Source organism: Brassica napus, chromosome C5 (genome assembly GCF_020379485.1).
Source record: "Brassica napus cultivar Da-Ae chromosome C5, Da-Ae, whole genome shotgun sequence".
NCBI classification, from domain to species: domain Eukaryota; kingdom Viridiplantae; phylum Streptophyta; class Magnoliopsida; order Brassicales; family Brassicaceae; genus Brassica; species Brassica napus.
Window position 1 is genome coordinate 22,680,291 of NC_063448.1, and position 72,089 is coordinate 22,752,379.

General features: G+C 35.6%; 5 protein-coding genes and 1 long non-coding RNA gene across 6 annotated transcripts; 4 read left to right on the forward strand and 2 right to left on the reverse strand.

Annotated features, from left to right (window-relative positions):
• The first annotated feature begins 10,910 nt into the window (after window positions 1-10,910).
• Window positions 10,911-12,560, forward strand: LOC106409525 (probable purine permease 4). The gene has a single exon (XM_013850147.3). The coding sequence runs from the start codon at window positions 11,082-11,084 to the stop codon at window positions 12,252-12,254; it is 1,173 nt and encodes a 390-aa protein (XP_013705601.2). The 5' UTR covers window positions 10,911-11,081; the 3' UTR covers window positions 12,255-12,560.
• A 1,800-nt stretch (window positions 12,561-14,360) lies between these two features.
• Window positions 14,361-18,601, reverse strand: LOC111206239. Its single transcript, XR_002658386.2, has 3 exons — window positions 17,771-18,601; window positions 17,416-17,684; window positions 14,361-17,309 (listed from the first exon to the last, which is right to left on the reverse strand). It is a non-coding gene; the product is annotated as an uncharacterized LOC111206239 (long non-coding RNA).
• A 5,231-nt stretch (window positions 18,602-23,832) lies between these two features.
• LOC125587151 lies at window positions 23,833-28,849 on the forward strand. The gene is made up of 10 exons (XM_048757318.1): window positions 23,833-24,066; window positions 24,143-24,282; window positions 25,112-25,177; window positions 25,276-26,577; window positions 26,620-26,899; window positions 26,991-27,616; window positions 27,694-27,981; window positions 28,059-28,164; window positions 28,241-28,303; window positions 28,352-28,849. Exons 1-10 carry the CDS (start codon window positions 23,833-23,835, stop codon window positions 28,847-28,849), a joined length of 3,603 nt encoding a protein of 1,200 aa, XP_048613275.1.
• An 8,546-nt stretch (window positions 28,850-37,395) lies between these two features.
• Window positions 37,396-39,541, reverse strand: LOC106408845 (replication protein A 70 kDa DNA-binding subunit B-like). Its single transcript, XM_013849537.1, has 9 exons — window positions 39,346-39,541; window positions 39,080-39,175; window positions 38,872-38,955; window positions 38,692-38,776; window positions 38,486-38,615; window positions 38,202-38,395; window positions 38,003-38,096; window positions 37,640-37,843; window positions 37,396-37,548 (listed from the first exon to the last, which is right to left on the reverse strand). The coding sequence occupies exons 1-9, from the start codon at window positions 39,539-39,541 to the stop codon at window positions 37,396-37,398; spliced, it is 1,236 nt and encodes a 411-aa protein (XP_013704991.1).
• Window positions 39,542-41,575: 2,034 nt separating this feature from the next.
• Window positions 41,576-42,663, forward strand: LOC106409140. Its single transcript, XM_013849818.3, has 4 exons — window positions 41,576-41,687; window positions 41,800-41,909; window positions 42,003-42,173; window positions 42,379-42,663. The coding sequence occupies exons 2-4, from the start codon at window positions 41,808-41,810 to the stop codon at window positions 42,460-42,462; spliced, it is 357 nt and encodes a 118-aa protein (XP_013705272.1). The 5' UTR covers window positions 41,576-41,687; window positions 41,800-41,807; the 3' UTR covers window positions 42,463-42,663.
• A 6,631-nt stretch (window positions 42,664-49,294) lies between these two features.
• LOC106408843 lies at window positions 49,295-51,927 on the forward strand. The gene is made up of 10 exons (XM_048757065.1): window positions 49,295-49,374; window positions 49,509-49,736; window positions 49,839-50,069; window positions 50,154-50,281; window positions 50,358-50,390; window positions 50,458-50,737; window positions 50,838-51,068; window positions 51,158-51,297; window positions 51,431-51,490; window positions 51,628-51,927. The coding sequence occupies exons 2-10, from the start codon at window positions 49,511-49,513 to the stop codon at window positions 51,733-51,735; spliced, it is 1,437 nt and encodes a 478-aa protein (XP_048613022.1). The 5' UTR covers window positions 49,295-49,374; window positions 49,509-49,510; the 3' UTR covers window positions 51,736-51,927.
• The last annotated feature ends 20,162 nt before the right edge of the window (window positions 51,928-72,089 follow it).

Consider the following 72,089-nt stretch of genomic DNA (forward strand, 5'->3'; position numbering starts at 1 on the left):
ACGACTTCTTTCGATAAAGAACGAACTTTCCGCGGTTTTTACCGTAAAGTTTGATCGATGACTTAGAATGGCGGGAAACATGAAATGGGTTCGCTCCAGTCTTCGGGAGATAGCATCGAAGGGTAGACGAGAATGCATGGACTAATGTTGTATCGACGTTTTGGAAGAGCTCGGTCGCTATGTAGCGACCGAGCGGAACGGACGCTCGGTCGCTACGTAGCGACCGAGCGGGACTGACGCTCGGTCGCTACGTAGCGACCGGACAGCGTGCATGTAAGGTAGTTGCGTAATGACCGAGCTTGGTTCGTCCGTGTTCTGATCGTCATACTCGGACCTATCCGTAGCTGGTCTGGGTATGTTTCCGATGGCTTATGTTTGATCTAAATAGAATTCGAACGAAGATTTATCTCGGGAACATACGTTGCGACGTTTTCTTGACCGAGCATGATTTGTTGCGGAAAGACATACTTGTATTATGCGGGGATTTGGACGTTAACTTCGTCGTAACCGTTTTCGACCCCAACACCTAGCGACCGAGCTTCGGTGAGAGTTCGGTCACTACGTAGCGACCAGCTTGTGCGCTGGTTGCTACGCGGCAACCTTGTTCGAGTCTTTCTCCGATTTTTCGTGAATGTGTTTTCTCCGCAAGATTCTTCGTAAAAATAAATGTTTTTTGAAGATTTATTTTTCGTAAAAACGTTCATGGCGATTTTTACGGACTTTCAGACATTGATTCCGTCATGACCGATTTTGACCCCAACAGTTAGCCCCCCAGCTCGTTAGAACCATGAGCTTATAGCGTGAGGTTCTAGCGAGTGGCTTGGCAAGTTAGGCAAGTTAGGTGAGTTAGGCGGAATTAATGGTCGAAGAAGACTGTGGTAAGTGATCTTCTCGCTCTTCTAAAAGTTGAACGCGATAAGATTGCGGCTGCGCCTTATGACGGCTGCCTACGTACCCTTGTTGAAGGGATCAAGCCTTTTGTAGTTCGTCTTGGAGTTAAGGTTCGTATGACTAGTTTTCCAGCGAGACCTTTACGGTCTAGTTTTTATGTCGAGGTTATCAGGCGTGTTGCTGCCGATGGCATTTTATATGGGTGTAGAGGGAAGACTATGAGTTGTCATCTCGTAATCTAACTCTGTGTGAACTGCTATATCCGTGATCTGTTTCGAGTTTTCCGCAGTGTGTAAACTTGCGGGATTTCGGAAGACGCTCGAATATTGGCAAAGAGACAAATTTTGGGATCTCGTATCAAGGTTTTTGATACTATACCTAGAGATGTTAGAGACCAGTGCGCTGGGTTTAGGGTAAGACCTAGGTTTACTCCTGGTTTTAGAGGGTGCGATGACTAATTCGACTTACGTATCCCGTTTCAGTTTCATCCTGATTCCATACCGATTTAAAGTCCGCGATAGGTTCTCGGCTTATACGACTTGTATGGTTGGAACCGAGCATCTCTCCAAAGACAATTTTTAAGCCTCCTGGAAGTGATGACCAAAAATTTTGGGTTTCTTTTATAGCGCTATTATCCTTGTGTCGGATAGAGATGGCTAAGTCTGTTCAGGACGTTAAGAGTTTGTTGTGATCAGCAACAAACTTAATGGTAAAAATTACCATTTTGTGTCTTCGCGAAGGATATGTTTTGAGAAGATGTTAGTGCGTATGACTGTCTGGTCTTCCAAGAAGGTGTCTTTATCGAGGAAGGAAATTTTGTCGAAAAATGGTTCTTCAGGCATCTGCGACGTCTCGCAATGCTGAAGATTGTTTTTTTTTTGTATGCCGCATTTCGTGCTTAAAATGTTCGCGGGCTTGAAGATGTTTCGTGATATTGCAAGGGTTTAGTCTTAGCCCTGCGTTTGAGAAACATTTTGGTTTGTCTACGGATGTTTGCAGCCAAAATTATTGTTCCTGTTTGGATTTGATTTGCGATCGAGGAGTTAGGAGCAAGGGGTCGCGTAAATTTGTCCCTGGAAAGAGGCATCCTCTTATACCGTGCTTTGTGAGGTGTTGGCCTTCTGAGAGTTCGTTTGTGTCTATTTGAGGATGTTTCGTATAGCTATAGGAGCTCTGTTATGAGTTTTCCTTACATGCCTCATTTTACGAGTAAAACACAGCGGGTTTAAAGTGAATCGTAGTATATGGAACTTGGTCGATTTTTGACAAGTGGAACATTTCCGTTAACTGTTTGGTTGTTAGGACTGAGTTTTGTTATGACGAATTTACCGTATGATTCCCGTTTTTTGGGTCATACGATAATTGTTTGTGTAATCGTTATTTGGCGTTTCAAGACAAATTGCGGATTACCGTTTAGCCGTCAAGTTATTGGAGCGGTGGTCGCTCAATTGTTTTGGCTTTGCATGAAGGTTGTGCTCAGCTTTATAGCCAAGGACGTTTTTGCCAAAGGATTAGACCATGACACTTTTGTGCTATCAATAAGGTCAAGTCGGTTAGAATCGTCCTTAAAGGGGATGCTGTAACCTAGTTCGGCTTCGAATGAAAGGCGTAATTGGGCGAGTGAAGAATGGCGTTTATTGAGATTGATAGGCTGAGTATGCCCATGGTGGTAGAAAATGTTTTTCCACTTTAGGGTTAATTTATACGATGAAAGTTTCGTATAATGTTTCCTTTATTCGTATGGAAGTTGTTTCCTTTGTTTCCGAGGGAGACAAAGCCTAAGAAGCTCGATACAGAGCCCGTGCGGAGTCAGTTGCAGGGTGATTTCCTGCTCGGACGTGACCAAGCGGAATGAGAGCGGATGCCAGTGAGTCGCAGGGCTAAAGAATGAGACCTTTCAGATCGTGGTGCGAGGAAGTAAAGTTTATATTGGTCGTCCAATGTCGGATCATACAGCTTGGTTTTTGCTATAAGGAAAGTACTTTTTCGTAAAACCTGTTACGTTTACTTTCGAAAGTTACTTCGTATGACATGATCTGATTATACGAAGGATTTTCTGCGTAAGTAACGGGCGACCGGTTTTTACGAATTTAGCAAATTGACGCGACATATGGAGATGTTAAAATAACGATGTTTTCGCAGAGTTTTGAGAAACGTTTCCGCTTTTGTTTTCATTCTTCGGTGAAAGTTTCTTTGAGTCGCTCATGGAGTTTTACCAAAGGTTATTTCACCGAGATCTAGTCGCGAAACGTTTTTGCAGGTTTCTTTAATGAATCAGTTAAACAGCGATAGACTTAGTCGACGAGCGGGGAGGACATGTTCTCTTTGTCATATTTTCTGTTACTTTTGTTCTTGATTTTGCTTTGTCGCAAATGTTTTTTGATGTTTTTCCGTGAGTCGGTTGGTTCAACGGAAAATGAGAGCGATGCTTCGATGCCTGAAGATTTCTTGTATAATGACTCTTATACGAAACTCGTTTTATCAAATCAGAAAAGATCTTTATGACTTCAGCAAATCATTGACTTTCATTCTGAAGTTTGGCGGAGGTCTTCTAAACGAATGATTGCGATGATAGATGATGTATAGTCTTTGAGAATTTTCCAAGATGGTTTGGATCAGTTCCTAGCGTTTAAACGAATCTCAAATTGTCGTTTGCTTTTAGGATCATCTTGACGAGACATCGCATTGTTTGAATATTTTTCCGTATATTTCTACGAGAGTTTGCTTTGTCGAAAGCGTTTTCTTGATCTTGACGAGACATCTCATTGTTTGAATATGTTTTTGAAGTATGGGAGTATACGAGTATAGTATACGCACCTACTCCGTCCCTCTTTCTCAAGGAATAGAATGATGCGACAGTCCGAGTCGGTTTGAAGACGACGCGAGCACTTGTGACTTGGTTGTTTCCACGTTGACGACTCGAAATATTTAGGTTCCGAGAAAATTGCCAGAAACGAATCGGTTTTAAGACGACGTTTAAGTCTCTAGTTTTTTCTCTCCTTAGGAAGCGATCGTTTCTCGATTTTCGGAGAGTTTAGATCGGTTTGCAAGATCTGGATGAACAGTTATGGGACAATATATCGAGAGAGGAAAAATCGCCTAAGACTTAGTTCGCTAGACTATCTACCTAGGTTTTACGTTCCCCAAAGTTCTATGGTAGTCTCAAAGGCGTTTTTATTTCTTAGTAATTTCCTACGAAAATTCCAAGTTTGATTTTAAAAATTTCAAGTCGCAAATACCTTAGTTCTCTCGAAGATGCCGTTTTGTCTCTTCTTAGTTTTGCTTGCTCATTTCCCCTTCCTCTTCTCGTGTATGTTTGCCTTTTTTGATATTGGTGTTTATCCTTTGAAACTTGACATTTATCTTCCGAACTTGACTGATACGACGTCAATAAAAAGGTTCAACATAATCGTATAGTTGAGGCGGATAAGGTGTTAAGTTAACCGTTGCCGTTTTATACGATTAATCTGAATCCACGCGAGAAAACAAGTCTCTGCGGTGTTTTTTTTTTTTTTTTTTTTACCGTAAAGTTTCAAAGGTAACTCCAATCGAGACGAAACAAGAGACGTTTCGATCGAGATTTGAAGAAGAACACAAAGATGGAGGTAAGGGCGAGTAGGAGCAAGCAAAGGAGTTTAGACGAGTCTTACTTGTTTTCGTCGTAAAATCTCAACGGAAACTCCGATTGAGACGAAACGAAAAGCGTTTCGATCGGGACTCAAAAGAGAACACAAAGGAGGAGCTTTTTGAGGCCTGACAGGTCGCTATGTAGTGAGCTGGAGGCCTGACAGGTCGCTATGTAGCGAGTAGAAGTGAGCCAAGAAGAGTCCTACTTGTTTTCGTAGTAAAATCTTTACGGAAACTCCGATTGAGACGAAACGAAAAGCGTTTCGATGAGGATTCAAAAGAGAACGCAAAGAAGGACTTTTCTGAGGCATGACAGGTCGCTATGTAGCGAGTGGAAGTCTGACAGGTCGCTACGTAGCGAGTGGAAGCAAGCCAAGAAGAGTCCTACTTGTTTTCGTTGTAAAATCTCAACGGAAACTCCGATTGAGACGAAACGAAAAACGTTTCGATGAGGATTCAAAAGAGAACGCAAAGGAGAACCCTTTTTAGGCCTGGCAGGTCGCTACGTAGCGAATGGAGAGTTGGCTTGAGCTCGGTCGCTACGTAGCGACCGAGCCGTGTACGTTCTCGGTCACTACGTAGCGACCGAGCTTGGCTGGAGCTCCGTCGCTACGTAGCGACCGAGCTGTGTGCGTGCTTGGTCGCTACGTAGCGACCGAGCCATGTGCGTGCTCGGTCGCTACGTAGCGACCGAGCCGTGTGCGTGCTCGGTCGCTACGTAGCGACCTAGCCGTGTGCGTGCTCGGTCGCTATGTAGCGACCGAGCTGTGTGCGTTTTCGGTCGCTACATAGCGACCGAGCTTGGCTGTAGCGACCGAGCTGTGTGCGTGCTCGGTCGCTATGTAGCGACCGAGCCGTGTGCGTGCTCGGTCGCGACGTAGAGACCGAGCCGTGTACGTGCGCGTTCGCTACGTAACGACCGAGCTTGGCTGGAGCTCGGTCGCTACGTAGCGACCAAGCTGTGTGTGTGCTCGGTCGCTACGTAGCGACCGAGCTGTGTAATCGATTTGTTGCGCTTCCCTTTTCCGCGATTAACCTAGGGGTTTTCTGTGGTTTTTGGGAGAACAAGTTTTACCCTTCCGAAATGTTTTCGGAAAAAATGTTTTGATAAAACCCTTACGCATTGAGATTTCTTTTGTTCGGTAATGAGCCAAACTTACGGGGTTTGATAAGATTTATCATTTCCCTTTATGTTTAAAAAGAGAAATCGCGAGCTCGTTTCATTGCACTTCCTGTGGCGAAAAGTCGCGGGCTAGGTTTTTTCGATTTTTTTTTTTTAAGCACTATGGTGTTTGCGTAAGCGTTGGCCATAGGTGCAATGGCGTCTGGGGTTGTCTTACCAGCGTTGTTGCGAACTGAGATTTTGTATTTCTTATTTCCAGACTCTGTTTCGATCAAGCGTTTTGTGGCTGAGAGTAAGATTGATCCGTACCCCCCCCCCTCCTTCTAGCGCCAAACTGTGGGAACCGAAATTCGCACTGTCGATTTCTGTTTAAATTAGGAAACTAGGAAAACCCTAATTTCCCAGGGGTCCCGGAGATCTGTTAATACCACACGCTAATCAATCAGAACACGAGATATCAACGACAAAGTACAAAAATCGTAACAAGAGAGCAAAATAGATCTTATTCCGAATCCGTGTTTGAGCGTTACAACAAGGTATAAGCCTGGGCTCGAGAGCTGTCGGCGAGATTTCTAGTTCTAGCAACCCTAAGATGGCTAAACCTAATTGAGTCGCAGCTCGAAATAACAGAAACAAAAATATGCCTAAATCGCTCTAAGTGCTAAGTTTTCTCCGAAAAAGTCTCTTCCCATGCCTCTCGCCTAGGACTCCTTATATACTGGCTCCTAGGTCAGTTTACGCTTTTCCTCTTCCTTTTCCTCTTTTCCGATCTTCGTAATTATCTTCAAAATTTCGTATTTATCCGCGTAAACTTGACATTTATCTTTCCTTGCGAACCAAGCATAAACCGTCATGCGGCTTACGGGCTGTTGGTTAAGAAATCATAAGTTGGGCCTCGAGTCATGTCTTAGGTCCCTTTGGGCCGTCTTCTGACTCGAAGCGTTTATTACGGCTCTTTTCGATAAAGAACAAACTTTCCGTGGTTTTTACAGTAAAGTTTGATCGATGACTTAGAATGGCGGGAAATATGAAATGGGTTCGCTACGGTCTTCGGGAGATAGCATCGAAGGGTAGACGAGAATGCATGGACTAATGTCGTATCGACGTCCGGAAGAGCTCGGTCGCTACGTAGCGACCGGACAGCGTGCATGTGCGGTAGTTGCGTAATGACCGAGCTTGGTTCGTCCGTGTTCTGATCGTCATACTCGAACCTATCCGTAGCTGGTCTGGGTATGTTTCCGATGGCTTATGTTTGATCTAAATAGAATTCGAACGAAGATTTATCTCGGGAACATACGTTGCGACGTTTTCTTGACCGAGCATGATTTGTTGCGGAAAGACATTCTTGTATTCTGCGGGGATTTGGACGTTAACTTCGTCGTAACCGTTTTTGACCCCAACAGTAACTGTTTTCGACCCCAACACCTAGCGACCGAGCTTCGGTGAGAGCTCGGTCGCTACGTAGCGACCGAGCCGTGCACGTGCTCGGTCGCTAGCTTGTGCGCTGGTTGCTACGCGGCAACCTTTTTCGAGTCTTTCTCCGATTTTTCGTGAATGTGTTTTCTCCGCAAGATTCTTCGTAAAAATAAATGTTTTTTGAAGATTTATTTTTCGTAAAAACATTCAGGCCGATTTTTACGGACTTTCAGACATTGATTTCGTCGTGACCGATTTTGACCCCAACATCTTCTGCTTCCAGAACATCTCTTCTGCTTTAAGAGCATCTGAGAGTTCTTTTATGGCTGCTGCAATTTCCTCAGTTGTGGCATTATCATCTGCATACAATCCTTCCACCTTTTCTTTAAGCTCCTCCACTAATTTTGCCGAATTGACATTATTTTGCTTTCGCCATTCACTCAAGGCTCTCCTGCAGATGGAAATATGTTCCATAATAGTCGCATTGGGAGGAAGATCAGGTGATTTCCATCCCTCATGGATAACTTGCCGTAGCTCTTCATTATCCAACCATCTTTTATCAAACTTAAACTTTTTGGATCTTCTCGTTGGCTTTATGAGTATGTCTGCAAGAATCGAACGATGGTCCGATCCCGATAGCCTCATGTACTTTACAGTCGAGTGGGGAAACTTCTCATGCCAGTCCGCATTTCCTACAGCTCTGTCTAAACGACATCGAACTGTTGATCCTCCTGCTCTCTTCCCCACCCAAGAAAGCATATCACCCGTGAAAGGAAATTCTAGCATACCACAGTCATTAAGCATCTGCTTGAAAGGAAGAAAAGAACTATCAGAGCGTTGTCTTCCTCCTGCTTTCTCATTATAACATGTTATTTCATTAAAATCTCCTATCATGAACCAAGGTCCATTTCTTGTTGTTCAGAAACGCGTAAGACGTTCCCAAACTTGATTTATTCTTTCTAATACAGGGTCCCCATAAACAAACGTCATATAGACTTTTATTCCATCAATGACTGCCTCAATGTCAATCATACGATTATTTGAAAATAAAACATTAACTTGAAATTCATCCATAAAAAATAAAGCTAAACCTCCGCTGAGTCCAAGTGGCTCAACAGTAAACAAATGATCAAATCTTAAGATAGCCTGAATATTTTGCAACAGCAGCCTTCTGTTCTTCATCTCAGAAAGAAACACAAGTCTTGGGCGATGCTTCTGACACATCTCCGTAAGGCGTCGAACTGTGAGGTCGTTTCCAATCCCTCTACAGTTCCAACTGAGCGTCCTCATTGATCAAGGTGTGATGGGTTTTTGGACCCCATCGAACCATCACTCTTTGATGAGCCGGTTTTCTGTCTCCTCGAGCTATGGTGATGGCGTAGCCTCCAGTTCCACCAGACACACGAGCTGCAAGAGAGGAAGATGACCTCTTCTGTGGAGATCCTCGAAGAAGAATCTCAAATTTCTTTTTCTGAATGCCCAAAGAAGCACTCGACTTGTAACCATGTTTGATATGTCTCGACGATCTACCAGCCAACTTATGTGATTTTTGATCAGCAACGTGATCGGCCCTATCATGACCGTTTTTATCTTCCATTTCCGCAAGCTCCAACCCCATCAAATCATCATTCTCCATCTCACAATCCATCAAACCATGCACCATCTAGCTGCTCCGTAATATCCATATCATTGAGCGCTTCAATCACCTGATCATCTTCCGTAGTCGGCTTTGGATCCTGCTCTGTCAAAGTTTCAAACGCTAGAGACCAAGGAGTCCCTTTTAAACGTTTTGTTACGTTCTCATCTAAGCTATCACCCCGGGATGGCGTAACAATAGCGCTAGCTATTCTCCTCGTAACAGTAGCCACACCCAAGCTTCTTTGATCTGGACTCGGACGCGGTTGAGACTGCTGTGGAGAAGCTTCACGATCAGCCTGCACCCGCTTTGCACTTTCCCTCGGTAGTGGAGAGACACTCCGCATTTGATGGTCATAAGAACCATCACCACGATCCATCGATGCACGCACCAGTCGATCATGTACCACGTTCTCATCATGGTGAGATTGAGGCTGAGACTTCTTCTCACGCCAGCTTGCTCCATTGTACCTATCATAAGGTTTTGCCTCCACTCGCGCACCCCCATACCTCTTCCTCCAAGACTGGTCATCCCGCCGCCGAATCATCCTGTCCACACGGCCCTTATAAGCCTCAAGAGGATGATCCAAGTCATAGTTCCGCCTTCCATTGTTATTCCTCTCAGTGGCGTAGCTAGACGGCTTATGGTATGGTGCAACCGGCGCATTCGAGTGCAACGCATTAGGCTCCTTTTTAACCAACACTTTCGAATACTGCTGTGGCCGGTTCTCCTGCAGCTGAACCCGCGCAAAGACGCCTTGATGCTGAAGCAAAGGACAATATTCCTTCTCATGGGTAAGCATGCCACAAGTAGAAAAATGTTTGAACAACATCTCGTACTTAATTTCAATCGTAACCTCATCTCTTTCAGGAGATTCAGCCTTCCTTGCAAACTTTAGTGGCCGTCGAGAGTCAATATCTAGGAGCATTCTTCCCTCAAATCAGCTCTATTGTGTCCTGATGAACATGCCCCAGACGTGAACCTATTTCCCTCAGGTTGTTCTCGGTCCATAGATGTAAGGGAACACCAATCAGTCGAGTCCAGAATGGTATTATCCAAGGATAGTCATCATGGACGATGGGTTCCCATCGAACCAGCACAAATATACAGAAGTTGAAGTGAAACGGACCCTGTCGAAGAACAGAGTTTAGCTCATCTTCAGTGGTAAAGTTGAGTAGACACTTTCCATTTCCCAAATCATTCCTCCATGCCCCATTGAACCAGCATTTTCTGGAGAAGTTTCTCCACACTTTGTTTTTTCGGGTTAAGGATCTTGCCGATCAGAGACAGCTTGAATTCATTAATGTTTTGAGAGACATCATGATCAGTTAACTTAATCGGTTCATCATCATCCTCATAGAGGATTCCCTTGCCCTTAATATCAGCCATATGAGTTGATTTTGAACGGTACGAGGACCCCATATGAGGGCTCGAGCTGTAGTATTCCTGCTTCAAAACGATCGGTAGAAACAGAGAGGTTCAGACCGTGACGTAAGATCGGACCAAAAAAAGTAGTAGCCTCAACCTGACTCAACAACCCGTGAAGATGCCACTCGTTAACCGGAGCCAAGAAGAGTAGCGGAACTGAGAGCGGAGACAACCGGATTCGAAATGATCGAATGGATAGGGGCAGGGATGTAGTCGATCGATCAGTAACCACACGTCAATGAACGTGGAGATCAAGTGAACTCGTGATCAGACCGAGAGAGGTCGACGATGAACAGATCGGCTTTGATGCCGTGGGAAATACTCCAGATAAGAGCGATCGAGATACAGCGTACGATGAGGACTCTGTATAGCCAGGTGATCCACACGCCATAGAACGTGTCGATCAGATAAAGATCAAAACTTCAAAGGAAGCTTGCGATCTGGAGAATCGCCATTAGAGTCGCCGCAGAAGCCCTAACCCTAGTCGGTAATTATTAAACTGTAGAATAATTTCATTTAAACATGTCAAATTATTATTGTTAACATGTAAAATAAATGATGTTGTTATATTATTAATGAAGTAGTTAAAAATAGTAAATAACAATTAAAAACATATAAGTTACGTTTTGTACTTTTATAATAAATGATGTTGAATTGTTTTAAAAAGAAAATAAATGAAGTGGTTAGAAATAATTTTAAAAGAAATAAAAATCAGTAAAATCACTTTAAAGTAGGCAATATTGTTATGTACTTTGTTTTAATAGAATAGATGCAGTGATATCCTTAATTCAAAATTAACATATTGGTATATATATCCGAGTGAGTGTGTATGTGGTTACATACCGAAACCATTCCTCTACCAAAACGTCTTCACCTTTTCAACTCTTCATCTTCTTTCTCTTCTCATTCGAAATAAACAAATAGAGATAATAAAATATATCAAAACACAAAGAGAGAAAAATGAGTGATGTTCGAGTAAACGCAGATCAACAAGAAGAAGGAGAACAACAACAAAACCTGGTCAAAGCACCGGTCAAGCGACCCCTCGGCCTCCTCATCACTACTTACGGCTGCCTCTTCGTCGGCTCCATCGCCTCGAGCCTCCTCGCGAAATACTACTTCGTCCACGGTGGCTCGAGCCGGTGGGTCTCCACGTGGGTCCAATCCGCCGGATTCCCACTCCTCCTCGGGCTTATCTACTTCCCTCGCTTCGTCTTCAGAACAACTAAGCGCCGTCCCTTCACGCGCTTCACACACCGCCATCTCCTCTTCTCCGTCGTAATCGGACTCATCCTCGGTTTCAACAACTTCCTCTTCTCATGGGGTACCTCGTACCTCCCAGTGTCCACATCATCACTTCTCCTCTCGACACAACTCATCTTCACTCTGATCTTGTCCGTGATCATAGTGAAACAGAAAGTCACTTTCTCAAATCTCAATTGTGTTGTTCTCTTAACGTTAAGCTCTGTTTTATTAGCTCTCGGTTCGAGCCAAGATAAACCGGCCGGTTTAACTAAAACCAAATATTTCATCGGGTTTTTATCCACGATCGGAGCCGGTTTACTCTTCGCGCTCTACCTGCCCGTGACGGAGAGGGTCTACAGGTCCGTTTATTGCTACGCGATGGTCATGGAGATGCAACTGGTTATGGAATTTTCTGCCACGGTTTTCGCCACAATCGGTATGGCTTTCGACGGTGGGTTTAAAGAAATGGTTAAGGAAGCGAACCAAGTTTTCACTAAAGGACCGACGGTTTACTGGACGGTGGCGATTTTAGCGAATGTGGTGACATGGCAGCTCTGTTTCGCGGCCACGTCAGGGATGGTTTATTTGACGTCTAGTATCACCGGAGGTATCTGCATGACGGCGTTACTAGCTATGAATGTGATTGGAGGTGTGGTGGTGTACGGCGATGCGTTCGGCGGCGTGAAGATTGTGTCGACGGTGCTATGTATTTGGGGATTCTCGTCTTATGTATATGGGATTTACGTGAAGATGAAGAAGGATGAGGAGAAGGAGGAGGAGGAGGAGGAGGGACACACCGGTATGAAGACGGTGGAAGACGGTGGAGAGTTAGAGTTGGAGATGGGTAAAATTAAAAATGACGTGGCGGCGGCGGATGAAAGGGTTTGATGATATGTGTGATTGAGATAGTCGTTATGATTTTTAGGAAGCCAAATAAAAAGTAGTATCTTTTATGTGTTCTTTCTTTTTCTTCTCAATTTTTATTTTTATTTTTACTTAATGCATCTGCTTTTTTTGTTTTTGTTTTTAGGTTTTTTTTCCCCTTTTGATTATATTTATGAATTATCTAACAATGAATACTGATTATGTAATCCTTTAAGTGAGTTTCAATGTCGGTCGATAGTCATATCTATATCTATTGTATGAAATTACGCATTATTATTTCCATTTAGTAAAATATTAAATTATATAAAAGGTTTATTTGACAGAACAAAAAACAAGTAGCAAAGCAAAAATCAAGATCTTAATTTGACTTTCACTACTCGGATTTTATTACAATAGACAAGATTTGAAACGAGTAAATAATTCATTAATAGCCACTAGATTTTTTCAACAGTCGCCATTATTTCAAATAATATCAAACTCCAAAAAAATTAGAACTTTAATTTTTTAAAAAATATATAGTATTATTTCAGATAATGTTTGCAATTTATGCGATTTAGGGTAAGTAATCCACGTAGCTAAATAATGATGATTTTTCCACAACACTCTACAGGAAGAAATCATTTAACAAAGAGAAAAAAATACATTCTCTAGTATGCTTCGCTTTCTTTTCTTCCTTTTAGGGCATTTTTCACTGATAAGAACCGCTTCAACAAAAAAGTATTACTCTTTTACTATAGATCTTTAATAAAATATTTTTTTAAAGAAAAAACTGTCATTCATACATGTATATTGAGTATCTCAAATATCTCTTTTTGTAACTGGCATCAAAAAACAACTTTTCTCTCTTATTTTTATTTATTTATTATTTTGAATTAAAACATACATTAAAATATTTTTGGATGGACATGCTTTTAGCTTCAGTTTATTTCTAGAGGAAACTTCTCGAGTTGTTGAGTTAGCAAGTTTGCCCTTTTCTCTCATTTTACGGCATGTTTGCAATTTGTTTGAGGGTTTTGCGACGAGTTCGTTGGCAAAGTGAAAGCATTTATGGTACTTCGTTTATTAGGACAAATACCTATCCTGCTTATTTACTTTAAATAAAAAAATTATATTGGAACTAATCTGAAAATATATTATGCGAAACTGTGATAAATAATTATGTCGGTCGACGGTCAATATCTATGTAACTACGTACTATCCCCTGTATATTATTTGAAAAACATTATAACTTTTTTTTGTAACCACATGTCATCAATAAGATGATTCTAAGAATTATTAGAGAAATATGTTGGTTCATCTAATTATATAATAAGTTTTTTTATTAAACTAACAATAATTCATCATTAATGTACTTTATTATTTCCTTAAATAAAATTTACGGAATTGTCTAATGTAGCTAAAGTATATATGGCAATTAATGATTTTGAATAATAAAGAATTGATAAAAAAATAGTGTATCTTCTATCATATTTGTTTAATTTTATACTATTAAATAAATTAAACAAATACAATAACCATATAATAAAAATTTAGATTTTTATGTATATGTTATATTTTAAATTTTTACAAACAGCTTTAAATTACTAAAACTGTTAAAAGTCTCACATTCAAATTTTATGATCCATGGTTTAAAATTTTTGTTATGACAAAATGCAAATGATTACAAAAATTATATAAATAAAAAATCTAATTTAATTAATTATTTAGATTAATATATATATCGTTTTAAATTAAACTATAAACCATATAAAATACAATATTTTAGTTTCAAAATTTACTTTGAACATTTTTTTTGATAAAAGTTTTGAGCGATCATTGACAACTTTTTTTTTTTTAGATTATAAATTACTAAAACTATTAATCCTACAATAAAAATTTTGTTATCAGTAATTTAAAATTTTTTCTATAAAAGATACAAATGATCAAAAAAACTATATGAGTAGAAATCATCATTTAATAGACATTAATATTAAAAATATACTAAAATATATTATCTATGTTAGTATCATTTAAATTTAATTACATATCCTCTCAAATATAAAAAAAATATTTTTTGGATTAGTAAAATTGATTTATATGTTCACACTAATTTAATTATATATTTAATAGTTACTGACTTTTAATTATTTAATATATATTTATTGTTTCATAATATGTAAAAATATTTAATACATAAAATAATTTTTATATGTAATGTTGATCCCGCGCAAATACAAAGCGCGGGTATTAACCTAGTTTACTCTAAATCACATAATCTCTGAACCGTTACTTTTCATCAACTGCCATTATTTCAATTAATCTCTTCTTTTTTTAACTTTTCAAAAACCTCAAAACTACCAAAAACTTAGCATTTAATTTTTTTTCTTAGAAAATAATATATTTCGGATCATACATAAGCGGCATTGAAAGACTAGTGAAAGTCTTTTCAAAAAAAAAAAAAAAAAGACTAGTGAAAGTGTGATCAAACTGAAATGGATTAAAAACATATCATTTCACTCTCCTGGACGTAATGGCTTTGCTTTCTTCTCCTCCTTTTAGCTTCGATTTATTTCTAGAGGAAACAGTTCTCAAGTTGTTGATTTAGCAAGATTTGCCTTTTTCTCTCTATTACCGCATGGTTTGCATTTTGTTTGAGGGTTTTTACGAAGAGTTCATTGACAAAAATGAAAGCATTTATGGTATTTAATGTATACATATACATGTCCATTTAAAGAAAAATATATTGGAACTAATGTTAAATTTACAATTGCGCGAAACTGTGATGAATATTATAAATGATGATATCAGACAAAACATAATTTCAATATACAAGTGACATCCAATAGGACCATTCCCATAGAAAATTATAAAACCTAAAAAAGGAAAAGTGTTGTCGTTTATGGGTCACAACATACCCAAAAATAAAAAGAAGTGATCACGATCATCATCATTAATTTACAGAGAGAGAGAGATTAAGAAAATAACATTTGAATGTGTGAAATAAAGAAGAGACATGCTTAATTGATGATGATGCAGCTTGGCATTAACTCGGTGTGGATTACTAACATTGTCTCCCTAATGCTCCTTTAGTTTTTGTATTTTTCTTGGAGCACTTTCATATGAAAAGGATTGTTTTATTCTTATTATCCTTTTGTGTTTTAAATAAGGTTATGACTCTTCACTAATATTGTAAGCCCTTGTGAATATTTTAGACCCACAAAATCCAAAATTTTGTTCCTTTTGATTCAATGACAAATTGAATCGAAGTTATGACCCCGATGTAGGGTTATGTATGTTTCCATTATATAAATACGACTTTACAATGCCCACATATCATTTAACATCTCCTAATCTCACATAAATGGATATACTATAACCGTTTAACAAATGCCCGTCGCTCTACATGCTCCAAGTATTAATCTTCGTTTTGCCTCAAACCCTATGATTACAAAACAAGTAAAAACAAACGACTTAGATATCATATGTATTATCAGCTGGTAGTTCAACTATTAACAAAACGAAATAAAACAAATAATAAGCAAATTCATATGCTATATAACCACATACTTTGTAGTTGTATCAATGGTAAGGATGGGCCAGTGTTTGTGTCGTCGAGTAGCTCGAGTGAATGAGCAAATACAGGATAAACACAAGACATTTCCTCTATAAAAGGAAGAGAGACGATAAAGTGAGTCACCGAAAAAATTGACTCTATAAGTGTGAGAATAAGCATAATTCCTAGAAATGGCAATTAAGATCTAGTTGTTGGTACTTCCTTGATTCACACATTTTATATGTGCTTCTAAATCTTTATTTGTTGCAACACTATTCAGTTAGATAGAGAAGTTTTGTAATCTCTTGCTTTCTGTAGATTGATCACAAATGAATCAAAGATTTCCCAAAACAAAAATCATCAGCAGAAAAGACAAAGTTTATTCAAGTTTTGTTATAGGTATATTAATCATTGAAGTTGACTTGTACTGTATAACGTAGATTGAGCCTATAGACGTTGGAAAAAGCGTGAAGCTCGTCGACCCATATTTGTTGATGTTTAAAATGTTTAGATAAGTAAACCATGTTTTTATATAATAATATAAGATTATCTCGTAACGCCTCTGGATAACGACTGAATAAATCCAAGTCTTCAGTTATGTTCAGTTCTAAGGTTGTAGAGTTCTCAAAAACTGACCTGAAAAGGTCACTGGCCATTAATCAAGAAGGTGGAATGGGCATGTACATCGGACTACCGGAAAAGATATGTGGCTCTAAGAAACAGGTGTTTAGCTTCGTCCAAGAGCGCCTCTCGGATCGTACAAACTCATGGTCGACGAAGCTCTTATCAAAAGGCGGCATAGAGGTTCAGATTAAAGCCGTAGCCCAGGCAGTACCCTCCTACACTATGTCTTGTTATCTACTTCCAAAAGGAATAACAAAAAATCTGACGAGCACTGTCGCACGATTTTGGTGGAGTACTAAATTCAATAATAGAGAACTTCATTGGGTTGCTTGGGATAAAATATGTGTACCAATGAAAAAGGGTGGACTGGGTTTCCGTGATTTTCACGAGTTTAACATTGCCTTACTAGCAAAACAGCTGTGGAAATTGCTAAAGTACCCACATTCACTCTTAGCTCGAGTACTCAAAGGAAGATACTACAGACACTCTACTTCAATGCAAGTTGAAAAAGCAAACAACCCGTCATATGGATGGCGAAGTATAGTAGCATCGAAAGAAGTTCTCCGGAAGGGTCTCAGGAAAAAGATTGGGAATTGATATGATACAAAGGTATGGGACGAACCCTGGCTTCCGACGAATCCAGCGTGACCTCCGCTAAATGCTGCAGATCATCGGGATGAGAACCTCCGTGTCCATCACCTAATCAACGAGCAGAACCACTCTTGGAACCTTGAATTGTTAAACGATCTTGTGGCAACATAAGACATACCCAGAGTAACCTCGCTCCGCCTTAGTCGTACAGGTCGCCAGGACAGCTACTGTTGGGACTTCACAAAATCGGGGCTATATACAGTTAAGTCATGCTACATAGTTGCTCATGACCTCTATTATGCGGCCTCCTCCTATGATACAACAGAACCAAGTACAACGAGACTTAAGAAAGCAATATGGAAAATCAAAGCTCCAAGGAAGCTTAAACATTTCTTATGGCAAGCTATGACAGGGTACCTAGCTACCGTGAAACAATTGAAGGACTGGCACTGTGCTAGAGAGAGTACATGTACTCGATGCGGTGGTGAAAGCGAGTCGATTAACCGCACTCTGTTCGAATGTCCACCGGCGCTGCAGTGCTGGACCCTATGCTCGATACCATCTCCTCCGGGGTCCTTCCCGTGTAACTCTTTATTCTCAAATATAGAATTTCTGCTATTCCGTGCAAAGGCAAGTGGAGTGAGTCCAGACGTGCTGGCTGCATTTCCATGGATTGCTTGGTATATCTGGAAGGCACGCAAAAAGAACGTTTTTAAGGACAAGGATATCTTGGCACGCAAAAAGAACGTTTTTAAGGACAAGGATACCTCACCAATGGATACACTCCAACTTGCTGTTAAGGAAGCTGAAAGCTGGCTGCTTGCGCGGATAATAGATGTGGAACCGCAAATAGACGCAGAAGAACAACATAAAGCTGTGAACATCGTGTTGCAGGCACCTCATTCAGCTCGTTGGAGATGCCAAACGGATGCGTCTTGGAAAACAGAGAATGACAGAGCTGGATTGGGATTTGTATTACTTGATGATGGAACTCGGTCCTCTTCGGAGCACAAGGAACAAGACAGGCGACATCCCCTCTCCACGCATAAGCTGAAGGTTTATTGTGGGCTATGCACGAGGTATTGAAGCTAGGAAACAGAGAGATCCGATTTGAATCAGATTGTGAGCAATTAATCAAGCTATTAGAGGAGGACAAAGATTGGCCAGCAATGGAGCCAGAACTTGATGAGATTAAAGCTCTTTCCGCTGATTTTACCGAATTCTCAATAGCATATATCCCAAGATCGATGAATCTCCGTGTTGACTCTCTTGCTAAAGGAGGAAGATCACGAGTGTTTGGATCCCATTTCGTCAACTGCTTTGCACCAAGCTGACTAGCTCCTTACGCTGGCCACGAAGCTGCTAACTAGTTTTTTAAGGTTTTATTTTCGATGTAAAAAAAAAAAAAAGAGGGAATGGACTTTTGGGGTGATTAAAGAAATGGTGCCATGATTATCGTAAGTGCGTTGGTAATGAATTACGCATTAAACAACTAAAAGAAAGTTAAAGAGGAATTAACTAAATCGATACTTCAAATTAAAAAAGGTTCATTGAAAATGCCCTTTGCGTTGTTTTAGGTTGTGGGATTACAGTTTACAAAGGGATAAGCTCCAAAGATTATAGATCAAAATTTTGAGCTGTAATTAGGAGGTTCACAGGTCTATTATCATACCAAATTAGATCAAAATTACTCGTAACTGACTTGGTACCTATATATGGTTGTGCTTAATCAAGAACCAAAATTAGGTACATCTATAAAAATTAAAGATTCCATAAACTCAATGCAATTCCAAAGATCAATCATACTAATCTTTTGGGAATCGCATTCTACATTACTTATTGTTAGATTTATGCTGGTTGAACATACATAAAACCGTATAATAGAAGCGTCTAATTTCTTTTAGTATATACTGTATGGTGGAGTGGTTAAATGATAAGCTACAAACACTAATTTTAAATTTACGGAATCGTAGGATTGATAAATCAAACCAAAAATAGAGATATTCTTTGATGATCGCTGACCTGACCAATGAACAAGTACATACACGCAGATAGAGACATGTGAGGGCAGATGACCCCGGTAAAATTTGGGAAAAAACATTTTAGTGTATTTTTCTCTAATTTTTTAATAATATTTAGTTAAAATTTGGCATCTGACCTTATTAATTTCTGTAATTTGTAAAAAAAGTTATTTTATTATAATAAAATATATATCTCTAATTTAAATATTAAATTTATATATTATAACTGAAGTCAAAAAAGTTTCTTACTCTACCACTGAGTACATACATAACTCCTCAGACTACACAATACATAGATGAAGTGATCCCTTACTAATAAAACCTTTGGTAAAATATATTGATATCCCGTTGAGTTACTTAATCAGAACATTTAATATTATAAAATTCACAATAAATTTCAATGATTTTTCTCAATGAATATCACATTAAAAAGGTTAGGTCTAGATGCTATTTCTACATCTCAAATCTAAGGTTCTTTTTGTTAAATAAATAAAAAGATAAGTACTGCAGTTAGAGATGTCAAAGAAGAGACTGGACCGCGGGCCAGGCCCGTTAAGGCTTGGGGCGGGGGGGGGGGGGGTACTGGGCCGAGGATTTGAAATCCCGCAGATTAGCGGGCCTCGCTGGCAGGTCTTGTGGCAGGACGGGCCAAAACGGGATGGGCCTCATGTTAACCGCGGGATTTGGGTGTCCCGCAACACTAACCTCCACAGCTCCACTCCATTTCTGTACAACCTTAAACAACGAGAGAGAGAGAGAGATGAGAAAGGCGACAGCGACAAATGAAGATCCGGTGACCTGCGAGTTGAAGGTCGATGATACTTCCGGACTCCCATGTGTCTTCTATCTCCAAGAGTGGAGCTTTTTTAAGCCACCGGAGACCGCGAACCCACTCTCCACCGAAGACGAAGATCCAGCTCCGACGATGGGTTCTTTAGTGACAGTGACTGCATGCATGCCACAGGTAAAGAAAGTTCAAACATGATTTGTTGTGGATTTATATTTTATCGGGTCTAACACTCTGTCTCTAACTCCTTATTTCAGGCGTGTTATCTTCTTCTTCTGGATCTCCTCATCTTTGATCCACCACCGGAGCTGCTAGTCTTCTTAGCTCCATCACTGGAGCTTCTATTCTTATTAGATCCGCCACTGGAGGTTCTCCTTCTCCGCACCGAGAAGGTATGAAACTCATTATGTATCTTTGGTGATGGCAATTAGAATGTCTTGTTAAGCTTGTAATCTGATATTGATAGTTTCTTGAAGTGAAATTACTTATGTTCAGTCTCTGTGTTCTTTTTTTGTGTGTTTGGAAGGTGAACAAGGAGTAAAGGAAGATACGAAACATAGCTGAAAGCGTTGTAAGTCTGACTACTCTGAAACATAGCTGAAAACGCTTAGCTTACTTTGTCATGTTCTGTCTCTGAAGAGTGATTGTTCATAAGATGATTATAGATGATCTAAATAGACTGTTGTGTCTCTTGTTGTCATTTTCTATTTGATGTTAACTCGATTACTAGACTGTTGTGTCTTATTGTCATGTCTTGAGTAGGGTAGCGATTTTTCCCTTTTTCCTGGTTCTCAGATTTTCGTTTGTTGTTTGATGTTGTTAACTGCTAAATATGATGTTATGTCTATGAAGTGAACTTTTATTACTTGATTATTAGCTTGAACTTATTACATGTTTGTCTGTCTTAGTGCTGGTTCATTACTCAATGTAAATTGCATGTCTTCTCTTTGTTTAATCTGATATTGTTAGTATAAAACTCTTCATTTATCAGTTTTGTTTGATGTTTAGTTTCAATTGCCTCTTTCTAGGTTTGCTTGATCTTTAATTGTTGTCTGAAATTGTGAAATGGAGAAGTTAAGAGAGGACTAATGTAGTTTGTTTAGTTACATTAGTGTAATTTGATATTGTTTATTGGCATTACTTTTGTATTGGAATTGTGATTTACTTGCATTACTTTTCTATACTTGATTCAGTCTTTCATATGTCTTTTGTTTCTGTAGGTGAGCAAGGAGGCGGCTGGTAATGACCGTGAAAGCCGGTGTAGGCTCAAAACGATATAGCATGTTATGGTGTTGGCTTGATGTATGTGTTGATCGCACACCAGCTTGTCTGGTTATTACCAGACGCCTCTGTGTTCAAGAAAAAAAGATACAACACCGAGCTGAAAGTTTTTTAAATTGTAGGTTGTTACTACTCTGATAAGATAATAAGTATCCGCTAGGTTGATGTTTAGTTACTTGTTGCTTGAAATAGAGATTGACTTGTATTACTTGTCTTCACAAGTTCACTGTGTCTTACTATATTGTGTTGAGTAGTTTAGCTACTTGCATTACTTGTCTTGACTATTTCAGCGGATCTTAGCTGCGTAGCTGATGAAAAAATCATTCAAAGGAATGAAGAGTGATTGTTCATTGGCTACGCCGCAAGATCCGCTGCGAAGTTAAGACAAGAATCATATAGTTTGTTTAGTTACATTAGTGTAATCTGATATTGTTTGTCATGTGAACTGATATATCTTTTGTATTTTTTGTTGTATGTCTCGAGGTGATGGCGTAATGCTGAAGAAGGAAGGATAGCACGAGTACATACACCAGTTGCTCGAGTAGTTTCCAGTTTCATCCGATATAGCAGCTTTAAGGACCTCACGTTAGTAAGCTCTTAAACGTGTGAGACTTCTCTTGACTAGGTTACCGGATCACTGTCTAGTTTAGCTTGCTTTGCGTAGGTTATCGGATCACTATCTAGTTTAGCTTGATTTACGTAGATGATAGATCACTCTGACTAGATGGTATTTTTAATTTAGTTGTATTTGTGTACTTGTATAAATATTTGAAAATTTAAAAAAAACAATAGTAACAAATTTTAAATAATATATTAACAAAAATTTTAAAATATAGATAAAATTTAAAAAATCCTAAAAAGGTTAGTTCATTCACGTCGTCACGTTGAAAGTTGAAAAAAACCCGCAAAGCTTGAGAGAGAGAGACCATGGGATCAAGGAGCGAGTCAGAAGATCAGTTGACGTTTGATCCGAATTACTCCCCGCCAAATACTGTGGACTTTGGAACTCATGAAGTCTTAGGTTCTCTTGCTGCAGCAGATGAGTTCGTTGATCAGATCCTTGAAGGTGGTGTAACTCGTGATGATGGGAAGAAGGAAGGACGCAGAAAAAGGATTATCAGTCTTGTCGATGATACTGATGATTCTGATGTTGAAATCACTCAACCAACCCAAAAAAACCAAGCCTCGCAGACAGACCAGTTTCAAAATAGTCACGAGGAAACCCATGTAGCAATCCACTATAGATGGTGGTGTTGGCTCGTCTGCACAGGTGTGTAGTAAGGGGAAGTCTATGATTCGTGGAGGGCTAAGAAAATCGCCTACAAAGTCGCAAAAGAATAAGGCTGCGCCTACTCAGTCGCAAAAGAAGAAGGAGAAGGTCGCAGAGGACATATCGGAGCTTGGTGATGAACTGGATGAAGAAGAGGTTGATGAGGATGAATTCGGTGAAGAGGAAAGGGAAGAGAGGCAAAGATCAGATGTGTGGGCCGATTTCAAGGTGGTCCAAAAACCCAATGGAATGTTGAAAGCTGCATGCAATCATTGCAAGAATGAGTATGCATGGCAATCTCACTCGCATGGAACCAGTGGGTTGAGAAGACATCGTTTGAGATGTAAAATGTATCCAAAGAATCGAGGAAGGCATCAACAACTCAACACCGAAGGGAAAGTGGTATCTTGCAAGTATGATCATACTGTGTTTAGGCAGATGGTAGCTAAGACAATGGTCCAGCATGATCTATCTTACTCGTACGTGGGGTATGAAAGAGTGAGAGACACCTGGAAGTATTTGAATGCTGATGTCCAAACCATTTGTCGAAACACAGCGAGAGCAGCTGTGTACAGACTATATGAAAGTGAGAGAGACACACTCAAGAGGTAATTAGCGGGTCTCCCTGGACGAGTCTCCTTCACGTCTGACTTGTGGACATCCGTGAAACAGGAAGGATACATGTGTGTGACAGCAAATTACATTGATCAGAATTGGAAGTTAAACAACAAGACCTGACGTTTTGTGCTCTACCACCACCACATACCGCTATGAGTATTGCGCTTCAGCTCCTTGATTCACTGAAAGAGTGAGAAATTGAAAAGAAGGTGTTCTCAGTCACATTAGATAATGTTACAAGTAATGACTCGATGCAGGACATTGTGAAGTCGCAGCTGAATTTAAATGATGATTTGTTGTGTGGAGTAGAGTTTTTCCATGTAAGATGTGCAGCTCACATACTTAATCTCATAGTACAAGATGGGTTGAAGGTTATTGGAGACTCTTTGCAGAAAGTAAGAGAGAGTGTTAAGTATGTATTAGGATCGGAAACATGTGAACAATTGTTCCAAAAATGTGTGGATGATGCGGGTGTAGTAGAAAGTGGATGGCTAATACTGGACGTGTCGACAAGATGGAACTCAATTTACTATATGCTTGAAAGAGCCATCAAGTACCGTAAATCACTTGTTAAGTTGGAGACATTTGATAAGAAGGGTTATAAAACAGCGCCCACAGCTAAGGAATGGACTAGAGCAGTGAATATCTGCGATTTTTTGGGTCCTTTTGCTGTGATCACAAGCTTGATGGCTGGTTCGAATTACCCGACCGCAAACCTGTATTTCGATCAGGTTTGGTTGATCCATGATTGGCTTCGGAGAAATGAGGAAAGTGAAGATGAGATTGTCAGATACATGGTGCCACCGATGAAAGAGAAGTTTGACAAATATTGAGATGAAGCTAGTAGTGTTTTTGCAATGGCAGCAGTCTTTGATCCACAGTTTAAGCTTTCAATTGTTGAATTTTGTTTAGGGAAGCTTGACATGAGTACATGTGATGCAAAGGTGAAGAACTTGCGTGACAAGCTCAGTATTATGTTTGAGTCATACGACAAAAAATCCAAGAATAACTCACCTTCCACTGAGCCACGTGAGACTGTTTCACAAAAAGCATGTGCGGCAGGGTCAACGGGAATGTTTGTGAACTACAATGTGAGTATTTTTTCAATTTTTTTACCTTTGCTTTTGTTTTTTTGCCTCTCTGATTTTTTTAAATAAACTTTCTTAGGATTTCTTTGCATTTCGCAAAGTCAATGGCATTGTGAGTGGAAAGACACCTCTAGAAGCTTATCTTGAAGAACCACCTTTGGACATTACTAATTTCCAGAGCTTGGACATCCTCGATTGGTGGAAAGATAATGCGCATCGGTATGGTGACTTCACTACAAGAAAAATGGGTTTTAATAGCAGACCGGAATAGCGTTTTTTCAATTGTGTTATGCTTGATATACGCGGGTTTTAAAGATAGCGTTTGTATATTTCGAAACGCTATGTTAGAGTTGTGAACTGAAAAAGAAAAATTAAGTGTATGTTAAAGAAGAAATAGGAGTGTAATAATAGCAATAAATGATTAAAAGTGTTATGGTTGAGTTTCGCGGTTATACCCGGGACACTTGGTAAAATTTTGGCTCCTAAACAAGATTAGTGTCGGAAAAAAAACCCAAATTATTAGGGTTACGATCTTCCCTCTCTCTCGTATCTCCTTGCCTCTTTTGTGCTGGAAAGAATCAATCTCAATCTCTATCACTTCTAATTTCATTTTTAATTCCTAAGCTCTTACCTTTTCTCATCTCGAATCCACTTTCTCGTAATGTCGAATCCATTTTCAATTCCTCTTCTCTTGTCGTAATCCATTCCCAATCCGTCGAAGGTGAGTTCGCTTTTACTAACCCATCAGATTATATTTCAATTTTCTTTTTCTTATATATGTTCTAGTGTTATTGCATTGTAAATTGATGCGTTTCTGTATACTATTTTGCAGGAAGGATTTCGTTTGTAGATCTTCGGATTAAGGTCCATTTTCTTCTTTTCATCTCTCTTTTACTTAGTTTTTTTCTTTCTATTTTAACACAATTCTCTTATTTTGTAGCTGACTCGAAGCAAAATTGAAGAGATTTTATCGAAAGGTAAAAACAAGTGACACTATCATCTTTTATTTACAAAACTCGTTCTGTTTTGGTTTTCTGGGTTGATAAAGTGAGCGTCTTGTATGTACAATTGCTCGGAGCGGTAACATGGATAAATCGTGGGTCTGGTTACCAAGGTATTAACTTCACTTCACTATCTTTTAGAAATTGTTTTGTGTTGATCTCATTTATTTGGAAGACTGAATGTTGTATTCTCATTTGTTCTACATGACAGGAATAGCCTTGAGTATGAGAAAGGAGCTAGTGAATTTGTGTCTTCTTCATCAAGACGTTTAGGAGATCCAGCTGAAATGTTCTGCCCTTGTGTTGATTGTCGCAATGTCTGCCATCAAGCTTGTGAGACAGTTTTGGAGCACCTGGTGATTAGAGGAATGGATCAGAAGTACAAGAGTTGTGTGTTTTGGACAAAACACGGGGAGACAAGACCAGATAAGTCAGCTGATGTGTACTCATCTGAAAATGAGGCTTACGAGTTGTTCAGAACGACTTTCTTGGCAAGTGAAGGCAATGAGACTGCTGAACAAGAGAATGAAGGAGCGTTTGAGGGGCCTGACAGTCCAGAAGAGGCTGAGTTCAGAAAGAAGTTAGAGGATGCAGAAACTCCGTTGTACCCGGAGTGTGAGAAATTTTCAAAAGTTGCTGCAATCATGGGACTTTACAGGATAAAGGTGAAGAGTGGGATGTCTGAGAACTATTTTGATCAGCTACTGTCCTTGGTTCATGACATGCTTCCCATTGAAAATGTGCTACCTAAGTCTACTGATGAGATGAAGAAGTTTCTGAAACAGTTTGGTTTTGGCTACGACGTCATCCACGCCTGCAAGAATGACTGTATTTTATATAGAAAACAGTATGAAGATGCGGTCAGCTGTCCAAGATGTAGTGAATCAAGATGGCAGAAGGATAAGCAATCTGGTGAGGAGAAGAAAGGGGTTCCTGCTAAGGTGCTTAGGTATTTCCCGATCAAAGACAGGTTCAGGAGAATGTTTAGATCAAAGCGGTTGGCTGAGGAGTTGTATTGGCACTCCACTAATGCTTCTGAAGATGGAACTATGCGACATCCAGTGGATTCGTTGACTTGGGTGCAGATAAACAACAAATGGCCGGAGTTCGCAGCTGAGGCAAGAAACCTAAGACTAGGTATTTCAACCGATGGCATGAATCCATTCTCCATCCAGAACACCAACCACAGCACATGGCCTGTTCTCTTGGTCAACTACAATATGTCTCCAACGCAGTGTATGAGGTCCGAGAACATTATGTTGACCATGCTAATTCCTGGCCCAACCGCACCTAGCAACAATATTGATGTATATCTACAACCATTGATGGAAGACTTGCAGGAACTGTGGACAGAAGGTATACAAGTTTATGACGCCTTTAAGAAGGAGAGTTTCACTCTTAGAGCCATGTTGCTGTGGAGTATCACAGATTACCCTGGTTTAGGAACTTTAGCTGGTTGTAAAGTGAAAGGCAAGCAAGCGTGTAATGTTTGTGGGAAGGATACACCACATAGGTGACTAAAGTTCAGTCGTAAACATGTATACATGAAGAACAGGAGGCGGCTCATGCCTAGTCATCCATACAGACGAAAGAAAGGATGGTTTGACAATACGGTTGAGGTTGGTTCTGCAAAGAGGATTCAGAGCGGTTCAGAAATATTAGACAGTATAAGGGACTTTAAAAACGATTTTGGAAAACTCTTACCTAAGAAGAGTAAGAGAAAGAGGAGTGAAGGAGATGAGGATGATGTTGTTTCAGCTGAGGAGTACGAAGAAGATCATGATATGTGGCGGTGGAAGAAAAAATCTATTTTCTTTGACTTACCTTATTGGAAGGTATTTTATTTGATTTACCTTCTTTAACCTACCTTATTAGTCTGAAATTGTTAATATTATTTATGCTAAATACTTGTAAAATTTCTTGTAGGATATGCCTGTGAGGCATAACATCGACGTGATGCACGTGGAGAAGAATGTGAGCGATGCCCTGTTGTCTATTCTGATGAATAGTTGCAAATCAAAGGATGGCCTGAAAGCGAGAAAGGATTTAGAAGATATGGGTATTCGAAGCAGCTTACATACACAAGTAAGGGGGAAGAGAACTTATCTGCCTCCAGCTGCGTATTGGCTCTCTAAAGAAGAAAAAAAAATATTCTGCAGAAGATTATCCAACTTCAGAGGCCCTGATGGATATTGTGCAAATATATCCAATTGTGTCTCACTGGATCCTCCTTCTATTGGCGGCATGAAGTCACATGACCATCATGTTCTTATGCAGAATCTGTTTCCGGTTGCGTTGAGAGGTTTACTCCCAAAAGGACCTCGGATTGCAGTGAGTCGTATGTGCAATTACTTCAACAGAATCTGTCAACGCGTTCTTGATCCTGAGAAGCTACTTGCTCTAGAAACAGAGATTGTGGAGACAATGTGCCAGTTAGAGAGATTCTTTCCACCTTCATTGTTTGATATCATGTTCCACCTTCCACTGCATCTGGCGAGAGAAGCACGATTGGGTGGCCCTGTACACTTCAGGTGGATGTATCCATTTGAGAGGTAAGTATATTGTTTTCATTAGAAGCTTAATTATTATATGAAGCGAATTTCAATATTTTAACCATCTTGATTTGCAGGTATATGAAGACACTGAAAGCTTTTGTGAAGAATTTTGCAAGACCTGAAGCTTGTATGGCAGAGGGTTATCTAGCTGGTGAATGTCTTGCATTTTGTATGGAGTTCTTACAGAAATCGGTACCAGTTGAGGAACCAATGACAAGAAATGAAGATTTAGAGGCACATGATAATGTACTTGAAGGGCGCCCTTTGCAAAAAGCTACAGAAGTGAAACTTACTGACAAGGAGAGAGATGTAGCTCATCGTTATGTCCTCATGAATACTGCAGTGATGGATCCTTATGTTCAGTAAGTGTGGATATAGATATTTTATGTTTTACTATCAGTGTAGATAACTGTAGATGAAGATATTTTTGCCTTTACAGGATGCATTTAGAGGAACTTCAAGCAAAAGATGGAAGATGTGCAAGAAATGGTACCATATTATGGAAAACTCATACAGAAAGGTTTTCGACATTGATAAAAGATAAGGTATGTGATCTGGTCATGGTAATGATATTGATATGTGATCTGGTAATGATATTGATATGTCATCTGTTCATGCTAGATACCAAATAACTCAAAGGATCATTCTCAGCGGCTCAGATGGCTTGCGTTTGGACCAAGGAATGTCGCACACACCTACAAGGGATATATAGTTAATGGACATTGATACCAGACAGACGATGTCAAAAGGAAGACTCAGAACTGTGGGGTTTCAAATGAAGCATTCTCCATGTGCAGAGCTAGTGCGAAAGATTCTAATCAAATGGCGGACATGGTAGCATACTATGGAGTCATAAAGGAGATCATATTGCTTGATTACCACATGTTTCAGGTGCCTCTGTTTAAGTGTAGTTGGGCACATAAAGGGAAAGGTGTTAAAGAGGAAGACGGTTTTACACTTGTGAATCTCCACACGAACCAGTCAGCATTTGTTAATGATCCATACATTCTGCCTTCTCAAGCTAAACAAGTTTTTTACTCAAGAGAGGATGACAGCTCTCCTTGGTATGTTGTTATGAGAGCACCTCCGAGAGGATATCATGAGTTAGAGACTGAAGAGGAAATTTGCCCTGCAACGTTAACAGTCCAGCATGATGAAGATATCGGAGATCACGCTTCAGATGACGAGAGTTTTTGTGTTAGGAATGATTGTGAGGGTATTATTCTTTGAGATTAATAATAAGTTTGTTGTTGTAACAGGTAAACTGATACAATGAACGAGAATGCTGTTACTGAGAAGGCGCGTCGCAGTAAACGTCAAGCAGGCCTTGCTGTTAGTCCTGTGGTGTCTTTATCTACCAAGAAACAGAAGAAGAATTGCCCGAAGAAGAATGTGGAACAGGAGTCACAGCACGACGAACTCGAGCAACATACCGGTTCAGAATAAGTGGAACAAGAACCAGAAACTGTAGAAGCCGAAGAAGAAAATGATGATGATGAAACACAACCACCCGAAGAACATGATCAGTACGAAACACAACCAGCTGAAGAAGAACATGACGAGGAAAATGTACAAGACGAAGAAGAAGAAGTCATTCCTAGCTCCGAGACACAAACACATCAATCTGATAACCAAGTGAAGAAGACTAGAGGTCCAACTAAAATGCGAAAAGTGGCGAAACATATAGAGGACAAGGTAGATGTGGAGTTCAATTCTTTGGGAGAGCATGTTGGTCGTGGATCAGTGACACTGTCCTCATTCCTTGGTCCTCTTGTGAGAGAGCATGTGCCTGTATTGCTAGATGACTGGAGACATCTGGAAGAGAAAACAAAAAACGCTCTGTGGGAGGAAATACAGGTAATTATGTTACCTATGTATATACATACACACGAGTTCAGTATTAATATGAATATTATGTACAGGGACGATTCAACTTGACAGAAGACTGGCAAAAGGATGTAGTCTTTAAGCAGATGGGTTGTTTGTGGAGGGCCTCTAAATCTAGACTCTCTTCCATAGTTAGAGCAGCAAAAAACAAGGCGCAACTACAGATAATTAAACCCAGCAACATACAATCGGTAACAGCTTGGAACAATTGGGTGAAAGGAAGATGTACTGCAGCTTTTCAGGTAACATTTTGTGTCTTGCGTATTTACATTTGGGTTATGTAAGTAACATTTATTACAAAATGGTATTTGGTTTATGTAGGAACCAAGTAATAAGTACAGGGAACTCAGAAAGGCTCAAATTCCCCACACCACTAGTCGAAAAGGCATGAATCGGCTTGCAGAGGAGATGGTATGTTTTACAATTTGAAATAATAATTGGTGTGTTATTGGGTTTATGAGATCTGATGACTACTACTTTATTTAACTTGTAGAAAAAAAACAGTTCTGATCCTAAGCTAGTCACTAGAACTAAGGTTTGGGTCGCTGGTCATACACATTCTGATGGAACACCCGTTCGTCAAGAATTTGCAGATACAATAGTAAGATTACTTGTAACAATAATATTGTTGGCTATAGAATACAATTTACATAACTTGTGTAATTTTTAATTGCAGGAGAAGATAAAGAGAATTGACAGTGAAATGGAATCAAGTTCAGCAGATAATATCGGTGAAGATGCTGTCACTCAGGTTCTAGGAAAAGATAAGCCAGGAAGAATTAGGGGTTTGGGACGAGGGGTTACTGTAACCAAGTTGGCATTCTTACATGCTAGAGATTCACATGTCAAGCAACTTGAAGCAGCTCAAGCAGAACTAATCAACAAGGTTCAAGATTTGCAAAATGTGGTTAAAGACTTGGCTGGTAAAAAGGTAACTTCGTTATTCTTCTTGTTTTATTATTCGAACTTCTGATATGTATAAGGTTGTAACAAAAATGATTGTGGTTGTTGGGTATAGGAAAAAAACGGATTTGATTCTAATTCTGACAGAAGCGATGTGAGCAAGGGCGGAGGAATAAGGTGCCAAATACTGGATTGGGTTTCGAATGATGATTTGGTTGTTGCTGAAGGAGAATTCTACTCTAATGAGCCCACATATAAGATTGGTCGCATTCCACTGGGTCCTAATGCGGCTGCTGTTATAGTGAAGTCTGTATCAGTCGTAACAGCGCCTATATGGAGACCTACTCCAACTTGTGTATCGCTTAGTCAGGCTGTTGGAGTCAAAATTGCATGGCCATCTGAGAATCTCATCTTGGATGATGGCATTGACATTTCAAACAATGGCAACAACGACGAGTCGGAGGTAAATAAATTCCGTCCTCCAAATCTTGATAATCATTCATTAATGTACTCCTGAAATGTGTGAATATATTTTACATGATTCAGGATGTAGCTGCATCTTTAGGAAATGTTAAAATATTTGATTACTGGAAAATAGAAGAGGAGTTGATAGCTGAGGGTGTCTTGTTGACAACCGAACCTACTCACCTCGTCAACCAAATTCCACTGGGACCGAATGCAGCAGTTCTTAGAGTCGAAATGGTTTTTAAACCTAATGCCTATATCTGGAGACCTACACCTGAAATGACAAAGATGGGTGATGCAGTACATGGGACAATAGCGTGGCCTCTAGATAAGATAAGACTACCCGATCAAAATTCGCCTACTGATCAACATTCACCTACTGAATCAAACAAGATATCCAATCAGGTAAGTTTGTAAATTCTTAGAAGGTGATTAGATATTGAATTGTTAGGTTGCCGGTGTTGATATTGTGGTGAATGTGTTTGTCTTTTTTGGTTTTAGAGTGGTGGTAACAGCACTAGTAGTAGCAACAAAGGTGGCAAACCGAAGGTTGCTCTCTTGGACTGTCATAACTTAGGACAGAGAGTTGCTTTAGGTCGTGTGTTCTCAACTGATCCAGCAGAGAAAGTGCATTTCGTTCCTTTAGGTCCCAATGCTACGAAGGTTTGGGTAGAGGTTTCCGAGTTCGATGGGGCTCGAGTGTGGAGGCCAGACTCTGAAATCGAATTCATGGGTGATGCAGTAGGAAGCACCGTGGCTTGGCCAAATGATAACATTGTGTATCTCTAAGGATTACAATGTTGCTTTAGTGTGAACTTATAATGTAATCTCTAAGGATGTGTGAACAACTATGTAATCTGTTTAAGTTGAATCTATGAAATTTATGTTTATTTATATAAGTTGATATTTTGTTTCAAAATCCCAGAAAACGAATTTGTGTAAATTTAAAAATATAAATATATAAAAATTAAAATTTAAAATATATAAATATATTAACATTATATATACAGCACAAATGAAACTGCTATAGTAGTACATATATACATTGCACTTTGGTAACTGCTATAGTAGAATTAACTAAAACAAACAGAAAACGCTATTTATAAAATTAGTAATAGCAGTAAAAAGACGCTATTAAATAATATTTAATTGCAGAAATAAAAGCGCTATCGTAGCGGAAGAAAAGATAGCACAACGAAATACCGCTATTTAATGTCCTCGACCTATTATGACGGGCGATGATACAGCGCTTAACAAACCGCTATCCTATCGTTAGATAGCGTTATTCGTCCGCTATAAAAACGCGTTTTTCTTGTAGTGCTTGGCTGCAATGGCATGTGATCTGCTAATTATCCCAATCACAACAGTGGCTTCAGAGTCCTCCTTTAGTATTGGATCCGAGTTCTTAACAAATATAGGAGCCGTCTACTCCCAAAAAATGTGCAATCTCTGATATGCTCGAGGAATTGGATCAAAGGATACGAATCTTATGTAAATAACTCACATTATAATTTATTGTAGAGTACCATATCCTCAATCATAAGTAAATGAAGTTTTTGATATTTACAGAAGAAGAAATCAACAGTGATGGTGATGGTGATGGTGATGGTCAAGAAGAGAAATTACCATCATTTGAGTCTATTGTCGATGGGAAAGATGAAGATGAGCGCGTTTGAAATGTTATCTTTAGTTGGTATTTTGCTTTAATTACAATTTGAGATTTTTTGTTTAAGTTGTTTGGTTTTCTTTTAAGTACTATGATTTGGTGTTTTTTAAAAATTTAATTTGCTTCAGACTTAACATCTTATCTTCTGCATGCACTTTAAATTTAGTTATATATATATATATATATATATATATAATTATCTCAGCTTATACATGCACTTGTGATAGAAGAAATAGACTTAATAATTTCAAGAATAAGAACAATATATAACAAATTTAGTTGAGCTTGAATAGTAGATGCTTGAATGTATCTTCATTATGTGCATTTAGGTGTGTACTGAACTACTGGATCAGCTTGAAGTGTCCTGGAGGACTGGAGCAGCCTGCAGCGTATAGAAGTGTCCTGATGCACTCATTTGCCGTCCAGCCCGCGCGACGATCTGTAAGGGATTGTGCACTTATGTGGGGCGGGATCGGGCTGACCTTTTGGTAACCGCAGCCCGCGTGGGCCTGGCCTGCCATGATCCGCGAAAAGACGAGCCCGCAATGGTACGGGACAGGACATGACGTATCAACGTGTTTGACATTCCTAACTGCCACAGACTATATAAAAGAAGACAAGCGAAGCACTTCGGATATCCATAATCCAATTACGATACAAATATACAATTAACGTTTTTAATAGGCAATATAAATACTGCCGCAGACTATATAAAAGAAGACAAGCCAAACATTAGTCCTATCGTCTCTTTTAAGCAAATAGCTAAACTAAATTAAAGATATATATGTTTTTTTTTATAACCGAGTGTCTTGGCCCCACCGAAGTGGTCCAGACTAGAAACCGAAGCAACCAAAGACTTAGCATGCGCTGGTCACCATGTGGGTCACCGTAAACGGTCTTCGGTCTCGGGCGTTGGGGTTCCGCATATGAATTCTCCAGTGGCCGGGATTCGAACACGGGTGGCGGAACTCACAGCCGTGAGCCATTTACCATCAGAGCTACAAAAGATATATATGTACCTAGGCTATATATGACCCTAGCCAATTATCTTCGACCTCTAATGCAAAGTGTGCCCCTACTTTCTTTCTTACATCAAATTCTAATAAACTTTAAGGAAATGTAACTAAAAATGGAAATTAGTAATGTGCATCGCGACTAGAGATATAAGATCAATCATTAAAAAAAAAAAATTTTGATAGATACATATACATATTACATAGTAAAATAGAAATGTGTTCAGATCTCATGAATCGAAAACACCTTGACAAGAACAGAAGATACATTTTGTTCTTGTATATTGCTAAAGAAGGCTCAAATAATTCTAGCAAAAGGCTGCTCTTTGAACTTCGGATGTCCACCGTTTAAAAAGCTTTGTCCAACAAATATATATGCTTCCAATGATGAAATGATTATGTGGAAGACATAGGAAGGTTTTCACTTTTCACCAACTACTCTTCATTATTCCCCCACATAATGTCTAATATTATTGGCTTCATCAATATCTAACTTTTGTGTTTTCTTTTCCTTGTATCTTCTTATTTTACATGATTAAGAAATCTTGGATTGATTAATTATATATACAAAGAATACAACCTTGAACGTACAGTGTATCATTTATCAAGTCGTGTTTTTAAAGTTAGTCCATCGATGTGTACTGGAAAAGAATGATCGATTTTTTTTTCTTCAGAAATATAATTTAATAATTATAATAAGGTCTCATAAACAATCTTTTTTTGTTGATGAAAAAATTATTAAATTTGGAAGTGCATGTATTTCCGTTATATACGCCTCGTTTTGTTCGTTTTTCATTTTCTTTTCGAAAAGACGTTTTGTTCGTTCTTTCCGTTACATTACGTAAGTACGTAACGGGTTTCATTTCAGTTCTCTGGCTGAGTGCAAAACTGCAAATGAATTCTTTTAAAAGAATATTTGAGTACCAAACTAAACTAGAAAAGACAGATTAACTAGGAACTGGTTTAATCACGAAATGGTTTGAATTGGGAACATTAATAAAAATGGACTCGTCTATATACAGTCACGCCCTTCATAGGCTTGTAATTCAAATAACACTAGGATCGAACCCGCGCACCAGCGCGGGTGCTATTTTTTTATTTGCAATGATATAACATCTGTAGTTGTTTATGTTTTGTATCAGTATGTTTCAATTTGCTTAAACGGTTTCATTCACGTTTCATTAACATCTGATTCATTCAAATTTTGTATTGTTTGTTTAAAAAAAAAATAAGATAGAAACATAACTTTTATGGATCATGGTGTAACTATTGGGCTGGAGATATTGAATATTTACTGACTAATTTATAAAAGGCCCATTTAGTAAGTTAACTAATTAGCGTAGGAAAAAAAATAGTTAGGATCAAACTCTAACAAAAAAAAACAGAGCGATCATCTTCCCCGATCATTCCTTAAGCTAGGGTTCTTACCTTTCTTGGGGATCAGTGGTCGTTCTTACAGTACTGAACCCTTCAACATAACAGTTTAACGATTCCTCAAGATTTAAATTGCTAAAGATTCATCAACATGCAATCCATGGTGAAACAGGCGGCTCCAAAGGTTTTGATTTTTGTTGTTTTGAAGTTAAAGCCTTACGGATTATTGAATTTTATGGTTTATCTATGTGTCTAATAGTTTTATTGTATACAATTCCAGATGAATTTAACGCTACAAATAGAGATTGAAGATGTCCAACAGATCATTAAGATTCGTCTCGTTTGGAAAGTTCTGGGATCTAAGAACATAGGTGCAAGCCGTTCTTTTGATTACGATAAAGAAGATTAAAACCATAATCAAGTATAAGGCAAAGTTTATGTTCTGTTCTGTCTTGAAACCAAAACAATCTTTGTTTCTAGTATGTTTTTTTTTCTGACTTGTAACTATCAATTGATTGTGTGCACGGTTCTGTTTTGATTAATCATTTATGCGTGTTATCATCTTTAGTAATATCTATGTTTCCTACTGTTTGTCCATGTTTACTATCCTTTAAATAGAAGTTGGCTTAAGATAGATGTATATTGTTTCAAATTATAAATGTTATGTTTCTCGATCTTAAGATGTGCTGAGTTGTTTCCACTTTGCTTCAGAATATTATCATGGTGGAATATAACTTTAATTGTTTCTCTGTAATTGTGTGCTTATAGCTGATGTCCGTAACTTCGTAAATCACTTGTCAACTGTTTATGTTCATTCTTATAGCTGATGTATGAAACTTAGTATATCACTTGTCCACGGCTTATGGTAAATGTTGAACATACTTCTTTGCTTATAACTACAACTATCTGTAAATTCAGTATCTCGTATGCTTTTGTTTTCAAAATATCCCTTGAAGAATGACTAACTTGTGTTGATTTTTTTTTTCTGTTTAATTACATGACACCAAAACATAGTGGAAAAGCAAAAGTGATACAAAAAGGATATAACTGAAGAGGAGCATTACACATAATTCTAAAAGTAAAAAGGTTAGTAATTTATTAAACAAACTTTTATTAATATGCGCAGATTATTAGTCTTAAGAGTAGTATTAGTAGGATTATCGGTTTGAATGAAACATTGCTGAATGAAACATAGCATTATTTCTGATTGTGGACTGACTCCTAAAAGAAGAAACAAAACTTGTCTCAAGTTTGAACAAATAGCATAGTAAAAAGTAGAAGTCCATCGCATTCCCTCTTCTCGACGAAACCTGCAACTAATCACGAAATATATTTTACAACCTTATATCATCCTAAAATTTCAAAAAAAAATTGATCCATAAGTAAACATACCTGTCGTTTCTTACATATACATATCATAGGTTGTTGAAAATCTCTTTGAAAACAACATTCATAGTCTTCTTCTGAGGTTTACCATCTTTGTCCACAATCAAAATCTTCAATCCTTTCTTTGATGTGACCCTAGAAATAGCCACATATAGCTGTCCATGAGAGAACACAGGTCTGGGTAGGAAGATGCCAACTTCAGAGAGAGATTGTCCTTGGCTTTTGTTGATTGTTATAGCAAATGCAACTGCCAAGGGCAATTAGAGATAATTTTTCATTAGAGATAATTAGAGATAGTTTTTCATTTAAAAATTACAACAATATATCATCTAAAATTTTGATTGTTTGCAGCAAAATTTCTATTGCTTGAATCTTCAGGTAATTTCTCAAGTCGAATTTTAATTAATGAAATATAAACAATAAAAACATTCCAGACATTTAGGTTAATATTAGATGATTTGTTATATTTTAGTTACGATTTTGATCTGATTAGATTTTATTTTAATAACTAAAATTTAAAGTAGCAAGAAACGTGTTGAATATTTCTAAGTCAGAAACATATATTTTATCTAGTTATAAAACAATGAGGATCTCTAGAAGATGTGTTCATCTGTATAACTCTATATAGGTTATTTAACTCTGTTTGATGTATGTGCTTTTTTTTTCTAACTGCTAGGTTGACCCTGCAAGTGCCGATAATGTTGAAGTTATGCTTTGGGGAGTAAAGATGCTCTGCCTCATATGATGCCGACTCCATTAGACACATACCCGTATTCATTCAAAGGTATGTTGATAATTTAGAAGATATGGTTGCATTTAAATGTTTTAGATGAAGAAATAATCGAATATTTAAAGTTTGTTTCATTTTTTCAAGTTGATTGTTAGTTAGATATTAAAATTTAGATGAAGAAATAATCAAACTTTTATTAATAGATATTAAAATTGAAAATACGAAACATCAATGAAAAACACCAGAAAGCTAAAAACAGAATCAAATAAAACTTAAATGTAGAAAATATCCAAATTACTCCAGAACATTACATCCATACCCACCAAACTTCATCACTTAGAACCGTCCCAAACTAATCCTTTTTCGATTTCTCCACCTTGACAATCTTGGTGCACAGTTTTTTTGATGATGAGGACATGTCAGGTAGATCACCATCTTTGCGTTTGGAGAACGGGGTTGAACAACCTTCAGAAGTTGTTTGACTGTTTGGATCCAACTTAGAAACCTAAAATAATGAAAATGCACACAAATTCCATGTCAAGAAGTAATAAATATATACAAATAAAAATTATAAAATCGATATATAAGACATTAACCTCGCCACCAGAGATCATGGAGGATTCTCTGCTGACAACAGAATGTGATTCTGCTTTGAGAAGTTTATCTCCAGACCAGATTTGAGAGACCATAAATATATCAGAGCCGTTGGTCACATTATCATTTTCCAAAGAAACTCCAAAACAGAAAGATTGGCCAACTAATTCTTTGATTGGTTCTGGCAAAACTTCTGGATCTTCAATCTGGGTTAAGTAAATAATAAGAACATAGTTAGCCAAAGAAACAAAGTTTAGCAGAAACAAAGTTTAGCAGAAACAATATAGGTATGATATGTAAATCATATAATAATGTTAAGCATGGTTCGACAGTAGCTCATCATATGACCCATCCCATAGCTCAACAGCTTTACAGCCGACTATGGCCTCAGCTTCAGTATCCAGCAACATTAACTTGCATGTACCTGAGTTATCTTGCACAACAATATGCAGTTTGTATCTGTACAACATAAAAACTCACATATTAGATTTAGTTGATTTTCCCGTAAAATATTATTCACAAATACATTCATAGAAATGAAACTCAATCCATGGGTAAACTTACTTTGGAGACACATTTGTGACATTACAACGGCAACGTTTACAATACCATAAAGGTTTATCTGCAACCGACAAATTTGCTGAACCATTCCTAACAATTTGCTCGGCACGTTTGTTACACCTGTCATGACCAAAATAGAACCAGCCCCAATCTGTATCTACTGTTTCAATAGAAACAATGATTTTGCAGCTTTCAATCTACAAACATAATTAGTTCAAGATTAAAATAGTTGACTATATAGGTGATGTAAATGGTTTAAAATTATATAAATGTAGAAATAATTATACCTTCATGGCCACCAATATTTCTGAGATTGATTTGACATCAACTTCATTCCAGTCCACCTTTGGAGCCTTGATTGCCTTACTGTTTGAATTTTGATCGAAAGGAGTAATTGCAGTATCATTTTGTGGCATCCTAAGTCAAAAGAATATAATTATTGGTCAAGACTCAATGTTTTTCATATAAATATTTCCAACGTAGACATACTTACATGCTTTTGAAAGTCACGACTTCAGGCAAATCCGGATTGATCAGAACCAATGATGCATCAAATGCGTTGGTAATTTGAACTTCTCCTATAAGAAGAAAACAAATAGTAGTATTAAGAGTATTTGAGATGATAAATTCAATCCTTGAGAGTTTCATTTTCATTTTAAATTATTTGTATTACCTTGATAAAATCCGATCTTTGCAAATCTTATAACCAAAATCATATTTGGGTCATTTGCCTCTTGAACATGAGATTCAATTTGTTCTGCATATTTTCCCCACAGACAACATGCAATAGTCTCACTCCTAATACAGTTAAGGTGTTAAAAAAATAACATAAATATAACATAAATTAAAGATAATCTGCAGGGTACAAAAAAACAAATTACTTGGTGTCACGTAGACGAAATTCAACTTTTTCCTGTCTTTTTGCTTAACTTGAACAGTTTGAACGTCTTTAAGGCTCTCAACTTGACCGATTACTTCTGCAATTATTCACAAAGGAAAACAATGTTGGTACCTTATACTTAAATCATCATTGCAAATACGTTCAACTTTATGATAAACTTAACCAATCACAAATAAAATAAATGTAAAATATAGATTGTAAGATAAACTTAACCGATCAAAAAGTGTGATTTAATACTCCCATTACCAACATCTTCAAAGCTTGCAAAAGAGAAGAACATATCATCGCAATGGAAATCTGAATCCTTAATCTTACTGTCGCCTATAATAGACATCTTGTAAGCATGGTTGGTTGGTCGGTATTGACCAGTTGCATTTGAGAGCGAAAACTTTGTAATCAAACGCCATACTCCCAAAGGCAAATCACGTTCAACACGAAACATGTGATCATTCTTGCATGAGCAATGAATCTTAGTACCCTAAAAATAAGAAAAAAACTGATGTCGTTAATCTTATATATTAAATTAAACTTTTTAATAAGTGAATCGCTTCTAATATAAAAACACTCTAAAATCGCTTCTAATATGAATAAGATAAATATAAATGTTTTTTAATATGTTATGTTACCAAATGGTTAGTAAATGAAAGGCTTAAAAAGTTTAATTAGATGGTCCTACTATGACTTTTGCCTAGTAGATAAAAATGGTACTTCTCTTTTAATAGAGAAGATATTACTATGGTTTTAGGAGTATATACTCTGAGTCATGTCCAAGTATTATAGTATTAGTGGTATTCCGATGCTACGCGCCGGGTTCGTATGTTTTATTCTTTAATGAGTTCAAAATTATTATTTTTGATCCATTTGATATTGGTTAGTGACAGTAGTATATTACTTTGTTTTGAAGTTGTTTAGGTCAAAAAAAAATAGTATAAGTAGTTTCACTTATTGATTCAATACAAATAGAATAAATAACTTATAGTTACACCAAAGTAAATATAGTTTAATTTAAAACATAAAGTAAAGTCGATGTTCCAAAAGTAAAACATGTAGATTTGTGTGTTTGTTTTGTAATTATCTTTTTTGAATGAAGATAAAAATTTCTTTCATTTTCTTAAATTAATAACAATTCTCGAATACTTTGTTAATATCATCGATGTGGCAATCTGGTCAGGGTTTCACTCCAGACGTATTGGTTAAATACTTTGTTTTTAAAATGATACTGAATCTAGTAAGTGAATTACTAATCATGGTTTAGCATCGCTCGGACGACTATTTTCTCGAGATAACTTATTATAAAATTGAAGTGTTCGTGAATAATTTTAGAGGTGGATTTTTGTTCTCACAATGTACATTTAAATATTTCGATCATGTGATGTGTTTATTTGGTTTGACAACAAAAGTATAATATGCTAATGTAGTTGAATTTGTACAGTACGGGGGAGGTACAGAGCCTCTTATTGAACTTGAGTGTATGAAGTAGTCAAACGTTTTACTTCTTGTGTGAGAGGATATTATTTATTTGGTTTAAAGCTTTCATGTTTATTTAAAGGGCAAATCTCCAAAATAGCACATTTCTAAGTTTATATCACAAAAATAGCACTCAAAAACTAAAATGACCAAAATAGCATTATATCTTTTGAAAATTTTAATTTTTACCCTAAATTCAAAATTTGAAATCTTATCCCCAAAACCTCATTTCTCAACTCTAAACCCTAAACCCTAAACTCTAAACCCTAAACCCTAAATTCTAAACCCTAAACCCTAAACCCTAAACCCTAAACTCTAAACTCTAAACCCTAAACTCTAAACCCTAAACCCTAAATTCTAAACCCCACCCTTTAACTCTAAACTCTAAATTTGTGACTTTTGATAAAACATTAAGTGCTATTTTTGTGACTTTTGACCTTGAATGCTAGTTTGGGAACAAAAACTTGATTTAGTGCTATTTTTGTATTTTTCTCTTATTTAAATCTATTTTGGTTTTTATTTACCTTGTATTTATTACATTATACTATTATTATTAATGTTATTCATTTGCGTTGGTATTTTATAAAAGAAACAAATCATTATCTTTATTTGACCATTTTTATATATCTTCTACACTATTAAAGAAAAATCCATTATAAGATTTTGTCCTTAATTTTGTGAAATAATTATAATAAAATAATTATAATGAAATGTCACTCATATTTTTATGCATATCATAATTAATTAATCTGAACTAAACAATTAATTTAGAAAAATTCCAAAACTAAAAAACAGTAGTTAAATCATGTATACACAGCTTAAATTTATAACCATGCTGCAAGCTAAACATAGCTTCTTTAAGCTACTTCAGATCTCAGACATCATTTGAACCGATTTTGGTTTCATTGTTACTCTCCTTAAACAACTGCATTATTCTCTCATTTACTTGATCTTTAAGATTCATAAATGGGCTCTGAAATAGTAGTGGGCCGTAAGCCCAATCAAAACAGATATGACCAAATAAAGTGTTTAACATGCCTTCTTCTTCTTCTCCAATTTCAGATTTGATCCAATCTGTAGCCTAAGGGGAAACGAAAAGGGGAAACTGCGACAAATCAAAGGTATGATTAGAACCCAAAGAGACTCATGAAAACACTTCAATTCTCTGAAATTGATTGAAGTTTGTGCAGTTTTTTTCTTTCTGATCGTATCTTTGATTGTGAAAAACCTCAGGTGGATCCATGGGTGATGTACAACTAAAGAAAAGAGGATACATCTGGGCAATCTCTGCTGGGTTCAATGCAGCTCTTGCTGCCATCTCTGCAAAGTTCTTCTCATCTCTCGTAATAATAATAACATTTTCTTAGCTTCATTTGTTTTTTTTTCCTTAGAGCATTTTGATTAATTTAATTTTGGAATTTTTTAATGTTTAACAGGTGCTAAAATATGGATTGGTTGTATTATGCAATGTGGTAATGTGGGGATGTTATGTAAACAGCTTAAGAGCTCTCTCTTCTCTACAAGCTACCGTCACTAACTTTGCTGCTAATTTCCTCTCTTCCGGTTTTGCTGGCCTCTTTCTGTTTCACGAGTCCTTATCATTCCGTGTAAGTTTTTTATTTAAATCTTGAAAACAATGTTTCTTATGCTATGCTTTTCTTGGATGTCAAAGCCTATTACTATTGCAGATTCCATAACTTGTACTTGTTTTTAAGGTTTGCGTGTATTTAGGACACCAATTGTTATGTTGAAATGGTAGTTTTGGAGTTGTAACATGAGTTTGGCTGATACATTTTCCGATAAATAATGCAGTGGTTTGCGGGAGCTTTATCGATCACCATTGGAGTTGTAATCCTCAGTAAGTCAAGTGTTGATAAGAAGGTCAGTACGGATTAGTACAAGAACCAATATAATAGCTTTCCTTCTTGAGAAGGCTGGTTTTGCGTACAAGGAGTTAAGAGCTGGAGATTAAGTTGTTTGAAGTTTTAGATTTTATTCTGTTAAGAGGACCAAACTTGTAATACCTACGATTGATTTTCATGATTTTATTGAAGTAGTTAAGACTGTTAATACTAAAATAATGTTTGTTCTTTTTTTTTTTGGGTTTGTCATGTCAAACCGCAACAATCTACTGCACGGGTCTTCTTCTTCTGCATCTTGATTAAAATCGAGAGGCAGTGGCAAGAAACTAAGAAACTAATGCGTAGCTACGATAATATGTGCCAAAAATATGTTTGAAACTTTCTAATCACAAAATATACGGTTAGATCAAAGAACCAGCCATGTCGTGGGGCTTACGTCACATATTTTTTCAATAGAAATATGGACAATTCTGTTTTACTTTATGTGAAGTGAACATGCCCTTACTCATTACTTGATTTTCAAGCTACAATGTCTTCTCTTAACGTTTCCATCTCGGGAGTAATAGGCAAATTACTAGAGATGTGAACAATTCTCCACTTCTTAAACGAAACATTTCGATTTTTTTGGAGTTCTTTTTCTTTTGCATTCACTCTTTTTAGGTTAACCACCGTATACATTGTATAGTTTTGCATCTGTGAATAAAGGAAAATATACAAAGATTTTTCTTCTACTTTCAAAAGCTATTTTCAATATTTTGTAGACTCACAAGATAATTCTCGAGAATCCACCAAACCCTGCTATAATCGTATCAAAACAACAATGAAATAGTGGTTTTGTAAGATACGACATTACAGAAAAACAACAATTGAATCAATCATCGTGATGATGAGTGGTAGAACAACTGAAAATTTGCAAAACAACAAGGAAGTAAGACAATGTATGCAAATATATCTTGAGATCTAATGACATTGTTACAACACTAAATATTATTTTGAGGAAGGTTGAAGTACCAAGAAACATTCATTAGATCTCGGAAAGACGACGCTCAGGGTCACTACTGGGATAATAGAACTGTTAGAGATCTATATGCGGAAGCGCGTTAAACCGAAAACATACTAATCTAGTTTAGCGATGAACATTGCTTGATACAATCTGGAATTGGATACAAGAATCAGAAAGAAATCACAGATGGAAATCAACCACATATCCCCATTCAAGTACCTTTCTAGTTGATTCATTGAAGCTTCTTCTCTCTAAAACTTTTTACTCACTCTTTAGAAATATATTTGTTATAAATATATTATTACAATTGGTTCTCTTCTATTTGCAATGTCTATATATATAGACAGTCAAGAGACATTTTGTGAGGAGTCACATATGTTCAAGGAAGAGACATGTATTTTCAGCAAAGAGACGCATCTTTTAAATGAAGAGTCACATATCTTCATTTAAGGAGTTACTAGATTTTGACCCGCGCTTAGAAAGCGCGGGTTTGTTTGTTTTTCATTTATTAATCGAAAACTGATTTACAAATTACCATTATTTTTCATTTCGAACCATAACAATTGAGTTTTTAGGTTTTTATCATTTGTTTTTTTTCTCTTCAAAATATGGTATTTGTTCGAAATATGGTAGCTGTTCTATAATAATGTTTGAGTTTTAAAATTTGTTTTCATATCTGACCTAGATTCATGTTTGAACCTATAGACCCGATACATTGTATATAATCCTGTTCGGATTTAATGAAAAATTTGTTAATTAAAAATCCGATATAACCCGGTAAAAACCTAAAAACTCACTATTAACCCGCGATCTGATACTATTGATCCGATAACAAAATATCTTATAGTACTTTTTTAAAAAATTGATTAAATTACTCATATATTTATTAATATTACATAAATTAGTGATTCCTTAGAATTTGATAAAATTTTATCATGTTATCTAAATAAAAAATGATAATATAAAATAACTTATTGATATGACAATATTAGTTTATTTTCGTTATTAATAACCTATTATAAGTTTTTGTTTGTATTTTAGATTTAAAAATTTATTTTAAGATAGTTTTTAAAATATTCTTGAACACTCGTAATTGCCATATTAATATTATGTATAAAATGACATTATACACTGAAAAATGATATTCAAATATGTATATGATATATGGCGTAGGATATACGATTTTGGTTTGTATTGAAAATATGTATAATATTCAAATGATCTATTTTGAATATTGATACGTATATTTAAGAAAATAATATTTTCATGTTTCTTAATTCATTTATTGTTCATAATATATTTATACTTATATTAAATTTAAAATTAATATATATTTTAAATATATATATAGGCCTATTATTTATAGATCCATTTAGGTGTATCTGTAGGCCCAAAACCAAAAGACTTAAATGCCATTAATGAATTTTATTAATTCTTTGTAAAAATAAAGGTATTTTTGAGAAAACTGCAATTTTCATTAAGGATATAATTTGAGAATGATCCTCTTTTAATGGTATTGATGCGAATAATTTCCTAAAACTAGCGGTTAACCAAACCGGTTTGGTATGCTGCCTAATCATGGATGCAAACCGACCGTAAACTAATATCTCCCACTCACACATGATTGGGAGCATGTCAAGTACTAGAGAAGTCTTAAAGATCAAGCGCGAGAATCCTAACTCAGAAATCATAGGGAAAATGAACCGTGCGACCCTTACAAGTACACTAACACTTGGGAGTTAAATTATGCACCTGTTAGGAATACATACAAGTTACAACCCTAGAGAACTTTGCTTTTCAGCATGTCTCGTTGTTCCCCAAACTCATTGGTCTTTTATATCGATTTAACATTCCTGATCCCTAAAGCATATGTGTTTAAAAAACACATATGTCAAATAGTTTTCTTTTCCAATCTCATGTCCATCTGTTTCGAACTAACTGTTTTCCTAGCATGTCCCATAAGGCTAATTATTCCATTGCCGTTGAAAAATATACTAAAGTAGAAAACATTAAATATTTCTTTCGAGAATATAGCTGAAGGTTCAAGGGTAACTTTGTAACCATAAATAGGTTAGTAGGAACTCACATGAGAGGGATATGGATTAAAAATAAAATAATCCCTCGCTTCCTATATAGTCGTAAATAGCACATGTGGTATGACATACATGTCATAGCACTTAACTCTCCTCTTAAGAACATGTGTAAATTACATAAATTACATAAACCAAATATCACTATGTGGATCAAGCTACTATCAGCTCATTCACTAGCGCCTTTTTAAGGTTTTTGGACGGTTAAATTAATATTATTTTTTTGTCAAAAAAATAATTCTGTTTAAACAATAAAATAAATACAACTAAAGCTACGGTTAAAAGACCAAAATTTATGATTTTTTTTAGTAATTTACCATGCACAGTAAAACCACCACTTAGGTGTTGTTTGTTTCTCCACTTGTGATCTCCATTCAGCTGATTCATTTATGTGATCCATCCAAATGATTCATCCAGATTTTAAGGGTTGTTTGTTTTTCCATCTAGATGAGTCATTTAAATGAACTATTTGAATGGATTTGATGTTTGTTTCTTTTTTTTATTTCCATTCAAATGAGTTTGATAAACAAATTACAAATATACAATTCTTTTGATTTAATCATATGTTTGATATTAATTTTAACTGTATTAATTAATATTATTTAGTTTAAAATGTATTTAAACTAAAATTATTTTAAAATTGTCATTTTGACATGTATAAAATTTTAGTTCATATACATTTATAATTTCATTCATTTATTTAAAATTCATATATTCATTCATTTATTTAAAATTGCATTAAAATTTATAGCTTCTAATAAAACTCAAAGTGAAAACTCAAATTTGAATAAACTTCTAAACAATTCAAAGTAGAAACTCAAATTAGAATAAACTTCTAAACAATTCAAAGTAGAAACACAAAGTACAAACTCAAATTTTATAAAACTGAAATTTAAAAGATGGCTTGCGAACCAAGTAACTCCCACACTCCAAGCAATACGTTTATTCCAAGCAAGAACTCCCACACTCCAAGCAATACGATCAGGTACCAAACCTGCCATATAAAGAGGTTTTGGTCAATCAACAATGGGACACAAAAATTCAAAAAAAAAAATGCATTTTCAGCTTATAAGAAAGCTCAATACTTTTCCAGCAACAACAAGACTACAAAACCACTAAACAAGAAGAACCCACTAAACCACTAAACAAGAAGAACCTACTAAACATTATAATGAGACTGATGCCAATATCTCATCAATGATCGCTCTATATCATTACAAGGTCCTATTAAGTCATTCCTAAACATTCTAAGCAAGGATACAAACGCATTAATCATAAGTGAACCCACTAAGCTCGCCAAGGGTGAGCTCTACTTCTACCTATTACCATTAAAAGGATTGGATAGACGCATACCTGTTTGATGCTAATGTGGAAGTCTAGTTCCTCTTGCCATCTCTAGAGTAATAGAGTCACGTATACTCTCCATCACTCTATCACCTGCTGGTATGTATTGAACATGTTCATCATGTTGTTCATCACCATGTTGTTCATATGATTCCACTCCTTCCCAATGCAAAAAGTCGATATCTTCATGCTGTGAATCCCGAATGAAGTTGTGGAGGGCCATTGTGGCTGTCACAATCTTTATCCATTTCTTCAGCTCATACTTGGGATGTTTTCTGTCCATAATCCTCCATTTAGCTTTCCACACACCAAAAGTCCTCTCAATGATTGATCTCAAACCATAATGCTTGCGGTTAAACAGTTCCCTAGTGTTTGATGGTGGACCTCCTCTATTAAACTGATCCAAATGGTATTTGGTTCTGCGATGAGGACCTAAGTAACCATCTCTGGTTGGATAACCTGAGTCGACCAAGTAGTACTTTCCAGCTGGTGGGTGAGGAAAAGAAGCTTCTTCAGTAGCACAGTATGTTAGCACCTTCGTGTCATGTGCTCTCCCGGGAACTCCAACATAAGCGTATATGAATCGTATGCTGAAATTGCAGATGACTAACACATTCATGGTTGCTTCAGCTTTTCTACCTCTATATGGCTCAACATTTCCAGATGGTGGACAAACAGGAATATGAGTGCCATCTAAAGCACCTATGCAGTTTCTAAAGTAAGGCCAATACTGCGGATTCCCTACTAGAAAAGGACTAGCATTTGTGAACTCATTCCTAGTCGGACTAGCATTTGAATCGTCTGCCAACCTTTCAGAAATTATTACAATAATTGATTTTGGTTGTCCTAAAAAGTTTATCCTAAAAGATAAATTATTATTCTATCTTATGTGGTATATATATATTAAATATAGTCGGTTTAGTATTAATAAACCAAAATATAATATAAAAACATATATGTAATAATTTAATATTACTAAATTATAGTGTATAAGTTTGGCTATAATATTGTCTTTAGCAATATGAAAAGACATATCTAATAATTCCTATTGTTAATAGTATAATCATCCATAATCCATGACATCACCCAGTAGAATCAAAATATTATATAGAAAGATAGTGACAAATATTTCTCAAAAAAGAAGAAAATAACGATAAATAAGTGGTAAGTTTCAATTATATCTTTTATAATTTGCGCTGTAAATGATTTACTCTAATGTAATTAAACTTTAGTTAGTTTGATTAACTACAATATTTAATTGATAAATTAAGAATATAATAAATCTAAATATTCATAATTCATTAAGGGTACTATCGATATTAACCGCTCTAACTTTTAACGTGAGAGTTCTATTGCGAAAAATCACTTCGCAAATAATAGTATATATAGATAGATACCAAATCAACAAGGATCGGTTTGTAAACTTTTTTTATCTTCTATACTTTTTGTATAATTTTATATTATTAAAAGAAATTAAACAATCACATTAAGCATATAATAAAAAAAATTAGATTTTTTAATATGTTATATTTCAAATATTTTAAAATGACTATAAATTATTAAAAATGGTTAAAGTCTCACATTGAAAATTTCTGAAACAACTTCACAACTTGGAAATCATATATTCGATTTACAATAAATATCATTGAGGAAAAGAATGCGAGGAAGAACAAGAGCACATAGGTGACGGTGATGGTGAAAACACCACACACAGAAAGGTAAACAAAATACATAGATGATGACGACTCAATGTCAAAATATGGGGAGAGTGCAAAAAATATCTTAAAAGAATAATTTTCAAAAATATTAAAAAAATAGAATACAATTTGACGCTAAAATCTTTAATTTTATAATCAACACATACCTAAATACAATGTTTTTGAAAATTATTATTGTTTACACCAGATGTTCACTCCATCACTACTAAGTACTACACAATATTGAAAAAATAAACACAAAATATATTAACGTATTACCTATTACTACATAACACAATGAAAATACCAAATAATATTTTTAACAAATAAAAACGATCAAATAACTACATCATATAGATCATATTTAACAAAAATGAAACACAATATTCCGTTCGAAGCGCGGACAAATCCCTAGTATATTATATTTTGAATCTTTAAAAAAACCTATAAATTAATTAAAATATTAAAAATTCCACACTAAAATTTTTGTGACTAGTGGTTTAAAATTCCATTATAACATGATACAAATAATTTAAATAAAGCTATATGAATATGAGTCGAGTCTCATTTAAGAAAATATTTAAATCCAAAAAGATACATATTTTAATATTTTTTAAATTAAATTATATACTAATACATAAATATTATATTTGCGGAATTCTGCTTTTAAAAAAGGGAGGGAAAAAAAAGATAGGAAAGAAGTAAAAGGGGAAGAAAGTAGGGTTCCAACATTATTCATATATATATAAACCTCCCTCAAAATAAATATTTCGGTCCTTCCGTTTGGCCTTCAGGATTCGACAATCAACGAGGTCAGTGATTTTGATTTAGCAGTCTCTCTACGAATTCTTTGTCTGATGTTTGATTGAAGAAGATTTTCGTTTCTAGAATAGAACCTAACACACACCGAATTGTTTGAATCTGATTGATTTGTTTGAATGTTAAGAGATGAGTGAAGACTTGATACCAATCTCGGTGTGGTGGGACATCAACAGCTGTCCGGTTCCCACTGGTTATGATCCTCATCTGGTTGGTCCGAGAATTTCATCGGCTTTGACGGATGCAGGCTACGATGGTCATAACATCACTGCCATTGGCAACCTAGAGCACATCCCTGATGAGGTCTTGCTACAGATCAATTCCACTGGAATCGCTCTTAGACACGTCCAATGCGGTTAATCTTCTCCTCTCTCTTTCTCTCACTATTTTTTTTATATATATATATATATATATATATTTATAATTCAAGGTGTTTGATTCAACGTTTCCTTGACAGATTATCTAGAGGACATGGTTAAGTGTTGGCTTGAGGTACAGCCGATGTGTTTAATGCTCATCTCCAGTCATGAGCAACTGGAAATCTTTGCTCCTACTTTGTTCAAGATACAACCTCTCATATCCTCCATTCTTCTGGCACATCCTGGACGAAAAGAAGGTTCAGAATGGCTCTGGAAAAGCTTCCTCCGCAGTGTTAAAAGAGAGTTGATCTGGGAAACCTTTTTGAAAGGTGTTTGTCCTCTCTCTCTCTCCCTCACACACACACACAGTGTTTTCAATAACCAGCGAAGCTTAATTTTGTCAATGGATTCAGGGTCTGCGGATAGTAAACAGATATGTAGAGCAGGGGATTTTTTTTGCAAAACATGTGTTCGTTGGTCGACGAGTTTTGAAGAATTCACTAAGCATATCAAGTGTGAAAAACACACACAGGAAGTAAAAGTAAGCACATTTGCCGCCGCTCCTTTTAGCTTGCCTGCCAAGTTTTGTTTGCTGATGTCCTTTTTTTTTCGGCTAGGTGTCTGACACGGTGATGAGTGATCAACCAAAGGCAAGTTTTAAACACTTCAGTTTCTATTTTTTTTTCTTCTCTGTTTAATGTGCTTAAAACCTTGAAGGTAACCATAAGATCCTTTGTCCCCGTTCCTCATTCTCGCTTTCGGCCAAGTGTGCATATGGCGACAACGACTGTGCTTTGGGACATCGACAGCTGTCCGCTTCCTGATTCTTTTGGTCCTTCGCTGGCTGGTCGGAGTATAAGATCGGCATTGAAAAATTCAGGCTACCTTGGTCCGGTCACCATCACTGCCATGTCCAACCTACATCTCAACCCACGCTCTGCTTCCCTCCTGGAAGCGCTCTTTTCCTCTGGAATCCATATTTCAAACATCTTCGGCTGTATGTCTTTTTATCCCTTTCTTTCTTTGGTTTTTTCGTTTTACAAGTAACGGTTTGCTGTTTATAGTCTCAACGTTGATTTCCTTTTTGCTCAAAACAGATTGTCTGTCTCTGTTGTTTGGCTGGAGAATGAGTGCGCAACCTCCGGCTACTTTAATGCTCATATGTGATGATACTACACTGGAAATGTTATCTGAACCTCTTTTCCGCATATGCGATGAGGGATTCACCATTCTCGTGGCACATCCTGGACGAAAACCCGTTTCAGCAGATCTCTGGAAAACCTTCCTTTCAGTCGTTTCTAGAGATTGGATCTGGGAAAGCTTCCTAGGTGGTTTTCCTCTCTCTCTCTCTCTCTCACTCTCTGATTGTAGCAACTCTGTTTTTGAATCAGTTTTTTTTTCTCCCCAACTAATTCAGGTTCTGCAGATGATAAAGACGAGGCTCTTGAGTACAAGTGTAGGGAAATGGGTTACGTTTCTTGCGAAATGTGCGAATTTTCTGGCTTTAGCCTTAAAGATCTCACCACTCATTTCAGTAGTGATGAACATTTAGAGGAAGTAAGCATCTCTCTGCTTCTTAATATTTGTATCGATACGTTTCTCCTACTATCCTCCCACGTCCTTTAAGTTTTGCTTGTCTTATCTCCTCTGATTTGCACTGGATGTGCTTCTTTTTGTTGTTGTCACGCAGGTGTCCTACCGTAATCCTCTAGACAAACATAGCTCTTCTACTTCTGCCGTACAACCAAAGGCAAGTTTTACTTAAAATATCTCAAACTTTTATAATTTTGCTGAAATTTGAAGCTAGACTTCTCTTTTGGTCGAATCTTAAATAGAATGCGTTTCTTATTGACATTTTTTTTTGGTGCTAAAACATCGAAAAATTAGGGCAATGAGAGGGAGACTAAGACTGAACATGTAGGTGAACAAGAGACCAGCTGCGCACCAAGAGGCACCAAGAGACCAGCTGCGCACATTGGTCCATCGGATCTCTAAAAGATTGAATGGTTTTTGTTCTACTCTAGCGGGAAATGTTAAATATTTATGCTTATTTTATATTAGTCTCCTCTTTCTTTCCTTTTTTTAAATAAACTATCACATGGGATATATATATGATATGTGTTCGCTTTTGGTTTTCTTTTCTTCCGGCCATCAAATAAGTATTATATAATTCCAATGTTTGATTCTTATGAGTTCTTTATGCTTGTGTTTCTTTGTAATTTTTTCACGAATACCATTTGGATTTTGCTTCCCCCATGCAACATTGAGCATCAGCGACAGGAAGAGATAGTTGTGCGGTCACTAGGCCAAGTAAAATTAATCTGTTCACTGATACAAATAAAACGTAATATCCAAACAGTTTTTAATCAATTGGAAAGCATCTTACAAAATCTGGATGGCTTTCCAAAAAAACAGTGTGTTTCTAACCTATGATCAATTTCGAAAAATAAAAAAAGTTTGCATCTAACGAATGTCGAACCAGCGAACTAGGTGTGCGGCCACTAGGCCAAGTACAATTAATCTGTTCACTGATATAAATAAAACTTAATAGCCAAACAGTTTTTATTCAATTTAAATTGGAAAGCATCTTACAAAATCTGGATGGCTTTCCAAAAAGTATATTTATGGAGACTCAAAACTATGGACATGGCAAACTGTATTTTTGTAAAGTTTCATATTGTGATGAATAATTTTGTGAGCAAATCAATATAACCAAAAGCTTTAAAATTTTGGAAAAAGTTTACATATAAATAGGCCCTTAAATTTGTGGAAAAGAAAAATTTAGGTCCTCAAACTATAGAAATCCATCTTAAAACATCTCCAAAAAGACTCTCTATTATAAAGTTTGCAAAATTCTATATTTGAAGTTTCAAGATGTTCTTCTCCAAATGTAAAACTTCAAACCTAAACTTCAAAATTATTTGTAATTTATTCTATAGTCCTTATATTTGTCATAATTAATGTCGATCCATAAAGTTTTTATAAATAACTAGAACAAACATAAAACATATTATAACAATATTAATTAATAATATCTTACACTACAATATAAAACTATAAATAGAAATACATAATTAAATATTAAAATACAAGAAAAATACCACATTAGTCCTTAAATATTATATATTTTCGTAATGCTCCATATTTAGTTACATAAAATTTGTTTGAACAATATTTAGAACTTTATAAGGTTCCATAGTAAATTTACGAGACAATTAGTGTTGTTGTAATATTTAAATGTGTGTAATAATTGTTGTTTTCATGTACCTTTTAAAAAAGTTTTTATTAAGTTTCTTTGTAATATTTTTGTTGTCTAACGCTAGTTTAAAATATTTAATTTTATGTGAAAACTTAAATTTATAAAAAAAAAAATGAAATAATTATGAGATATGAAAAATTTTAAGATTAAATATTAAAACAATAAACGAAAAATATTTAAGAGTCATAAATGTGATGTATAATTAATTATAAGGACCAAAATGCAAATAAAAATATGAAACTTCAAATTTGAAGTTTTGAGTAGTGAAACTTGAAATATGAAGTTTTACTCTTCAAAACTCTAAATTTGAAGTTTTGAAGTTTCTTTTTGGAGAGCAAAAAACTCTATATTTGAAGTTATAAAGTTTTTTTTGGAAATGCTCTTAAACCGTCTATAGCCCCCAAAATCTCTGCCTCCATCAACAATGGAGTTTCAGAATGTCGAACGGGACAAATCATCTTGAAGAAAATCTGTGTCATGCTTTCATTGCGTCGTTTCTTTTTTGATTGTGCATGTAAAAATGCTTGGCTTGTGTATTGATGTACAATAGCTACGGTCTTCGACTCTTCGATGTCTCCTTCTGCAAGTGTTTCTTAGAAAAAAACCATTGAACGTTTGATGCATATAAGCACCATGGATCCATGCATCTTCGTCTGCTGATTTCAGGACATCGGTATTAGAAAGATGATTTACGGGTTTGTCATCCTGTAGGTACTTATCCAACTTCAAACGGGTTAAATATATCCCCATCTCTCGTTTCCAAACATAGAAATTCTTTCCATCAAACTTATTTGGCAACATTGGATCTGAAAGAGTAGACACTCCATAGTCCACTGCCGTGTGATTTGCTTGTCCGTTTACGCTGTTACGATTCATCTAGGCAACACAAAAAAATGTATCATCAAACGTGTATTATTGGAGAAGAATCACAAAAAAAAAAAATCATCAAACAAATATATAACATAGAAGAAGAATAGTATACCGGTAGACGTTTGAGGGATGTTTTTGTTTAACGAATGAGGTTTCAATGGAATATATAGCGGAAGTAAATTTCATGTAGAAGTTTCAAGAAAATAACAAAAAATTTTGATGACGGTTACAAGACGGTTACTGGCGATTTTCTGGGCGATTTCCCAGATCCTGTGTTTTCTCACCACGATCTTAGTGGTTGGAGTAGTTAGAGTATGTGCTTGTGGGTTTCTCGCACGTTGTACACCCACTTTGCCTTCAGTTTTCATGTTGGGAATCTTTTTCCAATGTGATGTATGCGGTTTATTGCATTCTACAAAGGCTATATATAAATGGCCATGGGAAACTGACTTACCACTGTCTAATTTTTTGAAAGTCTTATCTCTTCCTTGTAAACAATGACAGAAAATGTTCGCCGTGCGCTTCAAGACATTGATCTAGGAAGTAATGATGCTCCCTTTGTTCTGCCCTCTGATGTTGTTAGTCGTGCCGCTGAAGAAAATCGTTTCATTTTGGTGGGGCGTCCCTCTACGCCCAGAAAACAGAACCTGAGAGGAATCATAGCAACTATGCCTCGGATTTGGGGTCTTGATGGGTTGGTTCGTGGGCGTGTCATGGAAGGAAGACGTTTCCAATTCATCTTTCCAAGTGAAGAAGCGATGGAAACCGTGATCAGACGTGGTCCGTGGGCCTATGCTGATCGTATGCTTACCCTCCAGAAATGGACCCCGTTAATGGATATGGAGATGCTGAACTTTATACCATTTTGGATCCAAGTTCGTGGAATTCCATTCCAGTATATGAACAGAGAAGTTGTCATCCACATTGCGAGGCTCATGGGTCAATACATCCAAGTCGATTACAATGAGGAAGCTGGTGGGCGTCTTGAGTTTGTCCGTTTCAGACTCAATTGGGATATCAGGCAACCACTTAAATTCCAACGCAACTTTCAATTCACTCCGGGAGTCAACCCTTTGCTGAAGTTTCACTATGAAAGACTTAGAGGTTTTTGTGAAGTCTGTGGCATGATCACGCATGATTCCGGACGTTGTCTCATCCAGAATGGCGGCCCTGAGGAAGGTCTTGATGATGAGAATGATGAGGGTGATGATGAACAAGGTCCGGGTGATCAGCCGCATGGTAATGTTGGTGTTCTCATTGAGGAGATCAATAATGCTGATAACATCCAAGGAGTGGATGACAATGTTCCTGAGGCACCAGACGGTGTTAATGATGGTCAGGATCATATGAATGAAGCAGAAGATGGTGATGAGAAATCTGATGCTTCTTCTTATACTGATGATGAGGAGTTCTGGAACCCCTCGGGTAAAACCTCTCTGTTCTCGGAGGGATTTGAAATGGAGGAGATGTTTTCGATCACACCATTCGCTGATAGACGTGATGGACGAGAATCTCTCAAGAGGAAAGCTTGGATGGCTAATGCAGAGAACAACAAGATGATGCTGTCAAAGAAGATTACTCATATTGGAGAAACAAGCAAGGCTGGGGATGCTAAGAGGAAGAAGAAAGATTCAGTGCTTGGAGCTACAGAGGACGCTGAAGGAAAGATTCAAGAGGGAGACGGAGACAACACTTTGAGAGGCGCGGTGGGCCCTGAACCACCACTGCCCCCATGAAAGTAACCTGTTGGAACTATCGAGGTTTAGGCAGTGACTCGACAGTTCGACGCCTTAAGGAGATCAATAGAAAGTATCTCCCGGACATCATTTGCCTGTCTGAAACCAAACAACAAGATGATCATATCAGAGATGTGGGTGCTCAGCTTGGTTTTCTTCATTCTGTCTCAGTTCCTCCACGAGGTCTTAGTGGTGGTTTAGTTATCTATTGGCATCAGCATGTACAGCTTTCAATTTTAAGTTCTTCTCCTAATCTTATCGATTGTAAAGTCAGTATTAATGGAAGCAGCTCTTTCTATTTCTCGTTTATTTACGGTCAACCAAATCAGAGTTTGCGTTCACAAGTATGGGAAAGGATAGACCGGCTTGGTATTGGAAGGAGAAACGCACCATGGATACTATTAGGTGATTTCAATGAAATCCTTGGTAATCATGAGAAAATAGGAGGAAGAGAAAGGCCAGCGATATCTTTCCAAGATTTCAGAAATATGATCAGAAACAACAACCTTCGGGATCTGAAGTCTGTTGGTAATCGATTCTTTTGGGTTGGAAAACGTGGCACGCACGACATTCAATGTTGCCTTGATAGAACAATGGCTAATAGACTATGGCTTCAAGAATTCCCGGCCTCTGAAACAGAGTTCTTGGAAATAGGTGAATCTGATCATCGCCCTCTAGTCACTTTTATCTCACATGAGAAAGAAGAACCAAAACGGGTTTTCAGATATGATAGTAGACTGTCAAACAAAGAAGGTTTCAATGAGTCAGTCTGTAGAGGATGGAAGGGTTCAGGGCAGACACAATTGCTACAACAACCTTTAGCACAAAGACTAAGACAATGTAGAAGTCAAATCTCTATATGGAAGAAATACAACAGGAGTAACACTGAAGAACGAATACAAGTCCTAAGAGGCAGACTTGATAGAGCTATTACTACTGCTGCATCAACTCACGAGATAAATACAGTTCGAGAGGAGTTGAATCAAGCCTATATTGAGGAAGAAATCTTCTGGAAACAAAAGAGCAGGGTGATGTGGTTAAGAGCTGGTGACAAGAATACCAAATATTTTCACTCCATTGCGAAGGTGAAAAGAAATAGATTGAATCTCTCATCTATCCAGGATAGTAACGGAGTAGTTCACCGAGGTCAGAGACAAATTGCTCAAGTTGCACAAGAGTATTTTCAAAATTTATTTGGAAATTCTAACGCCAATACTTCACTCTATCCTGAAGTCTTTGGAAGCTTCCAGAGACGAGTAACTACTGAGATGAATGCTGATCTGATTAAGGAAGTCTCAGAGGAAGAAATCAGAGAGGCTATGTTTGATATTGGTGCTCACAAAACGCCTGGTCCGGATGGATTCTCAGCCGTCTTCTATCATCAATATTGGGAAGACATTAAAGAAGATATTGTTACGGAAGTTAAGGGATTTTTCCAGGAAGGTAATCTTGATCCTCAGCTGAATCATACTAATCTGTGTCTGATCCCCAAAGTCTATCCACCAACTGGAATGACTGAATTTAGACCCATTGCTCTTTGTAATGTGGCCTATAAAGTCATTTCAAAAGTTTTGGTGAATCGGTTAAAGCAACATTTAAGTGGCATGATCAGTGAAAATCAGGCTGCATTTATCCCGGGGAGAATGATCACTGATAATCTCATTATTGCTCATGAGGTCTTTCATAGCCTCAAAGCTCGGAAGCGACAATCTACTTCCTATATGGCCATCAAAACTGATATCACCAAAGCTTACGACCGGCTACAATGGAGCTTTTTGGAAGAAACTATGAAGCATATGGGTTTTGATAGTATATGGATTGGATGGATAATGACGTGCATATCTTCTGATACTTATTCAGTCTTGATTAATGGATCACCAGAGGGTCATATTGTTCCACAAAGAGGTATAAGACAAGGAGATCCTCTTTCTCCTTATCTCTTTATCTTGTGTGCAGAAATATTATCTCACATGATGAATGTTGCAATGTCTGAGAGATCCTTGGGAGGCATCAAGATTTCAATCCAAGCACCGGCAGTAAACCATCTGCTATTTGCTGATGACTCTCTCTTTTTTGCTCTAGCTAATGAGAGGGCTGCAAAGAAAATGAAGAAGATATTTGAAGTTTATGAAGCAATCTTGGGTCAGGCGGTTAATCTGAATAAGTCTTCTATTACTTTTGGTTCAAGAGTCTCTCCGATTACCAAAACAAAGATGAAACACATTTTAGGCATCAACAATGATGGTGGAATGGGGAAATACTTGGGATTGCCAGAGCAGTTTGGAAGAAGAAAGAGTGAAATGTTTCATTACATCATTGAGAAGGTTAAAAAGATTACGCAAGGATGGCATCAGAAATTTCTCTCACCAGGTGGTAAAGAGATTCTGCTCAAAGCTATAGCCCTGGCTATGCCTATCTATAGTATGAATATTTTTAAACTCACAAAAGAAATATGTGAAGAGATAAATGGAATACTAGCAAGATTCTGGTGGGGCTCAGGAGAAAAGAAAGGGATTCACTGGTTTTCTTGGAAGAAGATGGGTCTACCTAAAAGAGAAGGGGGATTAGGATTTCGAGATTTGGAAAATTTCAACCAAGCGTTACTTGGGAAGCAAGTTTGGAAAATTATGCAACATCCAGAGTGTCTTATGGCTAGGATTCTACGAGCTCGTTATTTCCCTGATGGAGACATACTAAATGCACGTTTACAAAAGAAAGCCTCTTATGCCTGGAAATCTCTTCTTCATGGGAGAAACTTGGTGAAACAAGGAATGAGATTTATCATTGGTAATGGTGAACTGATCAACATGTGGACTGATCCTTGGATTCCAGATCATCCACCAAGACCACCGCGTCCACTGAACCAGACAGAGGAGATATGCAAGGTTAATGAGTTCTTCTCAGCAGACTGTAACCATTGGGATGAAAGGAAACTGAGGGAGAGAATTCATCCGGAAGACGTTGATAAAATTCTGGCAATTAAGATCAGCTCCAAAGCACAACAAGATTTGATGGGTTGGCACTATAATGAAGACGGTATCTACTCAGTCAAATCAGGATATTGGGTTAGTTCTCATCAACAAGAACAAGCTCTAATATATCAAATCCCAGGGAGTATTGTACTCAAACAAAGGATTTGGAAACTGAAATCTCCACCGAAACTACAACACTTCCTATGGCGTATACTATCTCAGTGTCTACCAGTTGGTTCTAATCTAAAGAGAAGACATGTAGTACCAGATGATGTTTGTCAAAGATGTTTCCAGCAAGAGGAATCAGAATTACATGTGTTTTTTGAATGTCCGTATGCGAAGATGATATGGAGAACTTCTGGTTTGGATAATGCAGTTATAAACAGCTCTACATCGTCTTTTGAGGATAAGATTCAAGAATGTATCAACATAGGTACATCAACAAGATTGATACATTTTCAAGATCAACCTATTTGGATACTTTGGAGATTATGGAAAAGTAGAAATATGCTGATTTTTCAACAGAAAGATATACCATGGAGGACTCTAATCCGACAAAGCAGAGAAGATGCTAAAGAATGGTTTGATACAACTCGGAACATCGGTTTGTCTACTCAACAAGGGAGGAATATTTCAGCTAGGTCAAGGGATACAAGATGGGCAAAACCCCCTAGAGGATGGATGAAAATTAATGTCGATGGAAGCTTTATTAATAATACAATGAAGAGTAAAGCTGGTTGGGTATTGCGTGATTCAGAAGGAAGATATCAAGGTGGAGTTCAAGCAACTGGAAGATGTGTTAATAATGCCTTGGAAAGTGAACTACAAGCTATACTAATGGCAATGCAACATGCTTGGAGTAGGGGTCACTTAAAAATCTGCATTGAATCAGATAATCGAAAAGCTGTTGATATAATTAATGGTTTAACACTTCACTTCGATGCTTACAACTGGAAACGGGAAATACAATGGTGGAAACAACAATTTCAGACAATACAAATCCAATGGATTGGAAGAGAAGGCAACAAAATGGCAGATAAGTTGGCAAAGCATCAGATTGAAGACAATATATCTTTTAAATATCATTACTATGTTCCTAGATTTATAACTTCTGAATTGCATAATGATTATGTAAACTCAATATAAACTTAATAAAGTTAGTGTTTAAAAAAAAAAAAAAAACTTTCTATAGAAGATACATATAAATCTTCTTTTGGAAAGATAATATATATAATATCTTTTTAACAACAGAATACGTATTTGTCGCAGGACGTTTTAATTTAATATCGAAATGATCTACCGGAAATGCCATAATTGTGATTGTTATTATTGGAAATAATATCAAAACCGATTTTTAAAAATAACTTTCATAATTGTTATCGTGTTCACGAAAAAACGAAAAATCCTAATTATCCAAACGACGGAATATCGTCTATAGACAGTTCCAAACAACCCTAAAATTTAAACCCTGACTATATGGTACACGCTACCCTAAACCCTTCAAGTATACAAACGTAGAACATAAATCATACGAAACGTAGTTATAGACAATTCATGTAGAGGACAATATAAAAAAAACAATAGAACATATGATTAAAATCCACAATTTACATATCATAGTAAACATTAAACAATCAGAAAAAGAATCCAAAAAACAATGAACATGGAAACCGAGATTAGAGGATATACAAACCGAAAGAGGTATGATTAGAGAATATACAAACCAAGAGAGGTTTGATTAGAGGATATACAAACCGAGATTAAAGATGAACCGAGATCAATTTACATATCTTAGTAAACGTTAAACAATCAGAAAAAGAATAAAAAAAAAAAGAACATGGAAACCGATATTAGAGGATATAAAAACCGAAAGAGGTATGATTAGAGAATATACAAACCAAGAGAGTTTGATTAGAGGATATACAAACCGAGATTAAAGATGAACCGAGATTGATTAAAATGGTGTGATTAAAAACGGTTTGAGGAGGTTAACCATAAGGAAATTAAGAATGGATTAGCGATGGTTTAGCGATATGATTAGCCAATTAATGAAAAAAATGAGAATTAAAACATTTAATTAATGTTAATGACGAATAAAAGAAAGACACCTCAGCATTGTAAAATAGTCTACTCAGCATTGTAAAATAGTGAGTCAATCGGCTTTTCACTTAAGCATATTCGCAAATAATAGTATGATTTGAATATTTATTAAGTAAGAATTCATATTAATACAATTTTATGATCATATGTATTTTGTTATAACAAAACAAATTAAGTCATTGATCATAAAATTTTCAAAATTTCTAATAATTTATTGTCGTTTAAAAAATTCAAAATAAAACATATAAGAAAAAATCTAAATTTTTTTAGTATATGGTTAATGTGATTTTTTATATTTTAATAATATAAATTTTTTTTTAAAAAAGAGCTAAGATACAAAAATTGTTATCAAATATTTATTATTCATAATCATTAATTTCATATATACGTTAATCATATTAGGTAATTCCATAGCTTTTATTTTTGAAAAATGCGAGAATATTATTTTGTACACTTTTTATCAATTTGATAGTTAGTTTAATAAAAAGTATAATATAAATTAAGATGCACGAGCCTATTTTTCTAAGAATTCTGAATTTCATTCTCATGGTGACACGTGAGTACAAAACAATGTTGTAATGTTTCTCAATTAATATATAAGGGATTAATTAGAAAGTATTGTTTTCTTTTCAAAGAAATGTATCTTTGAGTTGCTCTTGTCTTTAGATTCATTTGAGAGATTCATTTGGTTCTATAGATTTCTGGATTAGAATTGTTTGTGAGATTCAAGCAAGTCTGGTTCATCTGAGAGAGTCAATCACTATCATCCCCCTATCTATCCATCCGCTGCTGAAAGAGATTCTGTCCACCAAGAGTTTTGTGCGCCTTTGATAGATTAGGCTTGTATCATGTTTCATCCAGCTTGACTCAAGACCGGCCTGACATTTGAGCAGACCACAATTCTCCATGACTCACAACAAAGTCCGAGAAAGATTATGTTGCATACAAGAAGAATATAATTTCTGAAATAACATACACAAATCGAAGTCAATTACTTTATACAAAGAAGAAAACCCGTACCTATGTAAATTGGACGAAGTATAGCTTGGGATTGTTTATGTCATTATGAAACCGAGCCGAGAAACTAACAAATTCATTCAACTCAAGAGTCGTAGATCGGTGCTTCTCAAGAACATCATCCAAAACAGAGAGGTATATTCTCTACCATTTTCAAATTTTCTAATACAGAAATCAATTTAAAAGTCACATTAACCATAAAATGAGATTTTAAACTATATGTTTATGTTATATTTTGAATCTTTAAAAAGGGCTATAAATTAATTAAAATATTAAAAGTCCCACACTAAAAATTTTGTGACTAGGGGTTTAAAATTTCATTATAACATGATACAAATAATTAAAATAAAGCAATATGAATATGAGTCTCATTTAAGAAAATATTCAAATTTAAAAAGATACCTATTTTAATCCTACTATATATCAATTGAGAAGTCACTTTAATGATTTTTGCTGACGTATCGATCATATGTGAACTCTCACAAGATTGTTATAATTTGATTAGTCAATAATTTTTAATTTTTATTTATTTTAATTAGATCTAAAAAGAAAAGGTAAGTATATAAACAATTAATATCACTTATCAAATAATCTGCATAATATTACAAATAATAATTTCTGGTAAGTATTTGTTGATATTATAGAAATAGTAATAATGTTGATAAATTTCTTTATATTTATAAAATACATAAAATAATAAACGACAAAGAGTTTATATAATACATTTTTATATTCTTTTTTAAAGCATTATATTTTTATATAAATTATTATAATGACTATTAATGTCTTATAACGTTCATATACTTTATAAATCATTTTGTTACATTATCAAAATAATTATAAATTATTTATCTTGACTTAATTATATATTTTGAATTATTTTAAAACTTTGCAAATCATCTATAAAAGCTTATAAATTAATTTATAAAATCATTTTCAAAAACTCATCCTACTATCCTATTATATATTCATTGAGAAGTCACATAAAAGACTTTTGTTTATGTTGATTGATACCACTCAAATTACCGTAAGAAGTGATTTATACTCTCTCAAATAAAAGGTCGAGTTGTAGTACTTAGGGATCGAATTCACAGGGAGCTAGGGAACCAATTAGATCTAATAGTTATATGATTAAGCTAGGCTAATAGTTTATAAAGTAGTAAATAAATATAGCAAAGTAGTAAACAATAAACAAGTTGAACAAGACTATTGTTCAGCTTGGCAAAGATTTGTTTGATGAAAGGATGGTTGCTAGATCTAGGGTTTCTATTCAGGTGTTGGAGATTATAATCCTATAGATGCCTAACAGTTGCATGCATGATATATTAGAGCTCAACTCCTTAATCACAGTGATCAACGATGGCAATGTTTCACTGGTTAACTAACTAGATCTTGGATCTCAACTATTGTCCTTTGATCACAAGAAAGTGTCGATCGATGATCCTATAGGGATATCGATCGATACACCTTTCACAATATCGATCGATTGTCAGATGAAGATATCAATCGATAGCTTCTAGTTAAGCCCTAGGCGCAGGTTGATAATGCTCACTAGTCTCCTAGATCAGCGGTTAGCTCTCTCTCTAGCAGTCCTAGCATGACAGATTATATTCAGGACATGATGATCAAGGATGCTTGACACATGCAAATTCCTAGGTTCAATATTCTAGTTAGCAAGGCTAGAACAAACATTAAGAACAATCAATCAATGAATATCACAACTAAGAAATTCTGTAGTTGGGGCTAATCCCTCTAACCTATTTGAACCCTAAACCTAACAGGTGGATCTACTCAATCATGAAGTTTGTCACAGAAATCATAGATTAATAGATAATAAAACTGCAATAGATATAAAAACCAAAACAATGGAGTTCCAGGAGGACTCTGAAGGAGTTTCTCCTTTCTCTCCTAACCTAAAACAAGAATTAAAGAAAGCTTAGATAGCGTAGCCGTCAACAATGGCTTATAAATAACATAAATAGGGTTTCTGGTCGTCCAAGGGTATTCTGGTAATTTGGGGTTGCTTCTGGGCTTCAGTCGGTCATAAAATATGCTCGGCCCGCATTCTGGCATCCATATCGATCGATGTCAAGAGTTTCGCATCGATCGACATACGTTCCTCTTCTCGACAGTTTCCTCTCGCGAGGCAGACTGACCACTCTTCAGTAAAACGGGCATACTTCTGCTACATGATGCTGATTGACCTCAAACCGGCGGCATTGGAAAACTAACTCAAAGCTCTATCTTGTGTAAAAAGATGGGCTTAATCTAACGATGGTAAGGTCTCCATCCATAGCTAGACATCTGACGCGCCTGTGCAGTTCTGCACCTCAAAAGGCTCCAAAATCACCATATTTCTCCAGAACGTACCTGAACTTGTAAATACTCTAAATAGACTCTATATAGTAGTAAATATATATTAAAACACTTATAGACCATGGCTAAAAGTGGGTAAAATCCATGGTCTATCATCGATCATTGATGAAGTCTTAAAAATTGTTAAAAATTGATTGTTCAATAATTTTTAGTTTTTATTTGTTTTTCTTAGATTTTTTTTTTAAAAAGAAAGTCCATAAAAAGTTAATATCACTTGCCAAATAATCAACCTAATATGACGGATAATTATATATGGCAACTAATTTTTGAAACAATATAAAAATAATAATGGTTGATCAATTTCTTATATATTTGTAAACTACATAAAATAATAAACAAAAAAGTTTATTAAAATCTAAATAATGATTTTATATTCTTATATAAAACATTATATTGTATATAAATATAAATTATTATATTAGCTATTAATGTCTAATGAAGTTGATACATGCTTTTTAAATCATCTATAAAAATTATAAATGAATTTATAAATTATTTATCTTGGCTTATCATATTTTTTAAATTATTATAAGATGTTGTAAGTTATTTTTAAAAGCTTATAAATTAATTTATAAAATCTATTTTGAAATTTTATTTTATATTAAATGAAAAGTCACTTAATTGATTTTTTCTTAGGTGTCAATCATATAGTTTGAAAAAAAATTAAAATTTGATTTTTTAATGGATTTTCAGTTTTTTATTTATTTTATGAGTAAGAAAATCAATACTAGAACCAAATTTTATCAGTATTCAAATAACCTAAATATATTGCTTATAATTATTTATAGTAATTAAATATGTGTATTACATAAAATATTTATAATGCTTCATGAAACCATTTTTAGCAATCAAGTATTTTCAACTATATAAAATGTTTCAAACACAAATTATAGAATTGAGATAGTAGTTTTATATTCTTATGTGATTAGATATGAATATGTAGAGAATGCGTAACAATTATATTGTCTTAAGTTTTTTAAAACTTATTAAAAACATAAAAGTTTAGCTACAAATTATTTAAAAATCAAAAGTTTCAATATTATATACCTTCAAAACTTAATAATTTTATTAAAAATGAGTAATAAATATTATATATAACTAATTTTAGTACAATTTTCAATACAAAATATCAAAAATATTTAAAATAATCATATTTATGTTTTTCAGAAAAATTTATTCATAGAAAAATATTTTATAAAAACACATATTCAATTTTTGATGACAAAAACATATTTTAATTTGACAAATTACAATAAATATATTGTTACAAAACATGCAAACCCGCGAATTCGCGGGCATTCACCTAGTATCTTTTAAATTAAATATACTAAAACATCCCCTAGACTATAATTGAGAAATTGTTTTCTAAATTTTGCGTACATGTCATCTCTACAAAGACTCTTACAAAAAAAAAGATGATATGACACACTTAGATAAATGATATGGCTTGTGAATAAGATGAATTGATGATTTCATTTAATGCAGATTTATGTTTTTGGTAATTTTTTTATAATACGGCAGTAAACTATACATCAACATTAAAAAAATCTATTCAAATGTGGCATTAAATAATACAGTATTATAAATATAATAATATTTTAATATTTTGGAAATATTTTTATTTCTATTTTTTTATAGTTATACTATTTAACACCAAAAATATTTTCTGATTTTTCTACGATTTTTAAAAAGTTATTATTTTTAATCATTGTATCTTTAGTTTTTTTATATATCTACAAATATAAAAAATGTTTTTTTTTAGTTTTAGTTTTAGATAATTATAAAAAATGTGTACTAAAAATTTTAATTAATTTTATACAAGTTGATTTAATATAATTATCCAAAAATAGATTAAAAATCTATCTAAGATTATAAATTTAAAAACATATACGCATTTATTTTTAAATATAATTCAACTGTGTGCACAAAAAAAATATAATTTAACTGAATTAAAATTTATTTTAAAATATAGGTAAAAAATAATAAAATTTAAAATATTTAAAGTTTTAAATATAATTTAAATTTAAAAATGTTACTGCTGCACATGATACAGGAAAACACCTATTAATAGTGTAGATGACTAGAGTAAGACTTTACTTTCCATATTAAAGAGGTCGTTGAAGCTTTCAACAGTGTTCCAAGTTTTTTTTTTTATTTTGCAAAAGGATGTTCTTAAGGTTGGATCGGACGATAAACTCGTTTGATCTTCAAAAAAAAAAGGGACTCGTTTAATCTTTTGGGTTTTGCAATACCTTATAGATTTGCATCTCTTATTTTTAAAGATGTTACCACCACGGGCCGAGATGAATCCTCGGGTTAATTGCAGACTTGTCTACAGAAACTTTCCAAATTCTTTTTTTTTTTAAATCAATATCAGATTGTCATTTACTATTCTGTTTGTTTGCGATCATGATTACAGAATATGATGGAGGGATAATCAATAGGACACCTTAAGTGCTACTAGGCTTAATTAACCAATATAGAACACTATATATATATATATATATATATCTTTAGCAAAGATTCACATTGATATTAGCAAATACAAATACTCGAATTCCTTAGTAGGTTAAAACTTTAGACCATGTTTATCCCTGAAACCCTTAGTGGGTTTCTTAAATTTTTATTTTTATTTTTTTTGTCTGATTTGAAAAAGAAAAAAATTAAGAAGTGCACCAATCGCGGATTGCTACGTGTCGGTGGGGCCCGTGAACAGTGCAAAAAATTCAAAACAATCGGTTATTATTTCATCAACTCTGTTACCGGTTTGCATAAAACGTGGGACCCAACACCCTAAGAAACCCTTTAATTACCTCCGTTAAACATGGTCTTACACACTTCAGCATACTATCCCATGACCTCACCTGTCGAGAAAGGGAAGCTAATAACTGTAATTCCAACGCGCCAAGGTTTCTATTTCTGCTTATACTATTTCAAACTATGTATACATATATCAAAACAAAATAGATAGATAAAACACGCAAAGTCTTTTTTGCACTTTATTTCTACACCATCTCAAGCAGTGGAAGGTGCAGGAACATAGGTCATTTCCGGTTCGAGTACCGAAGCTAGGATGGTCGATTTGGTAATGATTTCTTCCACATCTACAGGGATTTTCGATTTGAAATCGAGTGATTCATCGTTATATACATCCCACCATTTATCAACTAACATCTTGATGCCTTCTCTGTTCATGTTAGCTTCGTCTCCTGTGTACCTCCATGGCTTGGATCACTATCAATTTCATCATCAATAGTAAAGGGCTCCGGTTGGTAAGCAAAGGGATCTCTACTTACAGCTGCACAGTAGTGAACAAACTTGATTTTCTCCAGCTCCACGTTCTCAGGGTGACGCCAAAGCATAGCAAGAACAAGATTGTAAACTAGAGGGATCGGTTTGTAAACTTTCTCAAAGAACATATTGAGAAAATCCTGTTAAATTAAAGTTACAACAAATATACCAAATACCAAATCAACAAGGATCGGTTTGTAAACTTTTTTTATCTTCTATACTTTTTGTATAATTTTCTATTATTAAAAAAATTAAACAATCACATTAAACATATAATAAAAAAATTAGATTTTTTTATATGTTATATTAAAAATATTTTAAAACGACTATAAATTATTAAAAATGGTAAAAATTTCACATTGAAAATTTCGTGATCAATGGTAATGTTTTTTAGTTCAGCCCATCATTTTTCTTTAATGGGTCTGGAATATTTTTTAATGATTAACTAAATAGGTCACATGCATAATAAAAAATGTTTTGCTTTAAAAATGGTTGCAAACCCAAAATCAATTTGAACCATCATGACTTTCGTTTACAATTTTGTTACAATAAAAAAGTATAAGTTTGGGCAAAAAGCTTAATCCAAATAACCGAACCAAATCCAATCTGAAAAAGTAGTACAAAACTTTAACCAAATTGGTTAGATATCCGAATATGTTCAAAATTTTGGTATCTAAAGAACCAGAGCCGAACTTGATCCTTACCAAAATACTACGGGTATCCGAGTATATTCCAACCAGATTTATATACTTAAATATATTAATTATTTTTAAATTTAATATCTAAAAGAATATACAAAATACATAATATGTTTTTTAAATTGTCCAAAATACTTAGAAATATTTAAAAATAGTAAAAAGTATATGTTTAAATAGCTAAACGTTACTCAAAATACCAAAAATAATGAAAATATATATTGATTTTCTATTCAAATAGTTAAGCTAGAACCATTTTTATGTTAAATTTAAGTAGTTTGGCATACATTATTCAAATTTATATGCTATATATTATTTTAATTTTTGGATTTTGAGAAATTTAAAGTACATATGAACTTTAATATTTTGTTTATAAAATTAAATGGGTTTTTTTTTTTTGACGTCAAAAGGTCATTATATTACTCAAACTTGAGGTGGTCTGGGTAACCAGACCGAGATAGAACAACCAATAAAAAATAACTCCCTATGGAAGGATCTAGCAGTCTTAGCTAAAAAATCTGAAGTCTGATTGCGCGCTCGTGGAACATAAATGATGTTGAAGTCTGGAAAACAAATCTGAAGCGTCTCAATCCTCTCCAACTCCGTCGCAAAGCTTGGCCAAGCATGAGGATCTTTTATCATTGGAAACAATTCCTTACAATCTGTTCCAAAGCTCTGGCATGTCGAAAGTTGAAGCATGTTCTCCATTGCCCACCGCAGTGCTTCTACTTCTGAATGCAAAGCTGATTCCCGTCGAATGAAGTTCCTTGTCCCCATAAGTTGAATGTTCCCACCACTGCCCATCCAAACCCATCTACATCCACTAAAATGAGCAGAAGCTGTCCAAGATCCATCTAACAAACAAATATTACCCAAGCTTATGACTTGAGATTCCTCAGCATTAGTGTCTTGTACCACCTTGTTTGCCTCAAACCATGCTTGACATTCGCTTTCTGCATATCGGACTAGCTCCAAAGGATCTCTGTCTATCCTCATAAATAGTTTATCATTCCTGGCCTTCCAAATGTACCAGATTAGCCAGGGATAAGGATCCATGTCCTGTTCTAGCTCAATAATAGCGTTTTTCCTCCAGAATAGATAGTCCATATTTGTGTAGACACTCGGAGCTGGCAATATCTCTGGGCTCGTTGGAGTTGATGATAAAGACCAAACTTGTAGAGCTGGCGGGCACTCGAAAATTGCGTGTGTCACAGACTCATCTAGTTCTCCACATCTTGGACAGTAGTTATCACACCTCATATTTTGTCTTGCTAAGTTCCTTGTAACTGCCACATGACCAATTAACAATTGCCATACATATCTTCTTAGGTGCCTTTAACTTCCAAGCAAAGACTTGGAGTTCGGTAATACTTGGCTCCAGAACCTCCTTTTTATAAAATTAAATGGGTTATCTGAACCTAAACCCAACTGAAACATGCAATAATTCGAACCAAACCCGCAAAGATCCGAATCAAACATAATCGAACCGGACCAAATAGTATCTGAATGTCATTCTTAATCAATTGTAAAAAAGAATTATTGATATATTATTTATAATATTTAAATACAACTCATTTTGAAAAATTTACTCCGTGCAAAGCACATCTAGTAAATATTATAACTCTAGTAAATATTACATTTGCGGAATTCTGCTTTTAAAAAAGGGAGGAAAAAAAAAGATAGGAAAGAAGTAAAAGGGGAAGAAAGTAGGGTTCCAACATTATTCATATATATATAAACCAGATCTGCCGTCGAAGTTCCCTTGTCGCCCACCTCCCTCAAAATAAATATTTCGGTCCTTCCGTTTGGCCTTCCGGATTCGACAATCAACGAGGTCAGTGATTTTGATTTAGCAGTCTGTCTACGAATTCTTTGTCTGATGTTTGATTGAAGAAGATTTTCGTTTCTAGAATAGAACCTAACTAACACCGAATTGTTTGAATCTGATTGATTTGTTTGAATGTTAAGAGATGAGTGAAGATTTGATACCAATCTCGGTGTGGTGGGACATCAACAGCTGTCCGGTTCCCACTGGTTATGATCCTCATCTGGTTAAAGATATATATGTACCTAGGCTATATATGACCCTAGCCAATTATCTTCGACCTCTAATGCAAAGTGTGCGCCCCTACTTTCTATCTTACATCAAATTCTAATAAACTTTTAAGGAAATGTAACTAAAAATGGAAATTAGTAATGTGCATCGCGACTAGAGATATAAGATCAATCATTAAAAAAAAATGTTTTGATAGATACATATACATATTACATAGTAAAATAGAAATGTGTTCAGATCTCATGAATCGAAAACACCTTGACAAGAACAGAAGATACATTTTGTTCTTGTATATTGCTAAAGAAGGCTCAAATAATTCTAGCAAAAGGCTGCTCTTTGAGCTTCGGATGTCCACCGTTTAAAAAGCTTTGTCCAACAAATATATATGATTCCAATGATGAAATGATTATGTGGAAGACATAGGAAGGTTTTCACTTTTCATCAACTACTCTTCATTATTCCCCCACATAATGTCTAATATTATTGGCTTCATCAATATCTAACTTTTGTGTTTTCTTTTCCTTGTATCTTCTTATTTTACATGATTAAGAAATCTTGGATTGATTAAGTATATATACAAAGAATACAACCTTGAACGTACAGTGTATCATTTATCAAGCCGTGTTTTTAAAGTTAGTCCATCGATGTGTACTGGAAAAGAATGATCGATTTTTTTTATTCAGAAATATAATTTAATAATTATAATAAGGTCTCATAAACAATCTTTTTTTGTTGATGAAAAAATTACTAAATTTGGAAGTGCGTGTATTTCCGTTATATACGCCTCGTTTTGTTCGTTTTTCATTTTCTTTTCGAAAAGACGTTTTGTTCGTTCTTACCGTTACTTTACGTAAGTACGTAACGGGTTTCATTTCAGTTCTCTGGCTGAGTGCAAAACTGCAAATGAATTCTTTTAAAAGAATATTTGAGTACCAAACTAAACTAGAAAAGACAGATTTACTAGGAACTGGTTTAATCACGAAATGGTTTGAATTGGGAACATTAATAAAAAATGGACTCGTCTATATACAGTCACGCCCTTCATAGGCTTGTAATTCAAATAACATATTACTATGGTTTTAGGAGTATATACTCTGAGTCATGTCCAAGTATTATACTATTAGTGGTATTCCGACGCTACGCGCCGGTTTCGTATGTTTTATTCTCTAATGAGTTCAAAATTATTATTTTTGATCCATTTGATATTGGTTAGTGACAGTAGTATATTATTATGTTTTAAAGTTGTTTAGGTCAAAAAAAATAGTATAAGTAGTTTCACTTATTGATTCAATACAAATAGAATAAATAACGTATAGTTACACCAAAGTAAATATAGTTTAATTTAAAACATAAAGTAAAGTCGATGTTCCAAAACGAAAACATGTAAATTTGTTTGTTTGTTTTGTAATTATCTTTTTTGAATGAATATAACAATTTCTTTCATTTTCTTAAAGTAGTAACAATCCTCGAATACTTTATTTATATCATAGATGTGGCAATCTGGGCAGGGTTTCACTCAAGACGTATTGGTTAAATACTTTGTTTTTAAAATGATATTGAATCTACTAAGTGAATTACTAATCATGGTTAGCATCGCTCGACCTGAATAGACTATTTTCTCCAGATAACTTATTATAAAATTGAAGTGTTTGTGAATAATTTTATAGGTGGATGTTTGTTCTCACAATGTACATTTAAATATTTCAATCCTCATGTGATGTGTTTATTTGGTTTGACAACAAAAGTATAATATGCTAATGTAATTTTATAGGTGGATGTTTGTTCTCACAATGTACATTTAAATATTTCAATCCTCATGTGATGTGTTTATTTGGTTTGACAACAAAAGTATAATATGCTAATGTAGTTGAATTTGTACAGTACGGGGAGGTACAGAGCCTCTCATTGAACATGTTAAAGCAAGTCAATAATAAACCATACTCGTGAGTGTATGAAGTAGCCAAACGTTTTACTTCT

Excerpts from the sequence above, each read along its gene's own strand:
- LOC106408843 (XM_048757065.1), top strand. The coding sequence starts at position 49,511 with ATGAGTGAAGACTTGATACCAATCTCGGTGTGGTGGGACATCAACAGC. Across the intron at positions 50,282-50,357 it reads AACACACACAGGAAGTAAAA|GTGTCTGACACGGTGATGAG; the intron begins GTAAGCACATTT and ends TTTTTCGGCTAG. Across the intron at positions 50,391-50,457 it reads TGATGAGTGATCAACCAAAG|GTAACCATAAGATCCTTTGT; the intron begins GCAAGTTTTAAA and ends AAAACCTTGAAG.
- LOC125587151 (XM_048757318.1), top strand. The coding sequence starts at position 23,833 with ATGGCAGCAGTCTTTGATCCACAGTTTAAGCTTTCAATTGTTGAATTT. Across the intron at positions 26,900-26,990 it reads TTGACTTACCTTATTGGAAG|GATATGCCTGTGAGGCATAA; the intron begins GTATTTTATTTG and ends AATTTCTTGTAG. Across the intron at positions 28,304-28,351 it reads TTGCGTTTGGACCAAGGAAT|ACAGACGATGTCAAAAGGAA; the intron begins GTCGCACACACC and ends CATTGATACCAG.
- LOC106409525 (XM_013850147.3), top strand. The coding sequence starts at position 11,082 with ATGAGTGATGTTCGAGTAAACGCAGATCAACAAGAAGAAGGAGAACAA.
- LOC106408845 (XM_013849537.1), bottom strand. The coding sequence starts at position 39,541 with ATGTTTCGTGTTGAACGTGATTTGCCTTTGGGAGTATGGCGTTTGATT. Across the intron at positions 39,176-39,345 it reads TGCAAGCTTTGAAGATGTTG|AAGTAATCGGTCAAGTTGAG; the intron begins GTAATGGGAGTA and ends GAATAATTGCAG. Across the intron at positions 37,844-38,002 it reads CCATAGTCGGCTGTAAAGCT|ATTGAAGATCCAGAAGTTTT; the intron begins GTTGAGCTATGG and ends TACTTAACCCAG.
- LOC106409140 (XM_013849818.3), top strand. The coding sequence starts at position 41,808 with ATGGGTGATGTACAACTAAAGAAAAGAGGATACATCTGGGCAATCTCT. Across the intron at positions 41,910-42,002 it reads CAAAGTTCTTCTCATCTCTC|GTGCTAAAATATGGATTGGT; the intron begins GTAATAATAATA and ends AATGTTTAACAG. Across the intron at positions 42,174-42,378 it reads ACGAGTCCTTATCATTCCGT|TGGTTTGCGGGAGCTTTATC; the intron begins GTAAGTTTTTTA and ends TAAATAATGCAG.